Genomic DNA, 71426 nt, shown 5'->3' on the forward strand with positions numbered 1-71426 from the left:
TCTATCTAGCATTTCCACGCTCTGTGACCTTGGCCAACTTACCTAACTTGTCTGTGCCTCTGTTGCTTCATCTGTAACATGAGGATAATAATATTACCTAATACAACCTTCATGGATTTGTTGTTAAGAGTTAAATGAGTTACGGATGCCTGGGTGGCTCAGTTGGTTGAATGTCTGCCTTCTGCTCAGGTCATGATCCCGGGATCCTGGGATCAAGTCCCACGTCAGGCTCCCTGCTCAGTGGGGGTGGGGGGTTCTGTTTCTCCGTCTCCCTCTGCCTCTCCCTTCTGCTCGTGCTCTCTCTTCTTTAAAAATATGTTTTTTAATCTTCAAAAAAAGAGTTAAGTGAGTTAATACATATATACATAAAGGACTTAAGTAAGTTCTTGTCATATATTAAGTGCACAGGAAATGTGAAATAACTATTATTTTTATAGTGGGTGGGAAGGTAGTTAATTTAACTCTCTGTTTACATGTTTAATTCTCTGTTTCTATGCTCAACTAGTTTTGTTCATTGTTGATATGAGGGATACGATATGATTGATACCTACAGTGAAAATCTTAAAGATTAGGAAGGCACAAGTCTTTGCTCTCAGGGAACTACATCTTGTGCTTCTGTAATGCTCTGTGAATGTATCACAGGACTTATCACATTATGCTATTAATATGTGGTTATGTACCTGTCTTCCCAGGTAGATGGCAAATTCCTTAAAAGGGAAGGGCTATTTTATGGTCAACATTGTATTCCTAATACCTAGCATAGTCCCTAGTATATAGTAGGTATTTAACAACTAATTAATTCCATTTCTGTGTGGACCTCGGAGAGCTGACTGCATCCGGGAAAGGTAAAGTAATGCTAGAGAGCCACCAGGTGGCAGTATTGCCAAGGGAATCAGGCAGCAGAGGAAAAGACCAGCCAGCCCTTTCCATCCCAGAGTTAGTTCCTTTATATCTGAAGCAGTTTTTCTGTCCTCCACAAAAGTTCAGAGGATGTGAAATTGGCAAGATTTGGTAATTTATTAGATGTAGAGAATGAGAGAGAATGAGGAGTTCCAGGTTTCTGGCTTGGGTGCTGGTTGTGCTACCAATAGATTCAGAGTAAAAAAGAAGCAAATTTGGGGTGGGGGAGATGAGTTCTGTTTTGGACATTCTAAAGGTTTGTCTGCCTGATCATCAGGAGATAACATCCATGTGATGTGTGAGACCAAAGCTCAGGCAGGAGGTCAGGAGTGAAGATCTGGGAGTCACTGCATATAGGTGGAGCTTGAGAGTCTGACAGTGGATGCCATGACTCAGGCAGAAGACCTGCAGTGAAATCGGGAGTGGAATAAGGAGGGGACCCTGACACTCACGAAGGGGCTGTAGAATGAGAAGCCCATGAAAAAGATGGAAAAGGAACAGCCAGGGATATTGGAAGAAAAGCAGAAGAATGTGCTGCCACAGAAGCTAAGGGAAGAAAGAGTTCAGGAGAGAGGGAGTGGGGGTGGTTGACACTTTTGAGGCAGGTAAAGTTCAGTGCAGTCAGGGCGTGGTTGATGGAGGAGGAGTGACGGAATAAGCCCAGAAAGACTTCATCCAAAAGGGTAACACACACACACACACACACACACACACACACACACACACACACACAAGGGCCTTAATCACCAGGCTAAGGAGTTAAGGCTTCATTCTGTAGATAATGGGGAGTTACCGAGAAGTCTAAAACAGGTGTGACCCAGGGCACCTGGGTGGCTCAGTTGGTTAAGCATCCGGCTCAGTTTTGCCTTAGGTCATGATCTCAGGGTCCTAAGGTGGAGCCCCACATGGAGCTCCACACTCAGCAGGGAGTCCACTTGAGAATCCTCCTTTTCCCTCCCCTTCTGCCCCTCCCCCTGCTTGTGATCTCTCTCTCTCTAAAATAAATAAATAAAATCAAAACAAAAAACAGGAGTGACCTGAACAGATCAGGGTATTCTAGATAGGCCAAGCTGAGACATCGTAGAGGATGCTGTGGAGGAATGCGAATGGAAGCAGGGCTCATTTGAGTGGAATAAAGTGGCTCTTAGGCAGTGAAGGTAGGGACTGTGTTTTAAGATTTTTAGTAGGTAAAATTGGCAGACATTGCAAATGGTAGTTAACACTCATTGAGCACTTATTATGTGCCAGGCATTATTCTCAGTGCTTATGTGCATTATTCTCCATAATTCTCACAACCAACCTATGATACAGATAATGTTATTAACCTCATTTTATATATGAGGAAGCTGAGGTACAGAAAGAGAAAGCAATTTGCTGAGGATCACAGAGCTGGGAAGCTACAGAGCATAGATTCAAGCCTAGGTGGTTGGCTCTAATGTATTCTGGTTCACTGCATGCCACTCTTAATTTCTAGATTATTTTGCCTTGATCACATTGGGGAGTGAGGGGGTTGTCAGTTAGGATCAGTTTCAGCTGTGAGTTATCAGACATCCAAAGTAACTGGATTAAACAGGATAGAAATTCATTTCTCTTTCATGTTAAACCCTGAAGGGCTTAATGTCCTGTCATCTCCACAGTGTGACACTTTCCTTCAGGATACAAGATAGAGCTCAAGCCATCACATTCATGTTCCAAGCAGCAGAATGCCTGGAGGAGGAAAGGGGAGAACAGATACTGGGGACAACTAGCAGTCTGTGCTATAAGACAAATTCCAGGACTCTGCCATGAATGATTGCATGGAAGGTGGTGTTACCACCAGTTGAGATAGAGAACACAGGAGATCTGGTAGATCTTTATTGTTTTCCCAAAGTCTTTCCCTTACCCTGGAAACAAAACTCTGTTTTGGCAGGGGTGGGTGCTGTTTCTTTCCTGTCCAGCCATGCAGTTCTTTTTTTTTTTTTTTAAGATTTTATTTATTTATTTGAGAGAGAGAGAGAGAGCATGAGCAGGGGTAGGGGCAGAAGGAGAAGCAGGCTCCTCGCTGATCAGGGAGCCCAACGTGGGGCTCGATCCCAGGACTCTGGGATCATGATCTGAGCCAAAGGCAGACGCTTGACTAACTGAGCCACCCAGGTGCCCCAGCCATGCAGTTCTAATGGGAGCTTCCAATCATAGCAGTTGATTTGATTGGTTGATATATGGGCACGTGATGTAGATCAGAACAATCAGAATCCTTCTCTTCAATTTTTTTCTTGCTCGAATGGGGGATAATGAGAATTGACGTGTGTGTGTGTGTGTGTGTGTGTGTGTGTGTACATACTATGTATACGTTTTAGAGTATTTTAATTCAAGTTGCAGGCATTCTAATATTTCCTTTGTAAATATTTCAGTATGTATCTCCAGCACTGTGGTTCTCCAAGTGTGGTCTGATGACTTTGGGGACAGCTGACACCCTTTCAAAGGTCTGGGAAATCCTCCTTTTTCCAGGTACGTATCTCCATAAGGTTGGATTTCTTTTCATATACTTCAACCAAAACAACCAAAGCACAATGCAGAAGGAAACTGTCCTGTATTAAGGCAGGCAAATCTGTATGTTTGTCGGTTTCAAGTATATAAAAACGTTTCTAAATTATTTTTTATTTTGGAAAATAAAGTTATTTTAATAAAATATATTGTGATGTTAATAAGTGATAATAAAATATATTGTTTACGTTAATAAGTAGGCACTTACTTATTTTTGATGAATTAATAAATATTTTTAAATATTTTCAGTTTTGATTTCCAATACAGTAAATGTTAGTAGATCTGTAAACTACATAAGCAAAAGCTCTTTACGGTCTAAAAAATATTAGTAATATCTTTTTACCATGTGCATATAATGTTATTTTTAAATGTATCATAAAAATAACTCAGAATTTCATTTTATTTTAAAGATTTATTTATTTATTTGAGAGAGAGAGCACAGAGGGAGAGGGAGAAGCCAACTTCCTGCTGAGTAGAGAGCCCAACGCAGGGCTCGAACCCAGGGCCCCAAGATCATGACCTGAGCCAAAGGCAGATGCTTAACCAACTGAACCACCCAGGTGCCCCTAACTGTCAAAATTTTAAAAAGAACCACTAGTACACTTCCTTTGAGCACGTGTTTGCAAAACTTGCCGAAAGGAGGGGAATTTTTAAACTACTCCAGCTATACATGGAAAGCAACTTACACAGAATGAGTCTAGTAATTAAATTTACTAACGCTACTTTGTGAAACTCTGGAAACCCATAGTAGCTTTTTTTTAACATATTGTTTTTAAATAATTATAGACTCACAGGAAATTGCAAAAGTAGTGCATAGAGGCCCAAGTACCTGTCACCAAGCTTCTTTCTATGGTGGTATCTTATGTAATTGTAGTATGATATCAAATCCAGGGAATTGATATTGGTACAATATTGTTAACTAGACCATAGACTTTATTTAGTTTTCATCATTTTTTACATGCATTTATTTGTGTGTGTGTGTGTGTGTGTGTGTGTAGTTCTGTACAGTTTTATCCCATGTATACATTTGTGTAACCACCACAGTCACAATATAAAACTATTCTGTTATCTCAGAAGTGCTCCCTTTTGCTACCTCTTTATCCTCAGACCCTCTGCTCCATCCTTATACCCTGGCAATGATTAATCTATTCTCAGTCTCTTGGGCATTTCAAGAATGTTATGTAAATAGAATCCAATAGTACATAACCTTTGGCAATTGACTTTTTTCACTAAGTGAAATGCCCTTGAGGTCCACCTGGGCTGCTGTGTGTATCAATAGCTTGTCCCTTTTTATTGTTGAGTAGTATTCCATTGAATAGATATACCAGCATTTGTTTATCACTAACTGAAAGACATTTGGGTTGTTTCCTGGTTTTGCTATTATGAATAAAGCTGCTATGAATATTTGCTTTTGGGTTTTTGTGTGAACGTATTTGCATTTCTCTTGGATAAATGCCCAAGAATGTACTTCTGTGGTTACATGGTAGGTGCATGTTTAGTTTTGCAAGAAACTGCCAGAATGATTTTAAGAGCCTTACCATTATACATTCCTAGCTTCACTGTATGAAAGATCCTATTTTCCAGATTTTTGCCAACATTTGATATTACTATTTTATATTTTAGCTGTTCTATTTGGTGTATAATGGTAGCTTCATGTGGTTTTAATTTGCATTTCTGTAATGACGAGTGATTTTGAACATCTTTTCATGTGCTGGTTTTCATCTGTATACTCTCTTTGGTGCAATTCCCTTAATGTGTTTTGCTCATTTTTAGATTGAATCATTTGGTTTTATTACTGTTCAGTTCTGGGAGTTCTTTATATATTCTGAATACCAGTCCTTTGTCAGATACGTGGTTTGCAATTATTTTCTCCCAGTCTGTAGCTTGTCTTTTCATCCTCTTAACAGCATGTGTTACAACACAAGAGTTTTTAATTTTGGTGAGGTCCAGGTTATAATGTCTTTTATGGATGTCGTGTGTTTTCATGTCTAGTCTAAGAACGTTTTGGTAAGATATAGGTCCCAAGATTTTCTCTTAGTTTTTCCGCTGAAACTTTCTTAGTTTTACATTCTACACATACGTCCGTGATTCATTTTCAGTTAATTTTTCTATCTGGTGTGAGGTTCAAGTAGAAGTTATTTTTGTTATTGTTGTTGTTAATGGATGTTCAGTTGTTTGTGCACCGTTTTTTGAAAAAGCTATTCTTCTTGAATCTTTTTACAGAATTCTTTTTACAAGAATCTTGATTCTTAGTGAATCTTTTTTATACCTTTATCAAAAATCAGTTGGAGGGGCTCCTAGCTGGTTCATTCAGAAGAGCATGTGATTCTTGGTCTCAGGGTCATGGGTTCGAGCCCCATGTTGAGTGTAGAGATTACCAAAGAAATAAACTTTTAAAAAATCATTTGGGGGGCGCCTGGGTGGCTCAGTCAGTTGAGCGTCTACCTTCACCTCAGGTCATGATCCCAGAATCCTGGGATCAAGTCCCTCATCCGGCTCCTTGCTCAGTGGGGAACATGCTTCTTCCTCTGCCTGCTGCTCCCCTTGCTTGTGTTCTCTCTCTCTCTCTCTGACAAATAAAGTCTTTAAAAAAATCATTTGGACATATTTGTGTTGGTCTATTTGTGGGTTCTCTGTTTTCTCTGATCTATTTCTATCATTCCTGTAATATCACACTGTCTCAATCTACTATAATTATATACGTCTTATCATTGAGTAGAGTGATTCTCCCCAGTTCATTGTTCTTTCCGAAAATTGTTTTAGCTATCATAGTTACGTTGGTTTTCCTCATAAATTTTAGAATAAGCTTGTCTGCACCTATGAAAAATCGTGCTGAGATTTTGATCGCAATTATGTTAAACTTGTAGATTACTTTGGAGAGAATTGACATCTTTACTGTGAGCCTTCCAATCAATGAACATTGCACGTCTCTCCATTCATTTAGATCTTTGCTTCCTTGCTTGCTTTCATCGGTGTTTTACAGGAAGGGATATACCTATGAAATGAGAGGACTGGTAGTTTCTCAGTGGCTTCATTGTGCTCTGTGGACTCTGTAGCCTCAGTTGCCTCATTTGTGGTGAAAGTGTCCTCATAACGTAATTGTGAAGACTTAAAGAGACACTTCAGGTCTGAGTCCTACCTCTGACATGTTTACTTCCCTCCTTAATGTTCTCCTGTTTAGCTTTTGGGCCTCTTCAGTCTCATCTGTAAACCCACATGTGATAGGAGTGAGATTGACTTCCAAGGGGTTGTTCTGAGGAAGTGATGTGTGAATTCAAGTAAAGCACCAAGGACATTGCCTGACACAGAGGAAAAGCACCATAAGCAGTGGTTGTAATCATGTTATTAAATTAATATAGTAAAATAAAACTGTAATTTCTTCTTTTCTCTGAGAAATACTGTTGATAGAAATTAAGGAGCTAGTCCAAAGACCTAGCACATAGCAGATAGCAGGATCTTGCTGAGGGTTCGGGACAGTGAAGGAAGTTGATCCCAACACAGCAGATAACATGAGAGACGATGTCAGAACCAAGTGCCTGCTATTCCCTAATTTTTATTTTTTTTAAAAAAAGGACAAGAGCATGAATGTTTGTGTTTGTGTAAAAGCAGATCTGGAAGAACACACATCAGACCACTGCACGAAGTTGGGGAAACTTTCACTTTCACTTTATCCCCTTCTGTGTTTGAATGCTGTTTCATTTTAATCAAGCATATGCTATGCTAAACAATGTTAAAATAAATTATTTTTCCAAAGTCCAAACAATAAAAAAAATTAAGCTATCAGCAAATTATACAAAAGAATTTCTGGATAGTTTCACTCAGACTTCTCTTCCATTCTGCCTCCTGCCTGGCCCTTGGGCTCCCTCACTTGGCTTAGCAGCTCCCATCCTCCAGAGTTCCTTCAGCAGTTAGTCTTCTGCAGAGAAGTTTAGCTACTATCTTCCTCTAGTCCCAGGCCATCTGAGCTCCATTTAGACAGCCTCTTTCACTTTCTTAGCTAAGCAGGCATCCCTGCAATAATGCAAAGATAGTTCCTGTTCTAAAATGAATTATTTGGTTAATTTCACTTAGAGGTTTATTTATTTATTTTAGAGAGAGAGAGACTGAGTGGTGGGGAGGAGCAGCAGGAGAGGGAGAGAGAGAATCTGAAGCGGACTCTGCACTGAGTGCAGGCCCAACACAGGGCCTGACACAGGGCCCGACGCAGGGCTCAATGCGGGGCTCAATCCTATGACCCTGAGATCATGACCTGAGCCAAAACCAAGAATCCAGTGTTCAACCAACTGAGCCACCTAGGCACTCCTCACTTAGAGGTTTTTATTCTCTCCTTCACATGGGTGGTAAAGTAGCCTAAGGCTACTGAGTTTAATGAAATTTCCTGTGAAGAGGCTGAAATGGAGGGCCTAGGTAGGTAATCCCATCTACAAGGCTATTCAGCGTTTGAAGAGAGGTGTTTGGTATAGTTATGATGGTCATCCATGGTGCAACATTTACAATGCACCAGGTACTCTTTTGAAGACTTTGCAAGTGATGGGGCAGCTGGGTAGTGTAGTCGGTGAAGCTTCTGACTCTTGGTTTTGGCTCACACCCTGATCTCAGGGTGTTGAGATCAATCCCTGTGTGGCTCTACACTCAGCATGGAGTGTGCTTAAGACTCTCTCTGCCCCTCCCCACCCTCTCTCTCTAAAATAAAGAAATAAATCTTAAAAAAATAAATACTGCAAGTGTTCATTCATTTAATTCTCACTACAGCCATAGGAGGGACTTCCTGTTACCACTCCATTTTACCCATCAGGAGGCTGAAGCACAGAGAGGTTAACTACCTTGCCCAAATTTGTACAGCTTGTAAGGGAATGAGCCAGAGTTTTAGGAATGAATACTCAAGTCATGTCGCTCCTCTCTTTATCCAGCTGCCCAACTTCTCCACAGGCAAACAGTCCACTTTTACACAAAGTGCAGTATTCAGATCGGAATCACAATATCACTTACTTGAAGAGCTCAGCCAGTGCTCCACTCCCAAAGGCTGGACTGAGGAGCATGGCTTAGTTGGTACAGTGTAGCAACAATGTGTTGCTTGAAACAAATTTGTGGTTATCTTCTTTTTCATCAATATATTATTGAGAGTTTATCCTTATAAAAAGAGGATTTAGGACAACCCAACACAGAAGGGAGTGATGTAGTCTCATTCCAGAAAAACTAAGTGAGATCAGTTTTTTTTTCAATTGCGTACTGATGTGGGAAACAAAGACAAAAGAAAAAATTGAATATCCTTATTGCCTACAACCCATCAACAAGTCCTTGAAACAGGCAGAGTGGCCTTTCTCTAGGGACTCAGTTGCCTCAATGTTAATGCTTTGCTAAGGGCCAAAGGCAATCTTAGCCTGATTCCCCAGGATCCTGTAAGTCTACTTGAACATATAAAATTTCCTTTGGAAACTTCTTTATCTCTACCCCACTAAATGCATGTTGACAATTATTCCCCAAGTATATGGTCCACTGATAGATATCTGAAGGGTCTCATGACTAAGGTTTTACTAGACAGTAATAAATGATCTTTTCCTAACAATAGCCAGCCCCCTCAAGGTCCTAGAAACCTTGCTTTCAAAATTCCTTAGAGACTTGTGCTATCCCTAACCCCCTCCCAACTTGAAAGTATATAATCAGCCAATCCTCATGACCCCGTGCAGCTCTTTCTGCCTATAGGTCCTGTCCCTGTGCTTTCATAAAACCACCTTTTTGCATCAAAGATGTCTCAAGAATTCTTTCTTGGCCATTGGCTACAAACCCCAACATTTTCTACATCAAGTACCTCAAGATACAGTATTCAGCTAGGGTGAAGGTGTTTGGAGCTGTGAATCTGGAAGTTTGCAGAAGTCTGTGTCCATCTTAAGACTAAACTCTGCCATGAGTCTTTGCCAGAAAGTGCCTGCATTTGCTGGAAATGGATAAACATGTAGAACTGAGTGGTAATGAAAAATCTGCTTTTCCACCAGGCTTGTAGAATGCACCTCAAATAGTACTCAAAAGCAAATTTAAAGCCAAGGTGCATATATTTAAAGTGAAGAAATACTGAAAATATATGTGGCAAATGTCGAGTATAATAATCTAGGTAGGGTAGAAGGGAGGATTAATAAAGATAAGAGTAGAAATCAATGAAGTAGAAAACAGAAGAGACAATAGACGAGTCAGCTGAACCAAATGTGAATTTGTCCAAAGGACTAGTAAATACACTTCTGGAAAAACTGACCCAGAATAAAGAGAAATGCACAAATAAAACGAATTGAATATGTCCTAAGTGCCACTGCATTATACATTTCAATATGGTTAAAATGGTGAATTTCATGTTATATAATTTCACCCTGATAAAAAAATATTTGGAATGAAAAAGGGGAGATATATTGGGGCACCTGGGTGGCTCAGTCGTTAAGCCTCTGCCTTCGGCTCGGGCATGATCCCGGCGTTCTGGGATCAAGCCCCATGTTGGGCTCCCTGCTCAGTGGGGAGTCTGCTACTCCCTCTCCCCCTCCCCCTGCTCATGCTCTCTCTCTTTCAAATAAATAAATAAAATCTTTATAAAAAATAAAAAATAAATCAGGACCAAATCCAGGAATGCCTGGTTATTTTATTATTAGAAAACCAAACAATGTAATTCAACATATTAAGAGATAAAAAAAAAAGACATGATCATCTTAATAGGTACAGAAAAAGCATTCAATAACATTCAACATCCATTGAAGATTTTAAAAACTCTTAGTAAATTAGGAATGGAAGGAAATGTCTTTAATCTGATAAATGGTATATCAAAACCTGTAGCCAGTGTCATGCTTAATGTTAAGTTGTTGAAAGTGGTCCTCTTAAGTTCAGGAATAAGACAAGGTTGTTCCCCCTCACTACTTTTGTACTCCAGGTCCTAGCCAGTGCAGTAAGGCAAGAAAAAGAAATAAAATGAATATGGATTGGAAAGGAAGTAAAACTATTATTATTTGCAGGTGATATGCTTGTGTATGCAGAAAGTTCTAAGGAAGCTACAGATAAAAATTTACAATTATTCAGAGATATTAGTAAATCAGTATACAAAATCAACATCAAAAGGTCGATTAGATTTCTATATACCCACAATAAGCACTTAGAAAATGAAATTCAAACAAATAATACATTTACAAAAGCATACAAAATCAAGTACCTTGAACTAAATTGAATAAAAGATGTGTAAAACCTTAAGTGAAAGTTATAAAGCTTTATTGACAATACCAAGTATTTGTGATTATGTGGAGCAACAGGAACTCTTTTTTTTTAATTATGCTCAGTTAGCCAGCATGTAGTACATCATAAGTTTTTGATGTAGTAACAGGAACTCTTAAACACTGATGGTGGAAGTACCAGTTGGTACAACTTTGGTACATAGTTTGGTAGTTTCTAGTAAAGTTGAGAGTACACATGCTCTATGAACCAGATTCCACTCCTAGGTGTGGGGTGCTCTGATCCCATGGGGGCTGTCAGTGTGGGCAGTGAAAGAGTTCACCCCAAGGCAGGACAAAGAGATAGAAGTTTATGGAATACACCACAAGGGAGGAGAGGAAAGGAGAGACTGCAACAAGGCTGTGGTGAGGGGCCAGTTATAGGGCGGAGTGAGGGTGTATGGGGATGTATAGAATTTTCCCTTTTTTGATAATCTTCCGAACTGTGCCCGGTTGTAAATGGTCAGTTAGGGCCTATGGCTATTTTGAGGTGGGCTACTTAATGAGCCTGGTTGCATTCAGCTCGGTGGGTGGTCGCGGCCTTGGGCCCTTTTGCCTTGCTCCAGTTTCCTTTGCTCAAGCCTGTTGCCTTAAAGCGGCCTCCACGCTAGGTATATACCCTATGTGTGCACATGTGCACCAGGAGACAGAAAAAAAGATGTTCATAGAAACATTTTTCATAATTGCCCCCAAACTGGAAACAACCCAGATGTCCATCAATAGCAGAATGGAAACTTTCTTGTAAACTCCTAGAATGGACTGCTGTAATACAATGCTGAAAATGAGGAACTAATGCTACATGCAAAAAAGTTGAATCTCAGAAACCTCATGGTGAGGGCAACGAGCCAGATACAAGATACATGCGTTATAGTTCTATTTATATAAAGTTCTAAAACAAAACAGTGGTGTTTGGGGATTCATATTTGAGTGGTAAAGCTCTAAAGAAAGGCAAGAAAATAATAGCCATAATTGTCATGAGAGTGGTTTGATGAGCAGGGACTCGGGGATTTCAGGAGTACTGGCAATATTCTATTTCTTGATTCCTGTGATGAGGGAACAGAAGGCAGGCTGAGGGCAAAGCAGAATCTGACATCTTGCAATCTCCCCCACTCCTGGGTGGGATACGTGATGTTCCTCCGGGAAGTTCCTAACTATCTTCATGTTAATGCCTTGCTAGAGGGAAAAACAACCTTAACTTGACAATGGCAAAGACTCGGGTATCCTGTGAGTCTTCTTTAACATATGAAAGTACTTTCTTAACCTCCCTTTTTCCTTACCTCCCCCAACCCCATAGTATATAATCAGCCACCCCTCACAACCCAGGGCAGCAGCTCTTTCTGCCCAAGGGTCCTGTCCCCGTGCTTTAATAAACCACCATTTTGCACCAAAGACGTCTCAAGAATTCTTTCTTGGTCGCCGGCTCCGCACTCCACCCCACCGAACCTCACCTATATTCCAAAACCACATCACCTATGGTGGTTTGTTTTATGGTAATTTGTTAAGCTGTATAATTACATTTTACGCATTTCCTGTTTTTTCCCCCTTAAGTAAGAGTGGTTTAGAACCTGGAATAATATTCGAATCTCTCAGGGTTTATTGTGAGAATGAAACGAAGCCATGTAGAGCTCTTAGAATATGACTGGCACTTTGTAAGACTTTAATAAATGTTAGCTATGGAAACACAATAGAACATTGCTGTTATTATGGTTTTTCTTATTTGTTGCCAGGACTTCTCAGCTTACTGTTTCTCTTTTATTTCTGTGAATGCTGTCTTCAGAGTTACTGGTGTTTCCTTTATCGCTTCTTTAATCATTCTTAAACTCAGAAGTCTCTCCAATCCAGAGATCTAATACATATTTATTTTCTTGCAGAATTAAAAAGGGTTGCTTTTGACCATTTGATTCTTTTTTATTCCTTTCATAACAACAAAATATATTATTTCAGAATTAGTACACATTTGCATAAAATCTACATGTATTTATCAAATTGACCTGGAATTCATATTTACTCATTTTTTAAAGATTTTTATTTATTTATTTGACAGAGAGAGACAGCCAGCGAGAGAGGGAACACAAGCAGGGGGAGTGGGAGAGGAAGAAGCAAGCTCCTAGCGGAGGAGCCCGATGTGGGACTCGATCCCAGAACGCCGGCATCACGCCTTGAGCCGAAGGCAGACGCATAACGACTGTGCCACCCAGTCCCCCCTGGAATTCATATTTAGCGTCATCATGAGGGAAAGCAAACTGATCCTTTCTTCCAATCCCGTAGTGAAGTCTCCCTAGCACCACTAATTGTATAATTAATCCCTCCCCCACTGAGAGCTGCTGCTTTCTCCTCTTGCATATGTTAAATTCACAACTATTTGCACCTAAGACACAGGCGGGGAAACAACACGGTGCTTGAATGGAATGTGATAATGCAACTGAAGACCAGGGAGGGGGGTGGTTGCCAGGCAGCAGGAGGTCTAGCTGCAACCCAGAGGGAAAGAAAAAGCAAGGTAAAAAAGCCTCCTTTCGGTCAAACCAAACATTCCTTAGAAGATTCCATCCTTGTGTGTGACACGCAAACCACTTGCTCTTATGACGTTTGCCCAACCACTTCATATGTGTAGATCTCGGTTTTCTCCTGTGTCATGTGCAGATAGTACTAGCACCTAGATCAGAGGGTGCTGTGCAGGAGAGCTACCCTTAGGAAGGAGCACTGGCTTTGGAGTCAGTCAGCCAGGCGTCTCACCCTGGGTCCACCGCTAATTAGCTGCACGACCCTCGGTAGTTTCCTAATTTTCCAGCCTCTTTCCTCATCTGAAATAGGTGTCAATTAATAGTAAGTGAATTAGCGCCTGGGTGGCTCAGTCGGTTAAGCCTCTGCCTAGGGCTCAGGTGATGATCCTGGGGTCCTGGGATCAAGCCCCATGTTGGGCTCCCTGCTTGGCAGAGAGTCTGCTTCTCCCTCTCTGCCCCTCCCCCTGCTCGTGCCCTCTTACTCCTTCTCGCATATAAATAAATAAAATTAAAAAATTTTAAAAGGCTTTGAAAAAATAGTAATTGAATTAATGTCATCTCGTAAATTAGAGGGGTGCCTTGGTGGCTCAGTTGATTAAACGTCTGCCTTCTGTCTGGTCATGATCCCAGAGTCCTGGGATGGAGCCCCACATCCAGGCTCCCTGCTCAGTGGGGAGCCTACTTCTCCCTCTCCCTCTGCCCCTTCCCCCGGCTCGTGCTCTCGCTCACTCAGCTCTCTCTCAAATAAATAAAATCTTAAAAAAAATTTTTAAATGGTAAATTAGAAATAGTAATAGTGGGGCGCCTGGGTGGCACAGCGGTTAAGCGCCTGCCTTCAGCTCAGGGCGTGATCCCGGCGTTATGGGATCGAGCCCCACATCAGGCTCCTCCGCTAGGAGCCTGCTTCTTCCTCTCCCACTCCCCCTGCTTGTGTTCCCTCTCTCGCTGGCTGTCTCTATCTCTGTCGAATAAATAAATAAATAAAATCTTTAAAAAAAAAAAGAAATAGTAATAGTAATAGCTATCTTATGGGGTTGCTGTAAGATTAAAGAGCTACGACATTTAAAGTGCTTGGCACAAGGGTACCTGGCACATAATAAGCTTTCGAGAAATTATAGTTCTGGTAGTTTTAATTTCTGTTGCTGTTTTGGAGGGATCAGGAAGAGAAAGAAGATTCAGCAAAGGAGACTGAGAAGCAGGCACTGGAAAGGTCTGGGAGGGAGAAACTGTGAGACAGGGGTGTCAGAGACCAAGGGAAAATAGTATCTAGAAGAAGGGGAATAATACAGAGGAAGGTTATGCTAGTTTCTCCTGAAAAAAGACTCATTTCATCTCTTAGCGATTAATGAGAGTGAAGGGAAAAGGAAAAAAAAATCTCAAATGAAGGCTCTCAGACACAAAATTCTCTAAAAGCCTGCTTTCGGCTAACTCTCTTCTTTTGATCTGAATGCCCAGGTCCTCCAGGGAAAATACATATGTCCTGAATACTGGAAAAGCCAATGTTACACAAAGTGAAATAAAATATCAGGTTTGCATCATTTTGGAGAAATAAAAAATTTAGACAATTTTTAGTGTATAGGACGAAGAGGAGGATGGGGGAGGGAAGAAATGGGGATGAATCATAGAACAGTTTTACAAATCCCTGGTCCATACTGAATCCCCAAGCCAACACCAGTGAAAAGGAGGGCAGTGGTAGGTGTCACGTTTATTTTTCTTTTTCCCCTATCTGGTCCCAGAAAGAAATTATGACAGCATAACCTGTTTATTTGGGTAAATCATTCAACAAGCATTTCTGGAGTAAAACTGAGAAAAGGTGATACTTTAATCTAGGATGGATGAGTGGGCAGATCTCTTGCAAGGGAAGATTTAGAGAAAGGGAGGAATAAAGGGCTTATAAACCAAGAGTCAGGGAATGTTGGCAGCCTCTATGGCTTTGGGGGCCTGAGTGGAGCTACCTGTGGCCTGGGGGTGGGGGTAGAGTCTCTATAGGCTCTGGAGAGATGCAGGTGGCTGCCAGGGGCCTTTGAAGTGCCCACAGAGGGATGCAAGAAGTGGGCCTCTTTGTTACAGGATTTATTTTCCTTCTGTGCTTATGCTTCTTGGTCATGCCTCTTCTGAAGAGTGAAGAGGTAGACCAGATGAAGAGTGGTGGGCGGCAGAGCAAAGTTCATTGAGTGATAGTAAAGTATATTGAGCCACAGTACAAAGCTCCCGAAGAGGGAGGGGACCCGGGAGGGTTGCCACTGTAGTTTCTGAGTCTAGGGGGTTTGGGGGGCTTGTTGGTGGGCTGTTTTAATCTGATTAACCCTCCATGCACCTGTCATACAATCAGGTTTTTGTCATCTACCTATCACATGGGAAAGGGTCGAGGGCTCCTTCCAGGGGGGTGTAAAATCTTTTTAAGGGTGGTTTCCTGTTAGGGTGGGGGCCCCTTGTCCCTGCCTGCCTTTCTTCCCACTATCCTTCATCACTCATGAGCCTTTGCTCCTGGCCAGTTCTCAGCTAAAGGGTCTGAGGTTGAAGGGCCCTCCCAGTCTCCTTCTGCCCATGAGGTGAAGGAGGGGAAGCTTAAGGCAAACATAGGGTCCTAGGGTTAGGGGAGGGGTGCTGGCAGAGCACAGGAGGCTGATCCTCCACGTCCCCTCACTGAGAGAGAGTGTGTGGCTTGTGAGGGAGGCTGTGAGGTCAGACTGTGGGGTCAGGGATGGAGCAGAAGCAAGAAGCCAGGGAGGAGCTGATGGGGACAAATCTGGAAGGAGAAGCCCTTCTTGGCAGGTTCTGGGTGTGGCAATCCAGAGGAGGCTTCAGTGGGCTTCTTGCATTACCTGGCTTCTCCCCCTCTCTCGAGGCCTGAGCCTGCACCCCTTTGTCCCTGTTGAGGGGCCATCAACTGCTAGCATAACTAGAGCCCCAAACACCTTCCTCCCCTCAGGACCACACAGCCCAGGGTTCTGGGTGAAACCTCCAGAGCCTGCCATTCCTACCATTCTCAGCGTGAATCCCCTGCCCAGTCAAGGTGCCCTCTCCTCCTCTCCCCCTGTCTTCTCCCATCCACTCCCTCCCCTCTACAGCTCTGTGCTGCCTCTCCCCCACACTGTCTCCTCCTGTGGCACACTCTGTCCTCTCAGCCCTATCTCCTTCCTGACAAACTCCCTCAGGTCTGCATTCAATCCACTCCACTCCCTGCCTTAAATAAAATCATCCCCCACCAACCTTGTCCTGCTCACAAGGATAGGAACTGATATGCTTACAAAGAATGGGGACCCCTAAGGACAGAGGGTCATTTTTAATCTCCCATCTGAGGCCAGATGGGCAGGAGCAGGTGTCCAGGAAGGTTCTTCTGTGAAAGGGTACATGGGCTTTCTAATTCCCATGTTTTTTCATATGCCCTGACACCCAGATTGCTTTTCATTCTTCCTTGGGTATTCCCATTTGTTGGATCAGGACAAGGTTAGCTTCGACTCCTTGGGCTGCTGGTGTCCATTAGCTTATAACCCAGGGGGAGGCTTGGGAGGTGCTCAGCTTCCTGGTACTAAATTCTCTTGAGTAGCTGCTTTCTTAGTACTGGGGGAAGAAGTGGAGGGTAGTGTCAGCCCAAAGGACAGTCTTACTGATGCTACCAGCTATTGTCCAGAAGCAGCAGTAGGTGCAGTCTAAAGAATCTACTCTGCTCCTTCCCAAAGGGAACAGGAATGGAACCCCTGAAATACCTATTTCCCACTTTTGCCCCTACCCCTGTCCATCATCACATTCCTCAGGATACATTAGAGAAGAAAGCATTGGAATACTAACTAGTGGGTGCAGATTGGACCCTGACCTAGGAGTCAGGTCAGTTGGGATAAGGGCATTTTGGGGAGAAATTCAGCCCATTTCAGCTTCCCTTTTCCTCATCTGTAAATGAGGTTGGTAAAAACTCCACTTCACAGTATGACCCTCCCCCACTAAAGCTTCTGTATTTGATTCTTCTTTTTCTTCTATATTCCTAAACGTAACATCACACACAGAGACATTGAACTTAATGCTTATGTATATTCATTGACATAGAACTCCACAATATATATTGTTTGGTGAAAAATACACAGTATAGAACAGCACTTATATTTCATCACTTATGTATACATATATCTATCTGGGTACACAGTTACAGGGAAATATCTAGAAAGGCATTCATCGAAAGGCTGACAATGTTTATATAAGGATGGAGAGTTTCAGGTAATTTGTATTTTCCTTCATTTTGTGAAGGTTTAACAGAGTTATACTCCTTTCATAAATAGAATAATCATCAAGGAAATGGACACACACACAGACTAGACCCTTAGGCAGACAGAGGAGGGAGCAGGGACACAGCTGAGGCCATCCCCTCCACTTTGGTGGTATCCAAGACCTCTTATGCCCAAAATAAAGCCATATTGTGGATGAATTAATGCAAATAAGTCTACTCCCCTCCCCCCCACTGTTTTGCTCATCTGAATATAGTTAAGGGTTCACTTAGGGCTCATTGTAGCACCTTACTAGAGGCCCAGAGAGGTCACTGTGTTTGCCAGGAACCTCTTTTGACCTCTCCTTCTCCGTATGTGTCAGCTCCTGCAGAGTGATGATCAGATTCTCAAACACCTGGGCCTTGTTGCTCTCCCTGTTACAGGTTTCCTTTGAGTGGCCCTCCTCGCCACAATAGGAACAGAAGATTGTGTGTTTTCGCTTCCTGGCTCTACGCATATCCCCAGGACCATTATTCTTATACCCCAAACCCCCACTGGTGGAAGGAGATTGAGCCCAGGAACTGTTGGAGGAATCAATGACCAGTACTGGATCGAGAGGTCTGGCACTGCCCCTGAGGGGCGCGGCATCCATGGATGTAAGTAGAGGGTCCTGAGACTCCACCAGAATCACATCCTCATCTGAGTCATCAAGGGTATCATCTACCTCTATCACATTGCAGTCAGCACTGCTGATTGCTATTGGCTGGGGGCCCTGAAACGCTACAGGGCTCACTGCCCTCTCCAAGATGAGCTCAGACCTTTTGGGCCGCTTTGGTTTCATAAAAGTGTCATTCCAGTCCTCTTCCTCCCTTATCATCTTGATTAACTCCAAGAAATCAGGAAGATGCTCCTGCTCATTTGCATACATCCTGAGAAGATGTTTCAGCCTAAAGTGCAGGTCCCTATTTAGCTCAGCTCCTAAAAGGACCTGGTGCAGGCGAGTCTGGTTGGCATCTTTCTGAGCTATGATCCCTGCCTGGATAGCGTTCTGGAGCTGCACTTCTAAACGGATCACATAAAGGGAGGCTTTCTCCCCTTGTGCCTGCAAAGTGTTAAAAAATTTACCGTGGGCGGTGACACTGCTTTCAGACTCGCCAAACACCAGTTTCATCGCCCGCAAGAAATCAGCCACACTTAGATTGGGGTTGGCGGCCTGGAGCAAACGCATGACCTCCCGGGCAGGGCCCCTAAGGGTTTTCATCAAGCGCTTGAGCTTCTCCTCCTCAGACATATTCCAATCGGGCAGGACCCCATTGACTTGGATCAGCCAGTTTTCAAAGGTTTCTTCCCCTTGGGCTGGCACCACTCTCCCAGAGAACAACTTCACATTTCTTTCAGCCATGTGGACCCTTAAAGGACCAAGACTCCTCCCCAGGGACCTCAAAATTGAATGGGCCCAAGGTGGCAAGGGTGTGTTTTGCCCCCGGCTATTACCGACACGTGCAATGATGCTAGCCATGACAGACGATGGTAGTCTATCTGAATATAACAAGATGCGCAGGCTTTTTAGAAAAGCCTCATCTGTCGGAGGAATCCCCAAAGCAGTGTTTCCGGGCTCTGCCTTCCTTGTATCTCAATAGGGACTGTAAAGAAAAAGGGGAAAAAAGGTCAATAAGGTAGTATATTGCAGGGAAGTAGTCTGCAGTTGCTCTACTTTAATGAACACCCTGCAGTACATTTTATATTTGCCCACTGACCCAAAAATACCCTGCGGGAGACTGGCAATTACAACTTTTTGGAACTACCACGTGTCCTTGTGCTAGCAGAGTACTTTCTGGAGTTCCATCTATTCCCTCTGGCCAGTCCTCCAGGAGGGAGGGCAACTGTTGCTTTGGATTCTAGGTGAAATAGTGTGTGTGGAGCTGTTCTTGGGCTCTCAAAATAGAGCGCAATGGTCTAAATCTCACAGATTTGTGATAATAAGATATCCATTAAAATCATTGCGTGTTAACTATACTAAAAAAAAAATTAAAGGTATCTGTTAAACTCACGTTTCAGATCTCAACCACACACCCTTCTCAAAGTTTCCCCCCTTATTTCTCGGATTATAAAACGTAAGCTCGGAAACAAGCACACGCCTTTATTTCATTTCCAGCCTCTGCAACAGGTGCCCTCCATGAGAAAGCTCGCCTTCGGGGTAGGTCGACCTCTGTCCACTGGGGGTTGCAGATCCCAGCCCTGACCTCCGTCCAGTGGGGTTTGCAGATCCCAGTCCTCAGGGCGTCAAGACTGCGTCGTCGTCGCGTAGGGCAGGACAGAGAAGGGAATGGTCAGAAGCAGCTTCATCCCTCATCCCCCTCCCTCCCTCCACCCCCACCTCCGCTGTAGCCAGAAGGGAAAATTCCATCTCCCATCTTCAGACAGAAAATTCCCTCTCCCACCTTCTGAATAGGAGTCAAAGTGACCCCTTCCATTACATGTTCCCCCGGGAAATTGTTGGCCTACCAGCTCTGCAATCGCCTGCACAGAATTCAAGTTCGGATTTGGCTTTGATGGCCTGCCACGGAGAAAGGGAATAAGAGTTGGATGCGCACACCCACATATTCCTCCCCAGGAAGAGATGGGGAAATGCAAAGGGGGTTCAAAGCAGACAGCTTGTGATTATCTCCTCCTTGTCCCTTACGACCCCTCCTGAAAACGGCCCCTCCTTTCAATTCAGGCAAATCCTACCCATTTGGCAGCATCCAGCAAAACCCCACCTCCTCCCTCAGCACAGCGGGGCCATGGGAGTGCTCCTTCTTCGACCTCGCAGTTCTCGATTCCCCAAGAGGGGAGCCGCCCAGTACAGGTGGAGCTTCCCCTTCCTCTCTGCGCGCCGGGCAATCGCCCCCCCCTTTTTTTTTTACCTGTGCCCCCCTGGTGGGCAGCGGATGCTCAGGCGTGGACAGCTGCGGATGCCGCCTTCCAGTCCCCGCGGCCCTGCAGGGGAAAAGGATGAGGACTCTCCCGCCGCTGAGCGAACCGGAGCTGCCGGATGGAGCTGCACAGCACAGCCGCCCAGCAAGGGGTAGCCAAGAAGAGGTAGCTCGGTTCCCACGGCAGCCGCGGCCGCCCCCGCCCACCGGCTGGGCCCTCCCAGCAGCCGCCGCTTCAGTTAGCCTCTGCCCATTGACACGAAAGAGCTTGACGAGCGGGCCGGCGTGGCCAATCAGCGGGGCGCGGGGGCGGCCTCCCCTCTCAGCCTCCGGCCGCGAGGCCATTGCTAGCAAAAGGGGGGAGCCGGCCGGCGGGGGCTGCGGCACACGGGCGCGGGAGCCAGCGCGGTGTCAAGTGCAGCTCGGACGCACCGACCGGGCCGATTTGCATTTTACCCGTGAGTTTGCTGCTTCCCCTTCGCTTTCTTTCTCCCTCACCCCTTCCATCTTGACTCTCCTCCCTCTGCGCTTTGAGACCGGATGCCTTAAACACGAGGTGGGACAGAAATCAAGTGAACAATAAGAGCCCCTCACCTTTGTATAGGGGGAAGGGGAGAAAGCATTTATGGAGCACTTTCAGCGTGCGAATGCACTTGCACGGACATCTCATTTATTCTTCTCAGCAGCCCTGTGAAGGAGGTAGCGATGTGCCGCTTTACCAGAGAGGGCACTTCAGCACTCAAGGCAGTGTGGTTAGGAAGTGCCGAGCTGAGAGCTCACACCCAAGTCGACATATCCGATTTCAAAGTACGCCCCTTGTAAACACTCCGCTTTACTGTCAGATCGAGGCTTAGTAAAGAAAAACCAAAGTGGAGATGGGAGGGCTCATTTGGAACTATATAGAACTAGTGAGCAAGGACTATTAATCTCCATTGTACAGATGAGGAAACAGAGAGGTTAGGCATCTTGCCCAGCATCACACGGCAAGTAAGTTTCAACATCCGATTTTGCATCCAAGCCTCTTGTTCTAATGCTAACTATTTGCCCGGCTGAGCTGCCTGGAGATTATTTACGTCAGTGGTCTCAAACCCACCAACAGTCTTAGCGTGATGGTAGTGTTGAGTGAGAGGGGCTGGGGGAGGCAGCAGGGAGTAGAGAAAGTGGGAGGCAACTTTTGCAGTAACCATTGTACAGAAGAGGAGACTAAAGCACTTTTCTTTTTCATTTTACTGCATTTTTTATACTACATAAGCTGCCTGTTTTTTTTTTTAAGTAAAACATTTGTACAGGTTATGAGCTCAAAGGAAACAAGGCTCAGAGGTGACATGACTTGCCTGAAATTACAAGGTGAAGCCAAAATTTGGACCAAATCTTTCTGCCACCAGAACCCATGCTTTTAACCAAAGTGTGGGTACAAGACTGGCTGCCTCAAAATGATTTTGGAGAGCTTGTTAGAAAGGCAGTTTCCCAAGCTCCACCTCTGGGGGTTTCAGATATACTAGGACTAGGGGTGGGAAGTGTGATTTATATTTTTAACCGGGACTGTAGTTCATTCTGAGGTGTAGAGAAGTTTATGAATAACTGCTGAAAACACCAGAGCATGCCGAGGGTAGTAAGTAAATGGCCTGCTGCCGGTATATGTGCCCGCAGCACACCTGTCATGAAGCGTACCTCCACCGAGCAGAGGTTCCTACCCAGGGTCCTTTCTGAAACGGTTTACGAAGAATCTGGACTCTGTGTATTTTTCTGAGTCCTTCGTTTTGGAGATTGTCAAGTAAGTCTGTGGCCCATAAATGGTTTAAGAATCATTCCCCTACAATCTTTCTTGGTAACATCTTCCTCTTTCAACTTGCACTTCAGGAAGAAGTGTGAGAAATGAAACAGTTTGACCTAACCCCTGATCCACAGCTCTCTACCGCTGATACAGCTCTTTCATTTCCTGGCTTGAGGACAGGTTGCTAGGTTGCCCTTCTGTGAGCTCTTGAGGGGACCTCTCCTTTGCTGGATTTGGCATCACTGGCCCCAGAGAAGGAGCAACTCCATGGAAACGGCATGCAGGGCTGTCCTGCAGGGCTGCCAGCTTGAATCAAGGGCTCTGAAGCCAGTAGCTGGGAAACCTTCTCTATATTCTCTGACTTCTGGTTCTTGGAGAGCTGGTCTTACTTTCCTGATGTAAATTGTCGTTCAAAGGCCCCCTGCGGGGTTTGTTCTGGACTCCCGATGCTTGGAAGCAAATGAATAATCTAGCGCGCCCTGCGACTGCTGTTGGGTTCATTTTCAACCTGCCAAGGTCCTTCTCCTGATGCTCCTTTCTGCCTTCTTTTTTACAAACCCAATACCTAAGGGTTCCTTGAAGTAAAACACTTCAAATTTGTAGATGAGGACTTTTTCTCTGAGAACTATGGCCTTTCTCTTGTGGATGGAACAGTGTGGGAGGGGTGGTAGAGGCTGGAGGGTGTGGGAGGTAGAGAGAAGGCTCACCTCACACAGTCAGGGTGATGCTGGCGGTAGCCTTAGGGTTTCCTTCAGACTTTGGCTTCTGCTCCGCAGTACCATGATATCTGACCCTGGGTCTCAGCAGATTCTTGTTCTGTGTTTAAATTAGCTTCACTGCCAACTTAGGTGATCTGCAGCTGGTGGAGATGGGATCAAATAGGACAAATAGATCCTAGAGCTCTGACCAAAAAAAAAAAAAAGAAAGAAAGAAAGGAAATGGATTGTGTAAATGTTCCTGCACTGGACCCTTCAGACAAAGCGAGGAACTCCTCAGGCAAGGCTGGGAGGGATTTGCTAAGCTGGCTCCGTTTGGATGCAGAGCATCCCTTATCTCTGACCTCATGTGTGGGAGCGTGTTCTGATTCATGGCTCTAATGAGACCACATTTTCCAATTTTGACAAAGAAACCTTAAAAGCTTGAAGGTTAGGGGCATAAAGCTTTTCAGCTGAAACAGTAATAGCCTCGCTTGGCTGCCTGCCTCCTCTGTGCCAGGAACTTTCCATCTGTTATCTCATTATGCTTCTCAGCAGCCCTGTTAGACAGGCATTGTTATCCCATTTTGCAGATAGGGAACCTGAGTTTCAGGGAAGTTAAGTAACTTTTATCAGGGTCACACAAATGGAGACAGTGGGGCTCCAGCCCCCTCAGGGCTGTCAAACTCCAAAGCCCATGAACAGCTTTGCTCTGCTGTCTCCCAAACAAGCAATTTATAATGAACTCTGCGGAAGACCCAGTGCAGTAGACTGATTTCAGCCTTTAGAAAAAGTGTGGTTGTAATCTAATCTTTATTTCTGGGATCTCTCTTTTTTTTTAAAAAAATGAAACTACTAATATAACTTAGGGAGCAATTTATATACTGAGTACTGTGCTGAGAATTTTATATACTTCATCTCGTGCAAGATTCATGACGATCATTATAGATAAGGATACTGAGGCTCAGAGAGGTGAAGAGACTTGGCTGAGGTCTTAAAGCTAGCAGGTGGCACAGTGAAATTCACACCCAGGGCTGTCTGACTCCAGAGCCTGTGTCTTTATGCTATACCACATTGCAGTGGGGGAAAACAAATATGGCCCTTATTCTAAATCCTCTCCTCTCTGCCAGCCGCAGCTCTGTTTCCTTCCCACGGCCTGCACCCAGAGCTCTGTACCATTTATGCTTTTAGGTCTCTGTCTGTGCCTCAGACCTCTTCCTCAGCCTAGAATGGCTGCCCTCACTCCTCCACCTAATGAAAGCCTGCTCATTGGTTAAGGATCAAGTCAGATGCCCCTCCTCAGAGAAATTTCTTGGCTGCTCCCTGTCCCAGGTAGAATAAATTGCTCCTGTCTTCCTGCTCTGACCTTGATTAGTGTGCCCTTTATTTTGCCTTCCAGTATAGTTTAGCTTATTGTTAACCTGTCTCTCCCACTAGATTCCCAAGCCCTTGAAGGCAGGTACCAAATCCTACTCACCTCTAGCTTCGTAGTAATTTACCCACAGTGATTTAGTAGATGATCAATGCATGTTTGTGAGCTGACCAAAGACTGGCTGAGGGAGGCCCTGAAGGAACAAATAAACATGGGGCTGGATCCTGGGGTGGTCACACAGGCTGTCCTGGACTAGACAGGCCAGGGCAGTCTGGAACCCCCTGGGCTCACTTTACTAGGCTAGAAACATAGGAGGCACAACAGAGTCTAGGGAATAGCTACGGCTCAATGCTGATTCCTGGTGCATTCTGTGGTCTGTACTTTGGGATTTATGTCAAGGGGCCAGACCATCCAGAATTGTTTCTAGAACATCTTTGTGTTCGCAGAAGAAAGGTCTTCCCTGCCTCCCCTGTAGACACAGGATTTGTTCCGCCATACCGCTTCATCTGGTTCTGGCTGATCTGAGAGTGTCCTGCAGGAGCACATGCTCTGTGGAGACAGAGGGTGAAGTCAGGAAGCATTTTTTTTTTTTAAATACTTTTTATCCAGGCCACTATGGCATGGATGCTTAACCACTTTATCTCATTTTATTTTATTAATCTTTGCAACAACCTTTTGAGGTAGGCCTGTTGTCGCCATTTCATGACTAAAGAAACCGAGACTGAGTGAAGTGTCTTGCCTGAGGTCACGCAACTAAGGGATAGAGACAGAATTCAGTGTTGGATCTCTGCCCTCCTAAGCCCGGCATCATAACAGGAGAATACATGGGGGAAAAGTGGATTCTCCTCCTCCCCCACAAAAGAGGAAGAATTACATTTATAAGATGACGAATAGATATTTAAGCTAAGGTGTTTCTAAATTACCGTTCACCTTTAATTCCTGAAAATGATTGGCAAAAATGGCAGAAGGAATTGAAGATGGAAAAGCACGATTCTGCTACAAAATATTGGCCCAGATTCCCCCATGTCAGCCCCCAGTGACGTGCACAGTACGAGGATGCCTAGGGAGCATTTCACCCCCTTGGCTCATTTTATAACTGAGATGGATGAGGCTCCCATATCTCAATGAATTTCTAAAGGTCATAAGGAAGTTGATAATAGAACGGGCACTTGGAATGCTAGTCTGCCAAATCCTAGCCCAGTTTTTCTGCTAAGTCCGTCTGCCTTATGCAGTCAGTCAACACATGTTTATAGGTTACTCAGGAAAATGCAGAGATGTGGAACATTACCGCACTTTGAGATAGAAGAGGGGACAAACATTTCCTTCACTACCCATCCTTATTTAGGTGCAGGTAAGATTTGGGGAAAGAAGTTCCTTGGTAGTAGATCTGGGGAATGTTGGGGGTGCCTGTGGCCTTGGGGGCCTGAGTAGAGCTACCTGTGGCCTGGGGGTAGGGAAGAGGTCTCTTTTGGCTTTGAAGAGACAGAGGTGGCCGCCAGGGGCCCAGAAGTGCCTCCAGAGGGATGCAAGAGTGGGCCTCATGAGCCTTTGCTCCTGGCCAGTTCTCAGCTAAAGGGTCTGAGGTTGAAGGCCCCTCCCAGTCTCCTTCTGCCCATGAGGTGAAGGAGGGGAAGCTTAAGGCAAACATAGGGTCCTAGGGTTAGGGGAGGGGTGCTGGCAGAGCACAGGAGGCTGATCCTCCACGTCCCCTCACTGAGAGAGAGTGTGTGGCTTGTGAGGGAGGCTGTGAGGTCAGACTGTGGGGTCAGGGATGGAGCAGAAGCAAGAAGCCAGGGAGGAGCTGATGGGGACAAATCTGGAAGGAGAAGCCCTTCTTGGCAGGTTCTGGGTGTGGCAATCCAGAGGAGGCTTCAGTGGGCTTCTTGCATTACCTGGCTTCTCCCCCTCTCTCGAGGCCTGAGCCTGCACCCCTTTGTCCCTGTTGAGGGGCCATCAACTGCTAGCATAATTAGAGCCCCAAACACCTTCCTCCCCTCAGGACCACACAGCCCAGGGTTCTGGGTGAAACCTCCAGAGCCTGCCATTCCTACCATTCTCAGCGTGAATCCCCTGCCCAGTCAAGGTGCCCTCTCCTCCTCTCCCCCTGTCTTCTCCCATCCACTCCCTCCTCTCTACAGCTCTGTGCTGCCTCTCCCCCACACTGTCTCCTCCTGTGGCACACTCTGTCCTCTCAGCCCTATCTCCTTCCTGACAAACTCCCTCAGGTTCTCAGTTCTACACTGAGCATTCATTTCTTGATCCCGAGTTGCCTTCATGTGTCCTCGACCCCCAGTTGCTACAGGACTACAAGGATAGGCTTGGAAATTGCTAGGTGTGGAGCCTTTTGGTGCTGACCTTCTAGGAACAGCTACTCTTTCGGTTCCTCAATTGGGAAGGGGGAGCAGAGCATTGCCATGAAACAGCCAGGACACTGGCAGAAATCTGCAGACAGAGAGGTGAGGCAGATTCCTCACTCCCCAAATTTACTACCAGCTTTTTATTTATTTATTTATTTATTTATTTATTTATTTATTTATTTATTTATTTGACAGAGATAGAGACAGCCAGAGAGAGAGGGAACACAAGCAGGGGGAGTGGGAGAGGAAGAAGCAGGCTCATAGTGGAAGAGCCTGATGTGGGGCTCAATCCCAGAACACCGGGCCCATGCCCTGAGCCGAAGGCAGACGCTTAACCGCTGTGCCACCCAGGTGCCCATACTACCAGCTTTTAGAGAAAGTATTTGAATACAACTTCTGAATGCCTTTCTGCCTCTGTGAGATAGTACCGCCCTTTGGAAAGAGAGTAGCAACTTATTATTCTAGCAGTTTATCAAAGACAAAACTTCATGTGGTGAAAGTTGAGTGCAATAGGTTTTGGAGCCCTCTTTCCCCAGTTTTATTTTCTTCAATCACAAACCTTCTTTGAATATTAGAATATTTGATTGGTAAAACATGGTAGGGGTGACTCTGTTCAGAAAAAAAAATGCCTTTGTTTTTATTTGAAGTTGATGACTTCTTTTTTAACTCTTTTTTTTTATTTTTTAAAGATTTTATTTATTTATTTATTTATTTATTTATTTATTTATTTGAGAGAGAGAAAGATTGAGAGAACAAATGGGAGGAGGGGCAGAGGGAGAAGCAGACTCCCCAAGGACCAGGGAGCTCGACGCGGGGCTCCATCCCAGGACCCTGAGATCATGACCTGAGCCAAAGGCTGACGCTTCACTGACTGAGCCACCCAGGCGCCCAAGGTTGATGACTTAAGAGTGTGCCTGTTTCTCAGAAACTGGCCCGAAGTGTTGCTTTTTTCCTTGGAGCTGAGTTTCTTGAGGCTCTGTTTCTAACTAAGCAGTGAAAATGCACCAACAAATTTAATGGGTCAGTCTAATCTCTTTTTTCCCCACTCTTGCCAGTTTCTTCTATCTGTACCCAGTTGTCTTCAGGATGGAGGAACAGAACCACTCTTCTGGAAAGGAGCTTCAGCCCAGGACACGAGCAGAGTCTCCAGGAAAGAAAAGCTGGCACTCCCAGGCCTATGCCCTTGGGGCCGTTTCCAACTTTATGTCTACTTTTCTGACTTTCCCTATCTATAAGGTTGTGTTCCGGCAGCAAATCCATGCCATGGCGATGTCACAGGCTGTGCAACAGCTTTGGCATGAAGGCCCTCAATACTTCTACCGGGGAATATACCCACCTCTTCTCTCCAAGACATTGCAAGGGACTCTGTTGTTTGGGACTTACGATAGCCTGCTCTGTTCTCTCTCTCCTGTTGGGCCACACTCCCTGCAACACCGCTGGGCTGCAGGGCTCATGTCTGGCGTGGTGGAGGCTGTGGCACTGAGCCCTTTTGAAAGGGTGCAAAATGTGCTCCAGGATGGTCGCAAGCAAGCCCGCTTCCCCAGCACCGTCAGCATTCTGAAGGAATTCAACTCTTATGGGCTTTGGGGGCGGCTGTCACTGGGCTACTATCGTGGTTTCTGGCCTGTCCTTCTCAGGAACAGCCTGGGGAGTGCTCTGTATTTTTCCTTCAAGGACCCCATCCAGGATGGCTTGGCAGAGCAAGGTCTGCCCAATTGGGTTCCTGCCTTAGTGTCTGGGAGTGTCAATGGAACAATCACCTGCCTAGTTCTGTATCCCCTGATTGTGCTGGTGGCCAATATGCAGTCCCATATTGGCTGGCAGAGCATGCCAAGCCTGTGGGCCTCTGCCCAGGACGTGTGGGACACTCGGGGCCGAAAGGTGTTCCTGATCTACCGTGGAGGCTCCCTTGTCATCCTAAGGTCCAGCGTGACATGGGGCCTCACTACTGCTATCCATGACTTCCTGCAGAGGAGGTCGTGTTCCAAGAAAGAGCTGAAAGACTGACTAGCTGCAGGAAGTGTGGCTATGGCAACTTTTTTATCCTAAGCCTTCCCAGGTCAGTCTAAATAGCTTACTTCTTTGGCTTGGTTACCTAATACAACCATTCTTTAGCGTCTTTGAACTGCCAATGCATGGGAGAAGTTCCCAACTACCAGCCTGTTGGGCACAGACAAAGCCCAACAGGGTTCCTCGGTCAGAAAGAGAAAGTCACTCCAGTCTGTCCACAGTTTCAACAGCCTCAGACCCAGGAGGTCCTTAAAAAACTTGTAACCCTGATGAAATGTCATTCCTTTAAGGAATTCCTTGACAGTAAGAGGAAACAATGAATGATGACCTTGGTTAGGCACTGTGAGTTCTGGGATCCCTCCAGTTGTCCTTTGGACCAAACTTAGTGGAGGGCGAGGGACTCCAGTTTCAAAGAACTAAGCTTGACGCTTAGGATGTGGATTCCATAGAACTTCTCAAATGGCCTCATTTCCATGATATTGTTCACTTTCCTTACCGCCACCACTCTCACTTCTCAGGGCTGTGGGCTCTAGTTTCAGTCAGGCTGGCAGCTGGGCCTGGAAACCCTAAATTAGACTTGCCTCAACTGATCAGATGTCACCAGAACTGATGGGGCTGGATAGAGGAGTGGGAAGAAGTGTTGTCACTAGATGGGTGGAAAGAATAGACTTTGAGGGAAGAGATTTAGTTGCATGAGAAAAATGTACTGTGGATGGCTTGGTGCTATCTGCCAGGATATTTTTGATAGCAAGGCAATAACATTGCCTAGAAACCACTTGAGTTTTCCTGGGAAATCTGGAAATGAAATGACCATATCTCTTCACAAATAATTGCGTATTTTATTGCCGTGGATAAATACAGTCACTGTGACAAAAAGATCAGAAATCTTAGCACGTCATTCGGAGCCATTCAACATATGGTCCCCATATAACTTGGAGCATTTTATCACACTACTGCCACTTACATAGATCCATAATCCCATACAACCAGTGAAACTGGACTACTGTTCTCTCCCCGAACATGCCATGAACTTTCCCGTTTGGCCCACACTATTTTTCCCCCTGCAGTGCCCCTTCCTCACATGCCAGTCTGCCAAAATCCTTCCAGTTCCTCAAAGCCTAGCTCAGATGCCACCTTCTCTATGGAGACTCTTCTGATTTCCCACAGCTGAATGTGATGTTAGTCTCTTGTGACTCCCCTTTCCAAGAACACTGCACACATGGCACTGATTCCATTATGTCACTGAGTTCATGTGACCCTGTGTTCTTGTTGGTGTTCTTCAATACCTCCTACTAGACTGTAAAACTCCTTGAAAGCAGGGATTCTTGTATGCATTTTAAAATCTCCCATTGTGCCTAGGTGCTCAATAATGTTGGCTGAATTACTGAATTGATTATCAAGCTGTGATATGATCTTTATCCTCAGGGTGCTGTCCCTTGTACATGAAAATAATGTTATTGACTCGCTGTCAGCAAGACACATGCCTTTGGGGTGTGGTTTTGTTTTCTTTTGTTAGTGAATTTAGTTTTGTGCTAATGATAATGATGCTGCTGCTGATAATAATAATTAATAATAATAATAATAATAATAATAATAAATGACTTTCAACCAGAACATTTGATGCATTTGTGTTATTGATGGCATGTTTGCTATGAGCAACACCATAGGAACTAAAGTTTCACAAACAGAAACACATTGCATAACTGTTCCATTCAATTCAACTCTGGAACTTTGAAGATTTCCAAGATGACATACGTTGCAGTTGTCCCCTTGCAGATGATAATGATAATGACCTCCACTTCCACCTCCTTACCTAACTGAATTTGTCGTTTAAAACGACCTAATTATAGATCCTAGCCGTGAGAATTCCTCACTTAATATCACAGAAATTAGGAGCTCCTGGGTGGCTCAGTGGTTAAGTGTCTGTCTTCGGCTCAGGACATGATCCCAGGGTCCTGGGATGGAGCCCTACATGGGGCTCCCTGCTCAGCGGGGAGCCTGCTTCTCCCACTCCCCGTGCTTGTGTTCCCTCTCTTGCTGTGTCTCTCTGTGTCAATAAATACATAAAATCTTTAAAAAAATATATCACAGAAATTAAAGACACAGCAGTAGGCAATATGAGAGCAGAATGCATTTGCCAGCAAGGTCTATAGAAAGTGGCTGGCCTAGAATAGCTGCAGGTGAGTTCCCATGTCTGATCCTTGTGCAGACTTGGACGGGGTAGGATGTACTCTGGATTCAAGGAATACAGGTCTGCACAAGGAAAGGAAAAATAGAGCAGTAGCTAGTTCTATTTCAAGGCTAACTCTTACAAGGAAGAAAATATTTACAAAAATTCATAGCTTATGGCTGTGGGTTTTTAAAAATATTTTATTTACTTGAGAGGGCACAAGCCTGAGTGGGGGAGGGGCAGAGGTAGAAGCAGACTCCCCGCTGAGCAAGGAGCCAGATGCGGGTCTCAGTCCCAAAACCCTGGGATCAAGACCTGAGCTGAAGGCAGATGCTTAACTGCTGAGCCACCCAGGTGTCCCTATAGCTGTGGTTTTTAAGCTGAAAAGGAGATAACTACCATACTCCCCCACCTTTTAATCTTAGAGATGCATTCACTTATTCCCAAGTATGCTGTGGATTTCCACTTATGTCGCTGTGTCCATCCATGTCCCTTTCTCCATTTTAACTTCTTATCTAGAAATATTTTCAAATTTATAGAAAAGTTGCCAGCATAAGTCAAGTTTAAAGAACACCTATATACAGACGTAGTGAAGAGAAGGGCCATATGCACCCCAATGTTCATAGCAGCATTGTCCACGATAGCTAAATTATGGAAGGAGCCGAGATGCCCTTCAACAACAGAGGACTGGATTAAGAAGATGTGGTCCATATATACAATGGAATATTACTCAGCCATCAGAAAGAATGATTACCCAATATTTGCAGCAACATGGACGGGACTGGAGGAGATTATGCTAAGTGAAATAAGTCAAGCAGAGAAAGACAATTCTCATATGGTTTCACTCATTTATGGAACATAAGAAATAGCAGGAAGATCGGTAGGAGAAAGAAGGGAAGAATGAAGGGGGAGTAAACAGAAGGGGGAATGAACCATGAGAGACTGTGGACTCTGAAAAACAAACTGAGGGCTTCGGGGGGGGGGGGGTTGGGGGACTGGGATAGGCCGGTCAGTGATGGGTATTAAGGAGGGCACATACTGCATGGTGCACTGGTAGTTATATGCAAATAATGAATCATGGAACTTTACATCAAAAACTAAGGATATACTGTATGGTGACTAACATAACATAATAAAAAATTATTATTAAAAAAAATAAAGAACACCTATATACCCTTTACCCAAATTCACCTACTGTTAACATTTTAGCTCATTTGCTTTATTGAGCACTCATTCCCTAGCTACACACACACGCAATATTTTTCCATGAACTACCCAAGAATTGCAATCTTAATATTTCTAGAGTCAATATTTGTAGATTCAAATTACTTTTTCAAAGACTGTGTTTTATCTCTATGACAATGGCACGGTTACTATATAGATGGTCCCCAAATTCACAGTGGCTCAATTTAGGATTTTTTGACTTTACGATGGTTTAAAAGCAATAGGTATCCAGCAGAAACTGCACTTTGATTTTTGAATGTTGATCTTTTCTGGGGCTAGTGATATGTGGTAGATATTCTCCGGCTGGGCAGCAGCAAAGGGCCCAGGCTCCCAGTCAGCCACATGATCAGGAAGGTAAACAATCAATACACTGCCAAGCATTCTGTACCCACACAATCATTCCGTTTTTCAGCACAGTAGTTAACAAATTACATGAGCTATTTAACATTTTATTATAAAATAGGCTTTGTTTAAGATGATTTTGCCCGGCTGTAAGCTAATGTAATTGTGCACATTTAAGGTAAACTAAACTATGATGTTTCGTACGTTAGGTGTATTAAATGCATTTTTGGCATAAGATATTTTCGGCTTAGGGACGCCTGGGTGGCTCAGTCGGTTAAGCGTCTGCCTTCAGCTCATGTCATGATCCCGGGGTCCTGGGATCAAGTCCCTCATGGGGCTCCCTGCTCCAGCAGGGAGCCTGCTTCTCTTTCTGCCTGCTGCTCCCCCTGCTTGTGCTCACACACACTCTCTCTGACAAATAAATAAATAAAAGCCTTAAAAAAAAGATATTTCAGCATATGATGGGTTGATCAGGATGTTATCCCATGTTAAGTTGAGGAAGATCTATAGAATATTAGAAAATGAAAATTTGTGACCCATTTTAAATTTACATTGGTGGTAATTGTTTAAATTTACTGTATTTGCCCTTACAGAAACTTTAGATTTACGTTATGTATGTTAATACTTAAAGCTATGTCATTATAATATTAACATGAATTTACAAATAAAGCATGTTATAATTTAAATAATTGAGTTTTACAAATTGCTTCATATAAGAACCTAGGAAAATTACATAGACCAATCAACTTTTTCCATTTAAGTCTTCTGAGTAAAGTTTAAGAGTGTAATAGTTTTCTAGTAATTTTAAATATCAATATTTAGTTTTGTGATGTTAATATTCTCTGTCATTTAAAAAATGACTTTTGGACTTGAGGTCAATAAAATAAAGAGGTAATAAATACCTATGTCTGTTTAAACTTACAAAATGTAGAATTTAATGCTAAAGTTACTTTACTTAGTATGCAAAGTTGAAAGAAAAAGAATAAAAATCCCCCATGAGCCCTGTGTATTTTTGTCTTAAATATAAACTACATCAGCGTAAGAGGGCAGAGAATATTAATCCAAAAAAGTACAGTAGGAACTAATAAAGATGGTATGCAGAAAAAAAAACTACATCAGCTTTTCTAAGTGCAAGGTGAAATAACTAATGTATTACTATTACTGTTATACGGTTTATTAAGACTTAATTTTGCTCTTAATTTAAAATTTATTTTTAAACATTAAACAGCATTATAATTTACATTTTTGGAACAACTGCATAGAGTATAGTATGTTCAAGCTAATAAAAAATGTTCCATATGAGAGAAAAAGCAGCATAATAAATCACAAAAAAGTGAAAAGTTTTCAAAAATGAATATATAAAAAAATATTCTATTTCCCTATATTCTCCAACTTCTCTGTTTCTTCCATACCACCCTTCTTTTCCTCAAATCTTCAACACTTCCTCACCCATCCTCAGTTCCAGCTGGTGACCTTGCTTTCCATTTCATTAAGAAAAAAGAAGCATCCAGAAGAGAACTTCCAGTTAAAAGAACATTTATAACCACCCATATAATAACCACCCAAGACAAGAAATAGAATATCTTGATAACCCCCACCCCCTCATTGTTCCCGCCTCCAGTCCCCCACCAATGATGACATTCCTCTCTCCATCCTAGAGGTAACCCTTGACTATTGTGATAGCATTGCTTTTCTTTATAGGTTTTTTTCTTCTATATAAGATTCTCTAAATGCAGTTTTGTTTCACAGATATTTGAACTTTATATAATTTATATATTTGGAATTGTGACTATCTTCTTTCATTCCACATTATTTATGAGATTCATCCATGTTGTTGCAGGTAGCTGTAAATGTTATTTCTTTTTAAAAAATTGTGGCAAATTTATTTTAAAAAGTCTTTGTTTCTTAGAGCAGTTTAAGATTCACAGAAAATTTGAGAGGAAGGTACAGAGAGTTCTAATATACTCCCTGTTCCCATACATACCTAGCCTCCCCTATTATCAACATCCCACACAAGAGTGGTACATTTGTTACGATTAATGAACCTACACTGATAGATCATCATCACCCAAAGTCCATAGTTTACCTTAGGGTTCACACTTACTGTTGTATATTCTATGGGTTTGGACAAATGTATAATGACATATACCCACCATTATGATATCATACAAAGTAGTGTCACTATCCTTAAAATCTTCTGTGATTCACCTATTCACTCCCCACTTCCACCAACTTCTGGCAACCACTCATCTTTTTACTGTCTCCATAGCTTTGCCTTTTCCAGAATGTCACATAGTTGAAATCATACAGTATGCAGCCTTTTTAGATTGACTTTTTTTTTAAAGTAAATATTTAATATGTAAATATTAACACATTATGCAAATATTAACACATTACTGCACAAGCAATGGGCCAAATAAAAAATAAAATGGCAAATCAAAATATGTCTCAAAACAAAAGAAAAAGAAAACATGATATTCCAAAACTTATGAGATGCAGCAAAAGCAGATGTTAGAATGAAATTCATGCTATAAATGCATGTCTTAAGAAAAAATTCAAATAAACAACTTAAGATTACACCACAAGGAAATAGAAAAAGAAGAAACTTAGCAGAAATTTAGTAGAGGAAGGAAATAACAAAGAAAAATCAGAAATAAATAAAATAAGTCCAGAATAAACAGTAACATAACATTGAATGTAATGACCAGTTTTTCCAAGAAAACAAACAAATAAAATTGGCAATGCTTTAACTACAGTTAGTAAGAAAAGAAGAGAGAAGACTCAAAAGCCAAAATGAGAAATGGACAACAATACAAGAGATAACCACAGAAATACATAGTGTGATAACAGATAAGTTAGGAAACAGATAAGTTAGTAAAAAACCCAAATAATTCCTTAAAAAAAGCATAAGATACCAAGATTGAATAATGAATCTTGAATCCAAGAAATAGGAAATCTTCTTAGACAAATAACAAAAATGAAAGTTGAATTAGGAATCAAAAATCTCCCAAGCACAGAAAAGCCCAAGACCACATGGTTTCACTGGCGAATTCTACCAAATTTTTAAAAAAATGATTAATGACAATCTTTATCAAAATCTTAAAAATAATGAAATAGAAGGAACACATACAAAATCATTCCATGAGGCCAGTACTACCCTGATAACAAAGCAGGGTAAAAATAATACAAGAACAAAAAAAATCTAGTTTGTCTAATATTAAGTATTGCTACTCCAACTTTTTTGACATCCATTTGCGTGTTGTTTCTCCATCCCCTCACTTTCAATCTGCAGCTGTCTTTAGGTCTAAAATTCGTCTCTTGTAGGCAGCATACAGATGGTTCTTGTTTTTTACCCATTCTATGTCTTTTGATTGGAGCATTTAGTCCATTTACATTCCAAGTAATTATTGATAAATACATATTTATTGACATTTTATTACTTGTTTTGTCATTGTTTCTGGACATTTTCTCTGATCCTTTCTTGTCTTTGTCACTTTTGGTCTCTCCTTTCCACTCAAAGAATTCCCTTTAATATTACTTGCAGGGCTAGTTTAGTGGTTAGGAACTCCTTTAGTTTCTGTTGTCTGGGAAACTCTTTATCTCTCCTTCTATTCTGAATGCTAGCCTTGTGGATAGAATATTCTTGGATGCAGATTTCTCTCCTTCAGCACTTTGAATATATCATGCCAGTTCTTTCTGGCTTGCCAAGCTTCTGTTGGGAAATCTCCAGGTAGCCTTATGGATTTTCCTTTGTAAGTTAAGGACTTCTTTTGTCTTGCTGCTTTTAAGATTTTTTATCACTATTATTTTGCAAATTTTATTACAATATGTCTCGGTGTTGGACTGCTTTTGTTGATTTTCATGGGAGTTCTCTGTGCCTCCTGGATCTGGATGTCTGTTTCCTTCCCCACATTAGGGAAGTTTTCTGCTATTAGTTATTGAAATAAATTTTCTGTCCCCTTTTCTCCCTATTCTTCTTCTGGGGCTCCTACAATACAAATGTTATTATGTTTGATGGAGTCACTGAGTTCCCAAAGTCTATTCTTGTGTTGCATATTTCTTTCTCTCTTGTGTTCAGCTTCATTACTTTCCATTATTTTGTCTTCTAGGTCACTAATTCATTCCTTTGCTTTTTCCAACCTGCTATTCATTGCATCAAGCCTGTTTCCAATCTCATTTATTGCATTCTTCATCTCTAATTGATTCTTTTTTTAACTCTTATCTCTGGGGTAAGGGCCTCACTGAAGTCTTCTTTTCTCAAGCCCAGTGAGTATCCTTATGATTGTTGTTTTAAAATCCCCATCAGGAATGTTAATTATATCTGTTTTGATTAGATCTCTGGCCATGGACTTATCTTGTTCTTTCATTTGGGATAAATTCCTTTGCCTTGACATTTTGCCTAAGTTTCTGCCTTCTTGGGTGTGTTAGAAAAGACAGTTATGTCTCCTGCTCCTGAAAGTAATGGCCTTAGTCTTGTACTGCCCAGGGCTTGGAGCTTTAGGGAGTATCTCTGGTGTGTGCTGCATGTGCCAGATCTGCTGTTCTGTTATGTTTGGGCTGCTCTATCCTTCAGGCCAGTTGTCTGCAGAGGCTCTCCTTGCCTGCTGTGGGCAGAGTTTGCTCCCTGGCCTGAATGTGGCAAATTTTAACTAGGTGTGCTCTGGTCTACTTGTGAAATGAGACCTGACACCAACTCCACCAGAACTGAGGCCCTGCAGAGCTCTCTGGTCTGGAGACATGGTGTGGACAGGGGTTTGTACTATTGTTCTGGGGGAGGAGACCACTGCACTGGGACTGAGGCAAGCTTGATTGAGAAGAGCAGTGCTGCCAGAGTACAGGGGTGCAGAGCTTGGTGCAAGCAAGTTAGGCAGCCAGTCCACGCTGCACTGCCTCCAGTGGGTGGGTCTGCGTTTATGCTGAACGGCAGGGGAGAGAAATGGCACTGGCTAGCTCTCCTGCTCCTGGAATGGTATCTCTGTGAATCCTCCCAGGGATGCTCCCTGAGATGAGCTAATAATCTCCTCACTGTGTGTCCCAGCCAGATAATTGTTTCCACATTGTCTACCCCCAGGTTGTTTGCCTGCCTTCTCTCCAGGAGCAGGGTAGTACCCTCCTAGCTCTATCCCAGCCAAACCCACTGACCTTTAACACTCCGGGCTTTAAGCCCTGCTGTTTGCAAGAACTCACAAAATTCAGCCCCTCTCATTTTCTAAGCCAATCGCTTTGGGAAAACATTCTCCTTGTGTGTTTCTCTGTGTGGTCCTCTCTAGCACTTCTCTGCAACCACGGCTCCCTCCTCTCTGCAACAGCTGTGATCTGATCTGTTTCTCCCCTAAACCATGTCTCAGCACTTCCCACCTTCTTTGATGTGGCCTCCTCTCTCCCTTCAACTGTGGAGTTTGTTCTGTCAGTCTTCAGGCTGATTTCTGGGGTATTTAGGACAATTTGATAGTTATCTAGATGAGTTCATGGGACAAGAGGAGCCTAGGGTCTTCCTACTACTCTACCATCTTGGGGACTCTCTAGATATACTTCTTTCACTTAGTAATATTCATTTAAGTTTCCTCCATGTGTTTTTGTGGCTTCATAGCTCATTTGTTTTTAATGCTGAATAATATTCCATTGTCTGGATGTATCACAGTTTATTTATCTATTCATCTACTGAAGTACACCTGGGTTGCTTCCAAGTTTTGGCAGCTATGAATAAAACTGCTATAAACATCCACATGCAGGTTTTTGTGTGGACATAAGGTTTCATCTCCCTTGGATAAATACCAAGAAGAACAATTGCTGGATTGTATATAAGTGTATGTTTAATATTATAAGAAACTGTCAAACTTTCTTCCAAAGTGGCTGTACCATTTTGCATTCTTACCAGCAACGAATGAGAGTTCCTGCTGCTTCACATTCTCATCAACATTTGGTATTATCAGTGTTTTGAGTTTTGGTCATTCTAATAGGTGTGTAGTGGTATCTTGTTGTTTGGTTACTTCACTTTTATTGTTGTATGTACCATTGTGTGAATATACCACAATTTATCCATGATAACTTTGAGGGACATTCTGATTGTTTCTACTTTTTGACTGTTCAGAAACAGTGCTACCATGAATATTCTTGGTAGTATACATAAACACAAGCCTCTCTAAGATATTTACCTAAGAGTGGAATTGCTGGCTTATAGGGTATGGGCACCTTCAACGTTAGTAGACTGTGCCTCACTCTTCCTAATGGCATGTACCAATTTACACCCCTACCAGCCATATTTAACATTTCCTATTGCTACCCCTGCTGACCAACATTTATTAGACTTTAATTTTCACCAATGTAGTAAGTGTAAAATAGCCTCTCATAATTTGAGTCTCCTGATTATTAATGATGTTGAGCGTCTTTTCAAAAGCCTATTGGACATTAGGGTTTATTATATTGTGAGTCATTTGTTCAAGACATTTGCCAAATTTTTTCTATTGGGTAGTGTGCCTTTTTCAAATTAATTTGTAGGAGTTATTTATAGATCTTAACTTTAGTCCTTTGTCCTTATATGTGTTGCATATATCTTTCCCCACTTTATCTCTTATATTTTGATAATTTTCTTGATGATTTCTTTCAATAAGCAGGGGTTCATAATTATAATATAGTCAAAGTTATCAACGATTTTTCTTTATACATAGTGCTTTTTTGTGTCTTTTCAAAGAAATCCTTTTCTATCCTCAACAACAGAAGATATTCTGATATGAATGTGAATATGAAGATGTTTTCTCTATTTTAACATTTCAAATTTCTAAATTTTTGCCTTTTGCACTTAGGTTTTTTTGTTTTTAAAGATTTTATTAATTTGTTTGAGAGAGAGAACGAGCAGGGAGAGGGGCAGAGGGAGAAGCAGACTCCCCACTGAGCACGGAGCCTGATGCCGGGCGTGATCCCATCACGACCTGAGCTGAGGGCAGATGCTTAACTGACTGGGCCACCCAGGTGCCCCTGCACTTAGGTTTTTTAACATATATGGAATTATTTTTGTGCAGTGTGTAAGAATAGAGGCCCAATTTTATTTTTTCCTTATAAATACTCAATTGCTCCAATTATCATTTGTTGAAAAATCTCTCCTTTTCTCACTCATTCACAATGCCAACTTTGTCAAATATTAAGTGTTCATATATTCTTAGGACTATATGTGGCCTTTCTATTCTACTCCAACCATCTATTTTTCTAATCTTGTGCCAATATTACATTGCTTTAATTACTGCATAAGTAATTAGTCTTGTAATAAGTTTTGTAATAAGTCTTTTTTTAATAATAATATTTTTTATTATATTATGTTAGTCACCATACAGTACATCCCTGGTTTTTGATGTAAAGTTCCATGATTCATTAGTTGCGTATAACACCCAGTGCACCATGCAATACGTGTCCTCCTTACTACCCATCACCAGCCTATCCCATTCCCCCACCCCCCTCCCCTCTGAAGCCCTCAGTTTGTTTCCCAGATAAGTCTTGATATCTGATAGGGTAAGTCTCCCTACTTCATACTTATTCTTCAAGAGTTTCTTAGCTGTTCTTATCAATATCTACAAAAATAGATGCTGAAATTTTTTTCTATAAAAATTATTGAGATTTTAATTTTATCAAAAGTAACTGTTGAGTTTTAATGTAAGCAAAAATTATGGTTGAGATTCCAATTTTAATGTTTCTCAAAGTTTTACATTTTTCATAGTGTCTAGCATATCTTTTGTTGGATTTTTATTAGTTGTTGAATTTTTTAAAAATTGTCAACAGTAAAGAGAATTCTCAGGAATGGGATTATAATGAGTTTCTTATAAGTGATGCTCTTCTGTTTTGTTTTAAGAGAGAATATATATCTTGTGTTAATAAGAAGGCTGTATGTGTTGATCCCTCAAGTTGACATTCTTAATATAGTATATATCAATTAATATAACATACGATTATCTATAAAGATGCCAATATTTTATTTTCAAAAAATAAAAGTTTACCTAAAACAAATTACTATGTTACTTGAGAAGAACTGTGGGATGGAGCACAAAAAAGCTCAAGACGTCTATTGGCAACTGCTTACTTGACATTTACAGAGATATCTTATTGGCATCCCAAAGTTAATATGTCAAAGGTCAAATCACTCTTTCCCCTACCAACCTGTCCCTAGTCTTCCCACTTCCAGCAGTTTCATCATTTTTGGACACTTTCAGCACCAAGAGTCCTAATATATGTTTACAGCAGCATTCATTACAATAGCTATGGGAGAAATCTACGTTTCCATTGATGGGTGAAGGGATAAAGAAGATATGGTATAGATATACGAAGGAAAATTACTCAGCCATAGAAAATGAAAATCTTGCCATTTGCAACAAGATGGATGGACCTGGAGGGTATTATGCTAAGTGAAATAAGTCAGACACATGAGGATCTTGACCCTCTCATTCACCACTGTAATTTTAGTGCCCAGAAGAGTGTCTCACACATAGTAGGTGCTCAATAAATGTTTGTGGAATGAATGGATGGTCCCTGCCCTCAAGAAACATTTGATAAAAAATTATTCAACAATACACACAAAGTAGTATATAGAAAAGGCCAAAAGTTTTCTATCCTTTTTTTTTCTACTGTTAGACCCACAGCCCTTGTTCAATCTTCATTATTTTATACACCAACAACTGCCACAACTCTTTTTAACAGAACTCCTTATTACCTTCCAGTGTGAACAGCTTATAGGATTAAATCCACACCACTTGACACGACATTCCAGGCTCTCATGACCTGACATCAGTTTCCACCTTATTTTTCCCTACTTAAACATAATAAATCCTGATATTCTAACCACGCAAGACTGCTGGGTATTCCCTGAGTGTACCCTATACTTCCCTTTGTTCTTATTTTCTCTCTGCCTGGAATTTCACTGCCCCCTTTCTTCCCTTACCAAATGATACCCATATTATCATGACACAACTCAATGTCATTACCTCTTTGCAGGTACCCTCGACTCTCCCATGTAGAATTTGGTTTAACCTCTTTTTCACTTTTCCCTGGTAATTAGTAACCTTGATGTGTCACTTACAATTGTAGAAGTCACAGAAACATAATGTTAGACTTGGAAATAATCTTGGTGATCATGTGGCCCAACTTCTTCATCCTATGGAAGGCAAGAGTGAGTATCCAAGACTTTGCATTTGGCTTGCCTCATGATTTTTTTGTGTACCTATTTTATATCTTCTACTGGACAGGTCACTGACGGCAAAGATAGGGTCTTATTCGTCTTCGTGTTCTCCATGACACCTAATACTACCTGTTACACACAGTGGATATACAATAAATGTGGGGTTTTTAAAAAAGATTTTATTTATTTATTTATTTATTTATTTGACACACAGAAAGAGGGGGGGAGGAGAGAGCAAGCACAAGTAGGGGGAGCAGCAGGCAGAGGGAGAAGCAGGCTCCCCGCTGAGCAAGGAGCCTGATGTGGGACTCAATCCCAGGACCCTGGGATCACGACCCAAGCCGAAGGCAACGTCACTTAACTGACTGAGCCACCCAGGTGCCCCTACAATAAATGTGTTTTAATTGACTTGAGAATTAATTCCAGAGAGATGGATAAAGTAGAGGTAACATTCATAATAGTTAATGTTTATTGAGTGCATGCTCTGTGCCAGGTGCTATACCAAAGCTTTATAAGAATTATCTCATTTATCACACAATCATATGAGATAAGCACCATAACTAGTTTTCATTTGCCTCAAATCTCATAGCCAGCAAGTTGTAGAACCTGGGCCAGAATCCAAATTTGTCTGATTCTAGATCTTTTTCTTTTAATCATTGTGCTATAATGCAAAGCAATGAGGTAGGAACTCAAACATTATGAATCTGGAAGATGGTTAATGGATGGGAGGCTAATTTTTAATTTTTGAAGAACTTAACAGCTGAGTTAGAAAAGTAGCTTGGGGCTGAATTGTGTAAGGTCTTGAATGCCAGGCATGGTATGAGAAGTCGTCTCCCTTTCCCTGTTTTCCATCTGCATCAGTCTAGATCCTAATTACTTTTTGAGGCCCAACTCAAACACTACTTATTGTATGAGAACTTCCAGAATCCTCCGAGTCACAAGGAATTGCCCCTTCGTCCAGAGTACTTTGTTTATATCTCTGCTAAGGATACATAATATTACTTTCTTAATGGTAGTATTTTGTGGATGTGTCTGTCTTCTTCACATTTTGTAAATTCCTTGAGAGCAGGCACCCTATTTAATTTATGGTTATATGCCTCTCATTTCTTATTTAGCAACTGATACATAGTAGACATTCAATAAATGTTAATTGAAATCAATGTTTCAGCAGAAGAATATAGACATGAATAAGGCATGGTTTCTGCTTTAAGAGAGCTCAACAGTCTATTGAGGGAAAAAATAAATTATTCCATTTGAGTAGCTACTCTAGTGACATGTAACAAGGATGTAGAATTCAAAATCAATTAAAAAATTCAATAAAAAAAGCCCATTCACGGTAGTCCCCAAATCTATAAGGCAGCTAAGAAGACAGCTAACAAAGATGGACAAGCATAAAAGTGTAAAATTACACTAAAGGAATACTTAAAAAATATCTGAAAGTGGATAAATGTTTGTTAAGAACTGCACAGGGTCTGGGATTTTACCCTATATGCAAGCTAACACATTAACTTGCCATAGTTTTGTGAATTCTGGCAAAAGACATGAGAATCTTGGGTGAGAGATGAAGGATTTTTATTATTCACAACAAAAGCAGTAGTCATAGCTTCATGTTAGTTTGTGTCTGTTCCCAATATCCTCCAAGTCCCATGAAGGACTTGTAAAGGACCCATGATGGATTACTGTACATATAATGGATTGCACTACCAGAGAGGAACAATGAGTTCGCTTTTGTAGAAAGCAGAAGCAAGCCTACTCTTTGTCTGTAGGCGATGTTTCCTCATCCCTCAAGGTTGTTCACTGCAAACAACTCACATAAAGAGTTGTCAGGGACTTGCATTTTTTTGTATATTCAGCAAGAACATATAGGGATGCTCAGGGCCCATGGTAGATTGTCTCTCTCAACCATACTGCATTCACGCATGGGAAGACTTCATGTCAGTACATTAGTAGTTCTTCTCAGATTAATCCATAAATACAATTATATTCTAAACAAAATATTAGAAGGCTCATTTTTTGGTGGAAATTGACAAATTGATTACAAAATTGGAAAAGGGAGGTATGGGAAATTGGCATATGAAAGATGTGACATTGCAAAGGGGTGAAGAAAGGATGGATAATTTAATAAATATGATTGACAATTGGTCTCCCTTATGGAAAAAATCTAGATCCATGCCTTATACAAAACACAGTCTAGATATATAAAGACCTAAAGTACACAACCCAAAATTTAAAGCCAATTAAAAATGTAGACAAAAATCATAATGTCCTCATAGCAGAGAAGAATTCCCTGAACAAGACACAACTTTTGAAGAAAAAGATTGATACCTTGGGTTTCATGAAGATTGTATAATAAAAGACATAAAGTTAGAGCCAGAAGACAAGCAATAATTGGTACACACTTTTTGGAAAATTAGTTGGCTGTATCTACTAAAGCTGAACATATGCATGTCCTATGACAAGAAAATTCACTTTGAGATATATGCTCAAGAAAAATGCATATGTATGTTCATTAAAAGGCATGGGTAAGTATGCTTGTAACAGCACTATCTCTAACAACCCCAAACGGGAAAACCCAAATGTCAATCAACATTAGAATTAATAAATAGTGTTATATTGAAATGTGGTACATAAAGGAGAACAAACTACTACAAATACACATGACAACATACATGAATCTCACAAAACTAATATTGAGCAAAAGAAATCAGACACACAGAAGTATATGCAGAATGATTTCATTTGCTTAAAATATGAAAGAGATCAAACTGCCAAGAGAGTGGTTAACATCCTTGGGCATAGTCACTGAAAGGGGGCACAAGAGAGGCTTCTGGGGGGCTGGTCATGTCTGTGTCTTGATCTGGGGGCTGGTTATATGGGTGTCTTCATTTTGTGAACATTCATGAAGATGTATACTTAAGATATGTCCATTTTTTCTGTATGTATATTATACTTAAAATGTTTTGAAAGCCTGTCTAATAGTATACTTTCTTATACATGGTTCCCACAGGTTGAGTTGCATGTGTACCAAAAGTCATTTTTTCCTCAAACAGGCTTATTCCAGTTACACACACTTGTTGTAAACCAACAAAATATGAATCAGGAAAAATTTTGCAAGATATATTATAGACTAATAATTAGGCTATAGAATATGTAAAGCACCCATAAGAAGCAATACTAAGAGACAGACAAAAGAAAAATGGGTAAAGTATATCAAAAGGCAATTCATATGAGGAAATATGTATGCCCAGAAAACCTATAAAAACATGCTAACCTTGGGGTGCCTGGGTGGCTCAGTGGGTTGAGCATCTGCCTTTGGCTCAGGTCGTGATCTCAGGGTCTTAGGATTGAGTCTGATCTCAGGGTCCTAGGATCGAGTCCCACATGGGGCTACCTGCTCAGCAGGGAGTCTTCTTCTCCTTCTGCCCCTCCTCCTGCTCATGTTCTCTCTCTCTCTCTGTCTGTCTCTCAAATGTGTGAAATCTTTAAAATAAAAGAAAATATAATGCTATGATTCTGGAAGGTTTTTTGTTTGTTTTTTTTTAAAAAACATGCTAACCTCTTGAAATAATCTGGGAAATGTATTCAAACACCAGGGAGATGCTCGTTTTCACCCATTAAATTGGTAAAAAGAAATCTGGAAATGCTTATATGCAAGAATGTGGGGAAAGTGGAAACTCTCCTACATTGTGGATATGCATGTAAATTGGTTCAATTACTGAAGCAAGCTATTTGGCAATCTAGTCAAGTTGAAGATGCACATACTCTGTCATTTAGCAATTTCACTTCCAGGAGACGTGTCTGTAGAATAATAGGAAGCTATAGCAATAATATCAATTGCAGCATTGTTTGTAATAGAAAAAAGGAAACAACTTAAGTGTCCACAAGAATGGCAATATATAAATAAACTATAGGATATTCATAAAATGGAATATTATATATCAGTTAAAATGGTTGTATATATCTTATAGTATAAACATGGCTAAATCTAAACAATCATAATGTCGGGTGAAAAGAGCAAGTTGTAGAAGACTGTACACAGTGTGATATAATTTGTTGTGATGCAAAAATCACCAGAAAACAGAACAAATTATTAAATAAATCCTATAAGACAATGGGATAACCAGTTGAGGAAAAAATTAAGCTGATTTTTTAAAAAGATTGATTTGTTTATTTTAGAGAGAGAAAGAGAGGGAGGGCGTGGGGGGAGGGGCAGAGGGAGAGAGAGAGAGAGAGAGAGACTCAAGCAGATTCCCTGCTAAGCGCGGAGCCTGTCACAGAGCTCAATCTCATGAACCTGAGATCATGACCTGAGCTGAAATCAAGAGTTGGATGCTTAACTGACTGAGCCACCCAGAAGCCCCAAGCTGATTTTTATATAACAACTTGTAGTATAAATTCTGGAATGATCAAATATTTTTTAATTAAAAAAATTTTTATTCAAGTAACTTCTACACCTAACTTGGAGCTCAAACTAACGACCCCAAGATCAAGAATCACATGCTCATCCAACTGAGCCAGCCAGGCACCCCAGAAGTATGAAATATTTAAATGTAAATAATAAAAAAAAAAGAACTAGAAGAAAATGAGTAAATATCTTAATCATCTCAGGGTGTGAGCAGTCTTTCAGAGCATGGCAGGAAACAGGGAAAAAAAAACACCAGAAAATAATTTGTTTAACAAATCTTCATTTTGTGTACAATTCTGGTTACTTGGGATCAGTGAACAAAACAGAGATCTTTGCCTTCATGGACTTTACATTTCAGTGGGGGAAGACTGAAATAAAACAATAAACATAGTAAGTAAATAAGTCGTACACTGTGTTAGAGATGAAAGCAGAGCAGGGTAAGGCAGACAGAACAGGGATGGACAGGTTGCAGTATTACCTAGGATAGTTCAGGTAAACCTCATTGAAATAGTGAGATTTGAGCCTTGAAGGAGGTGAGAAAGTTTAACCAAGGGATATCTTGGAAACGAGCATTCCTTCCAGAGGTACATTGCAAAGGACTTACTGTAACAGTGAGCCTTGTTTGTTTGAGGAACAATAGGGTGACCATAGATGTAACAGAGTGAGTGATGAAGTGAGCAGATGGAAAGGTCAGAGATATAATGGAAAGCCAGAAAATGTAGGGCTTTTGTAGGTACTTTGGCTCTCCCTCTGAGTGGAATTTGGTATCTTTGCAGGATTCTCAGCACAGAAGTATCATTGCTGTGATTTATATTTTAAAATTATCACCTTCATTTTTGTGCTAAGATGCACCATAGGGGATCAAGGATGAAAGCAGAGAGACCTTTTAGAAGGCTATTGCTGTTATTCAGATGATATATGATGGTGGATTAGACCTTATATGTAGCAATGGAGATAATGAGAAGTGGTTGGATTTTGGATTCATTCTGAAGTACAACCAAAATGACTTCCTGATGGATTGGATGTGTAGTGGGAGAGAAAGAGAGGAATTGAAATTATGTCAAGATTTTTGGCCCGAGCAGAAGGGCTGATGGACTTGCCATCAATTCCAATAGAGAAGGCTATAGAAGGAAAAGATGAGCTCAGTCTGGGACTTTTTTTTAAATGTGGACTCCACCCTGGGCTTAATGTAGGCACCATCCTGAGATCAAGACCTGAGCTGAGATCAAGAGTGGGATGCCTAACTGACCGAGTCACCCAGGCAACCTCTGTCAGACATTTTGAATATGAGATGTCTATTAGACATCTAAGTGGAGGTGCTAAGTAGGTAGTTGAATATATTAGACTGTAGTTTGGGAGTTGTCAGCATAGAAATGGTTCTACAGACATTGGGCTGGAAGAGACCACCAACAGAGTGTGAGTAGTTTGGAAAGAAGAGGAATTGGGAGCCATCAAAAAAATGAAATCTTGCCATTTGCAACGATGTGGATGGAACTAGAAGGTATTATGCTAAGTGAAATAAGGCAATCAGAGAAAGACAATTATCATATGATCTCACTGATACGTGGAATTTAAGAAACAAGGCAGAGGATCATAGGGGAAGAGAGGAAAAAATGAAATAAGACAAAACAAGAGAGGGAGAAAAACCAAATGAGACTCTTAATCTTAGGAAACAAACTGAGGGTTGCTGGAGGGGTGGGGGGTGGGGGAATGGTATAACTGGGTGTTGGACATTGGGGAGGGTATGTGTTGTAAGGCACACTGGGTATTATATAAGACCGATGAATCGCAGACCTGTACCCCTGAAACAAATAATACATTATATGTTAATTAATTGAATTTAAATTAAAAAATAAGATAATTAAGTCCTGGTGATGTAATGTACAACAATGTGGTTTAGTTAACAACACTGTATTGTGTATGTATTTGAAAGTTGCTAAGAGAGTAAATTGTAAAAGTTCTCATCACAAGGAAAAATGTGTAACTACGTGTAGTGATGGATGTTTACTAAACTTATTATGGTAATCACTCCACAATATATACATATATCAAATCATCATGTTGTACACTTAAAACTAATACATTTTAAATGTCAATTATAGCTCAATAAAAATGAATGAATTAATAAATAAGAAAAAAAGTAGAGAATTTAGGACCTTGCCTGGAGGCACTCTCATTTTAAGAGGTCTTGGAGGAGAGAGAAAGCCAGTAAAGGAGACTGAGAAGGAGCAGCCAGTGAGATTAGAGGAGAACAGGACAGTGTGGGGTCCTGGAAGCCAAGTGAAGGCCATGAACCAAGGAGGAGAGGCTCATCGGCTGTGTCAAATGCTGCTGATAGGTCAAGTAAGACAAGGACTAAGAACTGAACATTGGGTTGAACAATGTGGACATTATTCATAACCTCGACAAGATAAATTTCAGTAGAGTGGTGGAGGTGGACCCCTGATTGGAATGTGTTCAAAGGAGAATAGTAGGTGAGAAATTGTAACAGTAAATAGATACAACAATTACAAAGGAATGATGGAGTAATCCAAGTGTATATTTGCAGAAGAACATACCTGACAGATGGAACAGGCATTAAAAAGGCCCTAGGTAACAGTGAGCATGGCTTGTTTAAGGAACAGTAGAGCGGCAATAGCTGGGACAGAGTGAGTGAGGTGGAGAGCAGGCAGAGAGGGTAGTGGGCTAGGAAAGGATGATCATCTGGGGCTCCCTCTTGACACCAGATTGATGTATGTAGAATGAGGAATTCAGTCTTAGACCAGGAACATTAGTTCAAACGATGCTTTCAAATACTGCACATGGAAATGTATATCATGTATATCTGTAAAAGAGATTTGCATCAAAAGGGAGCAAAGAAGTGGGGTGATAGCAGGTGGGGGAGTGAAGTCAAGAGACCATACATATAAAATAATGCATATATAATGATGAAAATGTATATATGTGAAGATAAGAAATAATAGCGTGATTGTATTCTGATAGAAATGACCTAATATAGAGCACAACGCAGATGATGTTGGAGATAAAGGGAAGAAAGATGGTAGTGGTATTGTTGAATTGGTGTGAGAGAAAGAAATCCAGTGGGAAAAGAGGGGCTGGCTTCAGAGGATATTGTATTAGTTTGCTAGGGCTGGCCAAACAAAGGACCAGACTGGGTGGTTTAAACAACAGAAATTAATTTTTTTTAAAGATTGTATTTATATATTTGAGAGAGAGAGAGAGAGAGAGAACAGGGTCAAGGGCAGAATGAGAGGGAGAAAGAGTCTCAAGCAGACTCTGCTCTGAGCATGAAGTCCAACGCAGGGCTAGATCCCAGGGCCCTGAGATCATGACCTGAGCCAAAACCAAGAGTCAGCCGCTCAAGCAACTGTGCCACCCAGGTGCCCCTAAACAAAAATAATTAATTAATTAATTAATTAATTAATTAATTAATTTTCTCACAATTACAGAGGCTAGAGGTCTGAGATCAAGATATCTGCAGGTTTGGTTTCTGGTTAGACCTCTCTCCTTGGCTATCAGGACTTGTCTGTGTTATCTGTTCCCTAATCTCTTCTTAGAGAGATACAAGTCATATTGGATTAGGGTCTACCCATATGACCTCATTTCACCTTAATTACTTCTTTTTTTTTTTCCTAAAGATTTTATTTATTTATTTGACAGAGAGAGAGACAGCCAGTGAGGGAGGAACACAAGCAGGGGGAGTGGGAGAGGAAGAAGCAGGCTCCCAGCAGAGCAGGGAGCCTGATGTGGGGCTCGATCCCAGGACCCTGGGATCATGCCCTGAGCCAAAGGCAGATGCTTAATGACTGAGCCACCCAGGTGCCCCACACCTTAATTACTTCTTAAAAGAAGTAGAGTCACATTCTTAGGTACTGGGGTTTAGGATTTCAACATATGGATTTGGGGGGATATAATTCAGCCCAAAACAATCATATATGATATCAATAGGATGGCCATATATACAGATGCAGGTGCTGGTGAGCGAAGCAATATGGTGATAGGAGTCTGTGGAATTATGGTTTAAATTTTCTAGTGAAATAAGAAGCATGTGAAGTGTTGGGATGTTGAGGTGGTTTTGGAAGTAAGGCTGATTGCTTGATAGCGGTAAGGGCCTGATTGACATTTGTGGTCATGAGTTTAAACTGAAATTAGTCATGTGGTTGTGTATTTTCCTCCAGCTAGGTTTAGCTGTGTGGGTTTAGGTTTCTTAAAGTGTATTTGGACTTAGCCAGAATTATGATTTTGCCAGGAAAGCAATACAAAATGAGAGAAGGGCAGAAGAGTGAAGGGTATATGTAAATGAGGGACTATAAAGACTAGGCATGACATTTGAACAAGGGAAGGAAAGGAGAAAAGACAATAAGGGAGTAAGAGATGGTGAAAATATGGTAGGACCAATGGCCTGGAGATTCTGGTGAGGTTGAAGGATAGTGGGATCTGGATACCAAAGGGAGTAAGCTGGAAAAAGAGGAGGTGATGGTCATAGAGAGGGATGTTTGAAATTGAGATTATAGAAGAGTTGCTAAAATTGCTATGACAAGGCCTAGGGGATAGCCATGCAAGTGAGTATCTGAGGTGGGGTCAAGGACAATGTCACAAAGGAGAAATGTTCAAGGAACTAAAGGAGTCAGTGTGTTAGAATGATCATTCTTGAGCTCACTGGGAATTAAGATGGGACTACTACCATTGAGAGTGACTGTGCTCCAGGAGCTAAAACCTTTGAGAAATTGTGTGTGTGTGGGGTGTGTGTGAAATGAAGTTTGGTAGATGACAACAAAAATGAAGGCTAGTTACTGATGAGCCATCAAAAACTAGAGGTTTTCAAGGATATGGGAGAGGAATGGTCTAAAGGCAGCAATGAGAAGCAAGGAAGACCAAGGAAGACTCAAACTTCAGGCTCTGCAGTACGATGGTGGTAGGAGAGAAAAATCATCTACTCCTCTTGAGTGGGCTTCAGGGGACACAGAGTCCTAGGGAAAGACTGAGATCACATAAATCTGTAATGATAAAAAAAATGCTCTAGGAACTATACTTCACGTTCAGGATAGGACTACCCCTGGGGAAGTGGAGAGTGAATGGACATGGGGTGAGGGTCAAGGGAACCTCAATTTTTCTTTACTGCTTTTATTCTTAAAATAGAGTGAATATACTCAAATGTTAACAATATTCAAATCTGAGTGGTGGAAACACTGGTGTTTATTATATTTAATGCCTGGGACACTATAGGTACTCAATAAATATTATTTGTTGAATGAGGGTGGCTTTCTGCTTTAAAAGTTTCTCCAACAAAGAGACAAAACTCTCAAATTAACACAAAATGTTACAAGAGCATAGAAAAGGGAATGAATGGAGAGAGGTGGGGAGGGCCTGAGAAATCCTTGTGGAGAGAGTGCGTGCTGATCTATGTAGAGAATCTTTACCACCATACATGAACCATATGGCAAATATGGGATACAAGCTGAAGACATAGTCTTCTCTCCATCTTACCTTAATGCTCTAAGGTTCTGGGTGAGTATCCAGAAAGCGACCTGGAATATTTGGTCCTTTCAAATGGATCCTTACTTTTCTCCCCCAACATGGACACTGGGTGGTGCTGCTGTCCAAACTTTCTGCTCTATCATGGATGTATTACCTCAATTTATAGACAGGTATTTACCTACTGTCTCCTGTGGGCCAAGCAAAGTGCTAGGAATTGGGGAGATAAAGATGAATAGCCTCAGTAGATCCTCCTGTGATTACCCTAAACTGACTACTACCATGTTCAATGGCTGAGAAAATTGAAAATGTGACTTTTACATATGAGAGCACCACTGGCATAGAAATGTTCAGCTGGGGGGCGCCTGGGTGGCACAGCAGTTGGGCGTCTGCCTTCGGCTCAGGGTGTGATCCTGGCGTTCTGGCATCGAGCCCCACATCGGGCTCCTCTGCTCTAAGCCTGCTTCTTCCTCTCCCACTCCCCCTGCTTGTGTTCCCTCTCTCGCTGGCTGTCTCTATCTCTGTCAAATAAATAAATAAAATCTTAAAAAAAAAAAAGAAATGTTCAGCTGTGGGGGTGAATGACTCTGAACTGCCCACCCTCTCAATGAGCTCCCCTCCTCCATGACCTGGCCAAGGATTAGACGCCACTGAGCATTGCTTCTGAACCATTGTTTGGTTATCACTGCGTACTTAGGCTCTACGGCTATAAAAAGCCAGTTCCAGACGTTGGAGCCTAACTGGGCAAGAAAGAAGTGCTTGCTTATTGTAGAGGTCCCAATTATCTTGGCGGAGAGAGTTAACTTGGGAAGGAGGGAAGTGGATCCTCAGCGCAAAAGTAGTGTCGGAGAGACCTGGTAAACGGGCGGGCAATCCCTCCGCGAATCAGAGAGGGCTTCGACAGGGTCTGGGGAGGCGGCTCCTGTATGACATCATCAAGCACTGATGCGCCGAGAAGTCCTGAGGGGAGACAGCGGGGTCAAGCCTACCAGGCGAAAGCGGAGGGAGGGAAGGGGAGGGGCGAAGAGGCGGGCCTGGGATCTCTCAGCCAATCAGCGATGGCTGGGGGTCCGGGGCGGGGCCTGCTCCGCGACTTATAACCGCAGCGTTGCGCGCGGGAAGGCTAACCGCGTCCGGTGTGTGGAGTTTCGTTGGTCCAGCCGTTAGCCTTTCACCCGTTTTCAAGCCACCAGGTGAGGGCCTGCGGTCCCGGCGGAGCCAGAAGACTATTGGGACGGGGGGCGCAGTGGCTGCGGGGCGGAGGGGGTCGGTCTTTCGGGAACTGGTGGGGCGGGTTGGGACTGGCGTTTTGTAACCGCGCCTCCTGGAGAGCCCGCGCCTTTGTCTTCTGTGGCGCCGCCTTCTGCGCGTTGCCGAGTCCTCCCCGGGTGGGTCCTTGAAGGCCCGAGGGGCGGCCCCTCAGAGCGGCACGTCCGCTGTGGCTGTAGGCCCGAGGCTGAGAGGAAGAGGAGTTTGGGTGCCACCCGGAATGGGCCCTCGGGGGCCGGCCCTTCGCGCTTTACCTTCCTGTGGCCAAAAGGTGGGCTGCGTGCCCGACAGAGATGATGGTTATTTTAAAATGTAAGCAAACTGCTCCTGACAAACAGAGCCACGCGCCCAGCCTTTCATGATTTATTTGTTAGTCCCTGTTTCCATGCCTTGGAGATTGGCATCTGATCCCTCGTCAAAGGAGGATCTTAGGGTGACCTCGACGGACGGGAGGCATACTCGGGACTTCTGGCTGCTTGGGGGCCTCTCCATTCCACTCTGGGCACTAGACGTGTCTTACCTCTACCAGGGTGGGGCCAGGCACGTGCTTGAGAGCTCTGTTTTCCGGTCTCTGGGGTCTCCTATTGTCTCTTCTTGACAAATCCGGAATGGTTACAGGGCACCTCATCTCCTAACCTTTCCCTTTGCAGAGAAAATATGGTGAAATAAAAATCAACTCTGTTTCTTTACCCCGTTTTGCTGAAGTCCTTGGTCTGATTCTAATTAGCTGTGTTTTCGTACAGCATTTACAATCCAGTGCTATAAGGAGCTAGCTAGTATGAGACATGTAATTAGTTACGATCAGATTGAATCCCTTCACTCTCTTATTGTGGCTCCTTAATCTACTGTCTTTGGACAGATAAAATGGAAAGAAACTAGTACAACTTTTTAACCACGCTTTTTTGTGTGCTGCTCCTATCCCCCAGAAAAAGTGCCCCCCAAAAGTAATTGACTAGAAAGTAAAGATGCTCAAATCGTGCTATCTGTTGTGACAAATTCCTCAGCTGGTTAAACCCAGTCCTTATTTTCTCTTCTCTCCCTATCTGCTCATGTGTTTCTATCACCTTCATTTTACCTTTGCTGTGATTTTAAGAGTCAGACATATTGACTCCTGTTTCTAGAGCATCGTGGTTTCTGGTGCATCCTGATTCAGTGGCATTTACTGCTTATCAGAAATAGGGTAATGACACGGAATAAAAAGTATTCTAATAAAAACACAACGTTTCTAAGATCTGCTCCTTGTTTTCTGTTGAAAATCAGCAGGCAAAATATACATTAATATTAAATGTGAGAATTTTGGCTGTTACTTCTTAGTCTGATAATAGTTCTACCAGATAGGTTTATTAAATTTTTTTTTCAGTCTTTCTTTCAGTCAAGATGAGTGATAAGCCAGATTTGTCTGAAGTGGAGAAGTTTGACAGGTCAAAACTGAAGAAAACTAATACTAAAGAAAAAAATACTCTTCCCTCAAAGGAAAGTAAGTCATGGGGGCTTTCTAGTTGAGACAAACAATGTTGAAAGTTGATAGGTTCAGTAAATAAACTCTTCTTGTATATTTTGCCACAAAGTAAGCAATAATTAAAGTACCAATGTGTTTAATACAACATCTAAAAATATCAAATACTTGCTTCTTACCTGGCTTATATGAGTGGTTCTCACAAAATAGACCCTAGTAGTAATGGGAGAATTTTTTTAAAACTGGTTTTTTTGGTTGTTGAAAAAAATTACTAAAAGCCACATTAAAACCATTCTTGGGATATTGGACTCAGTAGTATAAACATCTTAGTTTTGTCCAATTTTTGTTTTTTTGCCATTTTTATGCATCTAACAATTTGGGTCTGTGATCTCATCCCTAGAGAGCTGTATAAATTTTATGGTTTGGGCCTTCTCTACCTGATGGCAAAATGAGGTGGGAGAACCAGTTTGGCTCTTGGGTATACTCAGGTCTCCCAGGGATCAAGAGATCAGTTTTGCCCTCCTGACTTACAGTCTGCTGCAGAAACTCCAAACCAAGGGGCACATTTTTTCATGTCACCATTATTTGAAAGTTCCAAAGTTAGAATTGTCTGAAATGTTATATCTTTCTAATTGTATAGGGATAGATAAATCTGAAGAAAAATGCTTCAGTTCCTCTTCATTCTTAAAATAATATATGGTAAAAAATGGCAACAGCATAGATCTACCTCTTAAATGGGGGGAAAAAAAACCCTGCAGTTGATGTAGATTCTAATGTAGATTCAGGTGGTTTACACACACACACACACACCTGTAAGCAGGCATGGCAACTTTCAGTGAGTTAGAAATGTGCTTTTGGGGAAGAAATTGAACTTAATCTTAGAAAAATACCTTCTTAACGATTTTTTTATGTTTGTTTTTTTCCCCCCAGCTATCCAGCAGGAGAAAGAGTGTGTTCAAACTTCATAAAATGGGAATCTTCTCCCAAGAGCAGTTTTCAACAATGCCTGAGTGTCTCGGTTTGGGGCTTGTTTTTTTGTAAACCTATGTGCTTGTAGAGATTTTAGGCACTGTCTAATGCTTCACACCCATACTCCCTGGCTGAGGTCAGGAGTAGCCAATGTTCCCTTATGTTCATTTTTAAACTTTCCATTGGTGCATAAACTCCAGCTGGCAAGGGTTGTCCACAGTCCCACCATTGATGACCTTTGTGTGTGAAGTCCTTCCACCCCCCTACAGGGTCGGCTACTTTTCACCCTCTACAATGGATGTCTCCATTGCTCCATAATCTTCATAAAGCGGCATGGGTTTGCAGCTTCTCACAGTTTGTTTTCATTTCTAATGTAGCAATAAAATAATAAGTAAAATCAATACATTAAGGCTCCTGTGGTTCATTCCTAGTGGTCTTCTGAGGAATGAAAGTACCAAGGGTACTCTTCAACCAAGCAAAATGGTTGCAGGAAAGACACTTCTGCAGATCATTCTCGTGGAATAGGCTCTCATCTGTCCAGGTGCAGTGGGTCCTGACTTAGTGATGCTAGGTGCTTTTTCCTTAGAATTGGAATCATACAATTCGAGAACCTTGGAAGGAGAGGTCATGTGGACTAGCCTCCTTATCTCAGAAATGAAGAAATGAAAACATCTGAAGTGATGATCTAAGGTGAATAAGAGTTGGAATTCTAGCTGGGCTTTCTCGCTTTCTCAAATGTGCTTTTAAATTAAATGGAAGGAGATGCCCAAGCCTGGTGATGCATGCAGAAGGGCATAGGAGGCATATGCTAGCACACACTGTGCTAAGCACATCACATCTTACTATTAAGCAGAAACTCAGATATACCTGAGGGTAACCCACAGCACTGAACCTCTGGTCAGTCTCCCTGTCCTGAACAAAATTCACTATCTTAATGAACCAAGTATTTGGTATTCATGGTGAGCATTAAGTGTTATGGACTGAATTGTTCTCCCCCACCTCCAAAAAAATTAATATGTTGAAGCCCTAACCCCCAATGTGACTGGATCTGGGGATAGGGTATTTAGGAGGTAATTAAGGTTAATTGAGGTCCTAAGGATGGGGCCCATCTGATAGAACAGTGGCCTTAAGAGGAAGAAGCACCAGAGATCCCTCTCCCTGCCATGTGAGGACACAAGGGAGTGGCCATCTGCAAGACAGGAAGAGAGTTCTAAGCAGAAACTGATCCTGCAGGACCTTGTTCTGGGACTTCTTTCCTCCAGAACCGTGAGAAAATAAATTGCTATTGTTTAAGCCACCCAGTCAATGGTATTTTGTTATGGCAACTCAAACTGACCAATACAATAAGGAATACATGTAAATAGGCAAGTTCCGATACCTGCCCATAAACAATACTGTCATCACTGAAAACAAGAACCAATCACCTAGAATCCCACGAATCAGAAGTATCAACATTTGAGTGTATGACAATCCAGGGTGGTCTATTAATATTTGTATATTTTCCTACAAAAAGCGATTATGCTGTCCGTACCTATTTGCAACCTCAGGTATTATCTTACCACCTCCTTCTAAGGGCTGACATCCTTAAATAATGACTGGTTTTATAGGAAGTGGAAGCTGTTTTCAATAACATAAACTTCAATAAGTAAAACAGTAGTTGGGTTAACTCTGATCAAATGTCGGTTAGGTAACACAATCACAAGGCTTAGTGTAGCCAGAAGATTTGAGAGTTTGAAGTAACCATGTTGGTCATCAATACCTTACCTCTTGCCTGAATTATCTGGCAGTCACTCAGCTTCTTGCTGTGACAGGCTGCTTACTTACACTGTGCCCAAACCTGCCTTCCTATAGCTTCTATCCAATAGTCCTAGGATTGTGTGCTGGAGACCCAAATAATGTAGTTGTCCCTCCTCATATATTTGAAGTCAACTGTTGTATGCCTACCTCTATACCTCCAAGGCTTCTCCTGATGACACTTCCCTGATCCTCTGAATCCAACTTACATGAATGGGGAACATTCTGGTTGCTGATGTGCTCAAGTATGCTCATGACGAGATTTCTTTGCATCCTGATTCTGTCATCCAATACATTTGCTCTGCTTTCAACATTGCTGTTTGCAAATTTGAGAAACATACTGTACATCCACGATAGATTCAGCAACCTCTGCATTTGCATATCATTTAGGCTGCATTTGCACAAGATTAGGATTATTTCAAAGGGCCTGACAGAAAGAATTAACTTTGTCAGGTGAGCTGGGATTGGATAATAACCCATTGTTCAGTTGCATCTGTTAATAGTTTCATTAATATTGATTCTATCCTGAACAGTTTAAGTGTTGGGCTGAAATGAGAGGTACATGGTGGCAGGTGAAAGACGTAGCTGCTAAGTGAGTACTCATACAGACGTGAGATGGGAACAATTGCTCACCTAAAGTAGTTTTACTCAGCATTTCTTTTTTTTCTTTCTTTCTTCTTTTTTTTAAAGTAGGCTCCATGCCCATTGTGGAGCCCAAAGCGGGGCCTGAACTCAGGATCCTGAGATCAAGATCTGAGCTGAGATCAAGAGTGGGACGTTTAACCAACTGAGCCACCCAAGTGCCCCACAGCAGTTCTTAAATATATAATGTGGGGAAACCCTTCTAGTTACTAGATTCACTTGCTTGTCTAACCAGAGCCATAGTTTTCCCCCAATAAGCTCATTAATATTAGGGATTGAGATTTAAGGCCCTGAACAAACAAGGAAGGAAAAATATATCACACACCTATTTCCTCCTCAGTCTCTAAGGGCGAACACCCAGGAACACTTACTGGTTCATACTTCACCTGCTCCCACTTTGAGCCAATGGCTGTGGTTCAGGGTCTTCAAGTCCGTTATTGGCTGAACCAGTGCAGGGTGGGGCTTGGGCTACTCTGATTGGATGTTCCCATCATCTCCTGAGGCATAACTGCAGGTTCTGAAGCTTTGCATTTAAAAAAAAAATAAAAGAGTATTAAAAAAAACCCCAAAAGAGTGTAGACCAGAAAACAATAGATTTGGATAAATCTGAGCTAGTTAGACTAGTTACTTCGGTTCTAGGAAGCTTGAAAAAGGCACTATTTTATGAATGTCCTGATATAGCTATTTCTGTACTGTGGCTCCTGGTAATTTATTTAAATGAACTCCACAGTAGGGGTCGTGTTGAAAAAAGTCTGTATGGGGTATTTTGTTTTATGAATAATGTTTCCCCCAGTTTGATGCTTGTAATTTATTATTTACAGCAGTAAAGCTGTTTCTCTTATTTAAAAAGTTTTTCTGCAATGCGACACCAAATTTATTAATAATATTTGAAGTAGAATTTTTGTATCCTCCTTTAAAAATGGGACTTATCAGAAATTTGTTTAGCACACATTCTTCAATAAGTTTTTGCCATCATATTGTATTTTCTTGAAATAAGAATGAATTTTTTTTCTTCATTATCTGGAACTATTTTGTTAGCAGTAGGATTACCTGATCCTTGAAGGTTTGACAAGACACACCCTTGGAAGCCAGGCCATTTGGGACCATAACTCGTTGATGACCTCTATTTCTTCAATTCTTTGTTTGATTCAATTTCTATAATTGGTTTGGTTTTATAATTTGCTTGGTTCAAATTTAAACTTTTGCATTCATACATGTAGAAATATGTTCGCATGTATTATCAGAAATTCCAAAAGGGTTGGGGTTTTAATTTTAAAATATTTCCCATTTTATTGGTAACTTTTCTCTCCTTAAGGAGGTTTCTTAGAGAATTAGGTTAATATATATTTTTCATCCAATAGCTCTTATATATTATTCATTAATATTAGCATTTAACATATTTTTAGGATCCAAGTGTTGATAAGAAAATTTTATTTATTTTTTCTTTTTTTAAAAAATATTTTATTTATTTATTGCCAGCAAGAGAGGGAACACAAGCAGGGGGAGTGGGAGAGGAAGAAGCAGGCTCCCAGCAGAGGAGCCTGCCGTGGGGCTTGATCCCAGAATGCCAGGATCACGCCCTGAGCCAAAGGCAGACGCTTAACAACTGAGCCACCCAGGCGCCCCTGATAAAAAAATTTTAAACGTGGTACATGTTTAAGGATTTAAAACTGTCTCTGTAAGTATTTTCATTTCTATATATGTTCTGATTTTGGAGACGGTGGTTTTGCCATTTCGTTCCCAAATCATAGAGAGTTTTTATCAGAACTGAAGACACTGGTTACTAAGAAGGGTCCCTTGATTGTGGGAGCACTCCGGTAGCTATATCAGAGAGTTTCTGATCAAGCCATAGTGGCCACCCAGTAGATTATGCATTAGAGGTGAAATGGCCAATTTGTGGCACAGTCATAGTGCTGGCGGTATAGATTTGGTTATGAAGGTCATGCTCACCCAAGGGATTAAAGTTGACTTTCCACAATTTAGGTGATTTGAGTGATATATTTTTTTAAAAGATTTAATTATTTGAGAAAAGAGGAGAATGAGATAGAGCACAGGGGGAGGAGCAGAGGGAGAGGGAGAGAAAGAATGTCAAGCAGACACCCTGCAGAGGGGGAGCTCCACAAGGGGCTAGATTTCACCACCCTGATCGTGAGTAGAAATCAAGAGTGAGACACTGAATCAACTGAGCTAAGCAGGCAACCCTGAGTGATATATTTTTTAAAGTTCTCATTACATACGCATCAATCAACTCCTATTCTCAGAAGACCTTTTGCACTTTGTGGCATCTTACAAAGATTTTCTAACTGATGTCCCAAGAGGTTTAGAGGGCACCGGATTTCCCTCAGATTGTCTGATGTGATGTTGAGCTCGAGGGTATGCAATCACAGGTGACACGGCCTGGCATAGAGCCCCGCTTCCCTCCGTTGCATTGTGTCCAATCAGATACGGAGGTTGCCCGTGACGTCAGGAAATGCAGCGACTATAAATGGGCCAGCGCCCCTCAACAGCAGCCATTTGTCCTTCCTTCCGAGCTGTCGGGAAGACGAGCACCACATGGCTGAGCCTGGCTGTGAGCCCTCTTCTGAGGAAAGCCTGGGCACGGAGGAGCCGTCGGCAGCCGACCCAAAGAGCCCGAAGCAAAAGCAGCCGAGGCGCCAGTGCCGCGGCCACCGCCACATCCGCTGCCCCGACAGTTTCGCCACCTACTTCCCCAGGGTTCTGAAGCAGGTGCACGAGGGCCTGAGCCTCTCGAAGAAGGCCGTGAGCGTCATGGATTCGTTCGTTAAGGACATCTTCGAGCGCATCGCCGACGAGGCCGCTCGTCTGGCTCGCTCCACCAAGGGCTCCAACAAGCACTCCACCATCAGCTCCAGGGAGATCCAGACAGCCGTGCGCCTGCTGCTGCCCGGGGAGATCGGCAAGCACGCCGTGTCCGAGGCCACCAAGGCCATCATCAGGTACACCTTATGCCAATGAGCTGCTGCCCTCCGGACCGGCTGACCACCTCGCAAACCAAAGGCTCTTTTCAGAGCCACTTCACTGGGCACAAAAAGACCTGTAACTCTCCAGAGTGCCACCTACTCTATCTAGCACTTGGACCTGGGCCATTGTGCCGGTCCTTAAAACACTTTTACCGTTCTCCCATTCCCACTAGATATTCTTTCCTGCTTTGTCAAAGATGAGTTGACCATATAGTTGTGGCTCCATTTCTGGGTTTTCTCTTCTGCTCCATTGATCTACATGTCTGTTTTTGTGCCAGTACCTTACTGTCTTGATCACTACAGATTTGTAATGTAGCTTGAAATCTGGAATCTTGATGCCTCCGAGTTTTGCTTTTCTTTTTCAGAATTGCTTTGGCTCTTCAGGGTCTTTTGCAGTTGTATACAAATTTTAGGACTGTTTGTTCTAGCCCTGTGAAAAATGCTGGTGGTATTTTGATAGGGATTGCATTAAATGTGTAGATTGCTTTGGGTAGGATAGACATTTTAACAATGTTTGTTCTCTGAATCCCTGAGCATGGAATGCTTCTCCATTTCTTTGTGCCCTCTTCAATTTCTTTCATAAGTCATCTGTAGTTTTCAGAGTAGAGACCTTTTACCTCTTTAGTCAGATTTATTCGTAGATATCTTGTTTTTGGTGCAATTGCAAATGGGATTGATTCCTTGCTTTCTTTTTCTCCTGCTTTGTTAGTGGTGCATAGAAATGCAACACATTTCTGCACATTGACTTTATAGCCTGTGACTCTGCTGAATTCATGTATGAGTTCTAGCAACCTTTATGGTGGAGTTTTGGGTTTTCTGTATGGAGTATCCTGTCATCCGCAAATAGTGAAAGTTTGACTTCTTCCTTGCTGATTTGGATGCCTTTTCTTTCTTTCTCTTGTCTGATTACTGAGGCTAAGACTTCTAGTACTCTGATTTTTCTTATGTATTTTATTTTTCTAGAGATTATATTTATTTATTTGAGAGAGAGAGAGAGAGCATGAGCAGGGGAGGGACAGAGGGAGAAGTAGAATCCCCACTGAGGAGGGAGTCTGATGCGGGGCTGAGCCGAAGGCAGACGCTTAACCGACTGAGCCACCCAGGTGCCTTTCCAGTACCATGTTTAATACTAATGGTGAGAGTGGAAATCCCTGTCTTATTCCTGACCATAGGGGAAAGGCTCTCCGTTTTTCCCCATTGAGGATATTAGCTGTCGGTCTTTCGTATATGGCCTTTATTATGTTGAGGTGTGTTCCACCTATCCTTACATTATAGAGGGTTTTTATCAAGAAAGGATGCTGTACTTTGTCACAGGCTTTTTCTGCATCTAAGGACAGGATCATCCGGTTCTTATCCTTTTAATAATGTGGTGTATCACATTGACTGATTTGCGAATATTGAGGCACCAACTCTGCAGCCCAGGAATGAATTCCATTTGATTGTGGTGAATAATTCTTTTAATGTACTGTTGAATTCAATTTGCTACTATTTTATTAAGAATTTTGACATCTCTGTTCATCAGGAATATTGACCTGTAATTCTTTTTAGTGAGGTCGTTGGCTTTAGAACCAAGGTAATGCTGGCTTTGTAGAATGTGTTTGGAAGTTTTCCTTGCATTTCTATTTTTTTGGAACAGTTTGAGAAGAGTACGTATTAACTCTTCTTTATTTTATTTTTTAATTTAAATTCAATTAGCCAAGTTATTGGCTAACTAATTTCAGATGTAGTGTCCAATAACTTATCAGTTGCGTATAACACCCAGGGCTCCTCACATCATGTGCCCTCCTTAATGCCCATCACCCAATTTCCCCATCCCCCCACCCACCTCCCCTCCAGCAACCCTCAGTTTGTTTCCTATAGTTAAGAGTCTCTCAAGGTTTTTCTGCCTCCCTGATGACTTCCCATTCAGGTTCCTTCTGTTCCCCAACGGTCCTCTGCGCTGTTTCTCATATTCCACATACGAGTGAAACCATATGATAATTGTCTTTCTCTGATTGACTTATTTCTCTCAGCCTAATACCCTCCAGTTCCAGCCATGTTGATGTAAATGGTAAGTATTCATCCTTTCTGATGGCTGAGTAATATTCCATTGTGTATATATATGTATAGCACTTCTTCATTAAAAAAAATATTTTATTTATTTATTTGACAGAGAGAGAGATATCCAGCGAGAGAGGGAACGCAAGCAGGGGGAGTGGGAGAGGAAGAAGCAGACTCCTAGCAGAGCAGGGAGCCCGATGCGGGGCTCGATCCCAGGACCCTGGGATCACGGCCTGAGCTGAAGGCAGACGCCTAACGACTGAGCCACCCAGGCTCCCCAATATACCACTTCCTCTTTATCCATTCCTCTGTCGATGGACAACTCAGCTCTTTCCACAGTTTCGCTATTGTGGACATCACTGCTATAAACATCGGTGTGCAATTAACTCTTCTTTAAATGTCTGGTAGAATTCCCCTGGGAAGACATCTGGCCCAGGACTTCTGTTTGTTGGGAGATTTTTTGATTACTGATTCAATTTTTTTGCTGCTTATGGGTCTGTGCAAATTTCCTGTATCTTCCTGTTTCCATTTTGGAAGTTTGTAGGTTTCTAGGAATTTGTCCATTTCTTCCAGGTTGCCCAGTTTGTTGGCATCTAATTATTCATAGTAGTCTCTTATCATTGTTTGTATTTCTGTGGTGTTGATTGTGATCCTTCCCCTTTCATTCGTGATTTTTATCTATTTGGGTCCTTTCTCTTTTCTTTTTGATAAGTCTGGCTAGGGGTTTGTCAATTTTATTAATTCTCTTGAAGAACTAGCTCATAGTTTTCTTAAACTGTTCTACTGATTTTTTTGTTTTGTTTTGTTTTTATATGGTTTACTTCTGCTCTAATCTTTATTAGTTCCTTTCTTCTGCTGGCTTTAGACTTTCTTTGCTGTTCCTTTTCTGGCTACTTTAGATGTAAGGTTATGTTGTGTCTTTGAGACTTTTCTTGGTAATCGAATTAGGCCTGTATTGCAGTATACTTCCCTGTTAAGACTGCCTTTGGTGCATCCCAGAAGTCTTGGACTGTTGTGTTTTCATTTTCATTTGCTTCCATGTGTTCTTTGTATTTCTTCTTTAATTTCCTGGCTAACCCATTCGTTCTTTCGTAGGATGTTCTGTAACCTCCACGTATTTGAGGTCTTGCCATTTGTGTGTGTGTGTGTGTGTGGTTGACTTCAAGCTTCATAGTGTTGCGGTCTGAAAATAGGCATGGTATGGTCTCGATCTTTTTGTACTTTTTGAGGGCTGGTTTGTGGCCCAGTATGTGATCTATTCTGGAGAACGTTCCATGTGCACTTGAGAACAATGTGTATTCTGTTTCTTCAGGATGAAATGTTCTGAATACGTCTCTTAAGTCCATCTGGTCCAGTGTTGTCATTTAAAGCCACGTTTCCTGGTTGACTTTCTGCTTAGATGATGATCTGTCCATTGTCGTAAGTGGGGTGTTAAAGTCCCCTACTATTATTGTATTATTATCCATGAGTTTCTTTATGTTTATTATTAATTGATGTATATATTTGGTACTCCCAAGTTAGGGGCGTAAGTATTTACCATTGTTGGATCTTCTTGATGGATAGAACCCTTAACTGGGATATAATGCCCTTCTTCTTCTCTTGTTACACCCTTTGTTTTAAAATCTAGTTTGTCTGATATAAGTATGGCTTTTGGTGTCCATTAGCATGATAGATGGTTCTCCATCCCCCTCACAATCTGTAGGTGTCTTTAGGTCTAAAATGTGTCTCTTTTAGGCAGTATGTAGATGGATCTTGTTTCTTTATCCATTCTGATACCCTATGTCTTTTGATTGGAGCATGTAGTCCATTTATATTCAGAGTGATTGTTGAAAGATGCGAATTTAGTGCCATTGTATTACCTGTAGAGTTGGTGTTTCTGGCGATGTTCTCTGGTCCTTTCTAGTCTTTGTTGCTTTTGGTCTCTTTTTCTCCACTCAAAGAATCCCCCTTAAAATTTCTTGCAGGGCTTGTTTAGTGGTCACGAACTCCTTTAGTTTGTGTTTGGGAAACTCTTTTTTTTTATATATTAGTATTTTTTTATTATATTATGTTAGTCACCATACAGTAGTACATCCCCGGTTTTTGATGTAAAGTTCGATGATTCATTAGTTGCGTATAACAGCCAGTGCTCCAAAGGCAAGAGGAACAAAAGATAAAATGAACTTGTGGGACTTCATCAAGATAAAAAGCTTCTGCACAAGGAAGCAGTCAAAAAAACTAAGAGGCAGCCCACGGAATGGGAGAATATATTTGGGAAACTCTTTATCTCTCCTTCTATTCTGAATGATAGCCTTGCTGGGTAAGGCATTCTTGGCTGCATATTTTTCCCCATTCAGCATGTTGAATATTTTCTGTCACTCGCTTCTGCCCTCCTGCCACGTTTCTGTGGACAGATCTGCTGTGAATCTGATCTGTCTTCCCTTGTAGGTTAAGGACTTTTTTTTTTTTCCTATGCTGTTTTCAGGACTCTTTCCTTGTCTGTGTATTTTGTGAATTTGACAATGATACACCTTGGCGATGGTCATCTTCTGTTGAATTTCAAGGGGGTTCTCTCTGCTTCTTGCATTTTGATGTCTGCGTTCCTCTCCAGATGAGGGAAGTTTTCACCTCTAATTGTTTGAATAAACCTCATGCCCCCTTTTCTCTCTCTTCATCTTCTGCGACTCCTATGCCATGAACGTTATTACGTTTTAATAAGTTGCTAAGTTCCCTAAGTCTACCTGCGTGGTCCATTACCTTTCTTTCCCTCTACTTTTTAGCTTCTTTCTTTTCCATAATTTTATCACTTATATCACTGAATTGCTCCGCGGTTTCATCCATCCTCGTTATTATGACCTCCATGTGGGATGGCATCTCGTTTGTAGCATTTTTTATTTCAGCCTGACTAGACTTTAGTTGTTTTATCTCTGTAGTCAGGGATTCTCTAGTGTCTTCTATGAGTTTTTCAAGCCCAGCTAGTATCCTGATAACCGTTGTTTGAAATTCTAGTTCAGACATCTTACTTATATCTGTATTGATTAAATCCCTGGCCGTGAGTTCTACTTCCTGTTCTTTCTTTTGGGGTGAATTTCTCTGTCTTGCCGTGTTGTCCAGAAAATTAAAGAAAGTAGATAAAAAGAACCCCCGAAATGAAAAAACAACACAAAAACCAAAGAAACAAAAAAGGGAAAAAACAACCCTCCCCACAAAAAACCTAGATCCTGGGTGTGTTTCGGTTGGCTTGTTAAAAGAATCTAGATCCCAAAATAAAAGGTAAAAAAAGAAAAGAAAACAAAACTGAAAATAAGCAAAAAATAAAATATATATGTCTAAAAATTTTTTAAATTTATACTTGGGGCACCTGGGTGGCTCAGTCAGGTAAGCATCTGGCTCTTGGTTTCAGCTTAGGTCATGATGTCAGGGTCCTGAGATTGAGTCCTGAGTCAGGCTCCGTGCTCAGCGGGGAGTCTGTTTGAGGATTCTCTCCTTCTTCCTCTGCCCCTCCGCACTAAAATAAATAAATAAATAAATAAATAAATAAATAAATAAATAAATAAATGTATAAAAAATAAAAATAACAAATTAATAAAAATTTTAGAAAGGGAATTTAAAAAAAAGAATAGTAAGGAAAAACAATAATAAAAAGATAAAGAATACAAGTGAAAAGGAAGCTAGATCCTATTTCTCCTAGAGCTGAAGCTTTGTAGCACTCTGTGATCAGTAGACTTGGTGCCATCGAGTGGTTTGTGCCGGTCTTCTGGGGGAGGGTCTTGCTGTGCCAATTCTCAGGGGGCTTGTTTCAGTGGAAATGCGCCCCTAGGGCACAGGGGACCCGGACTTGGTCAGCTCCCGACTCCACTAGGTGGCACCGTTTTGTTCCCTGAAGGCTTTCAGGGCTGATGGGTGCGATGAATATGATGGCGCCCCACTCTCTAGCCCCGGAGTTGAAGAGGGCTCTTCAGTGAGCCCTCTCGGAGAACAATCTAGCCCCCTGCTTGTGTCCCCGGTTTCCGTCTGAACCCTGGGTTCACCCTGCCTGTGTCCGAGCTTTTTAATCTCAGGCATGTGACTGAGTTTCAAAACTCCAAGTTTTGGGGACTCTGGGGCACAGATCCATGCTATCCCTCCAGGGTAGGGTCTTGTTGCACTTTTGCCATTTGCTGGCCGGTCCCAGGAAAGCGGTTGCATGACTGCCTGGTGGTTCAGTTTCTGGCGAAACAGCGCAGAAAGCTGGCACCAAGACCCACAGCTCCCAGCTGGCTTCCGTGCTATTATGCGTGGGAATAGTGCAGCGGGATGGCACCACCCATTCTTCTTGGGACCCCGGGGATCCTTGGACCTTGCTGGGACTCCACCCCACTTTGCCGCGTGAGCACCTTTAAGCCAGGCATGTCCTCCGTGGTAGCAGGCTTCTAAAAGTTCAGATTTTGCACTCCACTGCTTATGACACTCTGTGGCAGCCTCTGTAAGCAGTCTCCCTCCCCACCCCTGTCTCCACAACCATATCTCCCCCGTTACAACTCTCTGCACCTCCTACCTTCCAAAAGGTGCTCGCTCTTCTACTTGTAGACTTACAGATGTGGTTCTCTCAGGCCTCCGATTCATTTCTTGGGTGTTCAGGATGATCTGATAACCATCTAGCTGTGTTCGAGGGATGAGACAAGCTTAGGGTCCCCCTACTCCTCTGCCATCTTAACCCCCCCCATCCAGAGTTTCTTTACGTGTGATGTGACAACAGATATAACTGCAGAAGCACATAATCGAGCATATCCCATTTGCAACCTATCCCTTATTTGGAATTCATTTGCACATATAAATGAGGACACACAGTTTACAGAAATAGCTAAATCCCATATTCAGGAAGCAATTCACATTTGAACTCCTTGGTGTCTGAAAGTACTCTCTGAATTCACTCAGTTTTTTTCTGATATTTGTCTCTTCCTGCCTAAATCTTTTTTAAAACAAAAACCTTTGTGACCTGCAATTAGGCACGGGTGATTCGATCCTCTAATGAGAGCAGCCAACACCACAGTCCTCACTGGCTCATCCAGTGGAAGACTGGCAGCCCCCGACTAGCTCCACTGACCCAAGGTGTGGGGAGGTTGCGAAAAAAGAACAAACCTTCTAGTGATTTTCAGCATGCAGATTGGAGAGAAACAGTGTGTGACTCTTTGCCTGTAGTTGTTTGCTTGCTTGCTTATAATCCTGGTGAATAAGGATATGAATGCGGACCCACTAACAGACAAATCTCTTGCCCTTTCCAAGAAATTAAGAAAACAGTGGTGGTCAGTTAACAGATGAATCCTTTTTTTCCCCCCTCAAGCAATTTCAGTGTTAATATTATTGTTAGGCTATATTTTCTTATTTTCATTTGGATTTTTTCTGGTTCTATGGATTTTTACTTGTTTCTTTTGCTATACACTCATTACCTAATTTCAAAGCAGTTGGATATTTTCCAGTTGCCTCATAAACAATTGATTTCTAGATTCTCTCGCTGTGGTGAGAGAACATACACTGTGATTTCAATCATCCGAAACGAATTATGGTGTGTTTTTTAAAGCCCAATGTTAGGTCGATAGTGTTAAGTGTTCCTTTGCATTTTTAAAACACTTGGAAAATCTTTTTTTTTTTTTTTTTTGGATGGGATCTAGAAACCTGTAAGGAATCTCATTCTCAGTCACATGAGACACAAGATGGATAAACTACAAAAGATAAAGCTTTTCTTGAACCCAGCAGAAGAACCATGGGACTCTGCTGGGAGAGATTGAACTCACAGACGATTTCACCTTTTGTAGAGCCCCACTTGCTTAAGGGAAAGAATGGGGGACAGTGCAGAATACTCAAGAGATTCCCTGAATTGTTTGGTCAAATGTACAATAACGCTGATGAGCCATTACCTCCAGAGCACTCCACTGGATCATTGGAGTTAGGATTCAGGGCAAAGGACCCCTCCCCCATCAGAATTAGTACTTGTTATTATTCTGGAATATGAGAAAAATCTTATGAGAGGATTTTTTAAAAAGAGTATGCTGCCTTAGGAAACTGAGACAACCTACCATGAAATCAACTGTAAGTAAATCCTTTTAGGTGGTGCCTTGAGATAATCTCACAGGTCTGAAACAAAAATTTTGGAGACCAAAGGCTCTTTTCAGACCTATGCACCTTTTCAGACTAAGAACTGTGGAGCAGTTAGAACAAAATACATTTCTCTTGATCTCTTAATTTCTATCATGCTAATTAATTCTGCTTCGAAATGCCAGTGTTTCTCTGTATCACATACACATTTTTCCCACCAGCGTTATCCTTGTGTATTGGTCTCACAGGTATTGTAATATGTGAGAAGTCATTTTAGGAAAGTGAATCCATTAGGGTATCTTTTGTTGTGCTTTGCGTTTGTAAATTCAGAAAGCAAATAGGATCGTTGGTGAAACAGCTTAAACAACGGATCATAACTGGGCCATGGGATGAAGACTTGGAGTGTGAGTATGACTGACATGCCTGAAATCTAGGAGGGAAAGAAGAAAAGCGGAGTTGGTTGTTGAAGCCCAGAAGGAGGAGTGTGTACATCTGATTGTTGGCTCCGTGGCTGAATGGGGACCAAAGGGCCTAAATGAGCAATTATAATCTAATGATGCGTTTTACTGAAAAGGCCAACTAAGAGAACGGACTTTACTGCTGTACCTGACAAATTACAAGCACGAAAATGGGGGAAATGGTATTAATAGAACAAACATACCCCAAGCACACTTTTATCAACATGTCACCTATTAAGGAATTCATCTAAGCACATGACTGAGGATGCAAACACAGAACAGAAGTAGCTAAATCAAAATGATAGGAAACAACAGTACCTACTTCGATCTCCCTAGAAACTGGAGTTACTGTTATAACTAGTTCATATTTCTCTGATTCTTTTCTTTTCCAGGCTATTATCCTTTGTTTCTGAAAGGTAGATTTTCATGACCTGCTGTTACGCATCATTAGAATGATGACAGCTTCCACTGAGAGCAGCCAAGTCTCACTCTCCTCTGAGCTAATGAACAACTTGCAGCCCCTTACCTGCAGCCATTGACCTACACTTGGAGTAGGTGGACCCCCAAATGAGCCCATAATCGACTTCCTGGTGTTCATCCTCGGAGATTGAAGAGTAAATTGGTGTGTTTCTTTGCCCGTTACACGCTTTTTAAATTAGTATCGTTTGTTTGCTTGTAATTATAGTGATTTAAAGCCATGTTCCCAAGACTAGGGCAGACATGTCTCCTGTCTTCTCCATCAGATTAAGAAAACAGTGGCAATGAATTAAGAGACATAAGGTGATTTGCACCTCCCCATCTTTTTCTTCAAGCTGTCTGAAGTTGAAGTAATTTCTTTTTTCTTTTACCTCAAGTGCATGACCCCGAATACAAAATGCAGCACATTGACTTGGCAGGATGAAAACCCAGTTAACCAGACCTGAGCCAATAAAATGGGGTTGGTCCTGATTTTGGACCCATCATAGCCCCCCTCCTCTTTGATCATGGTCTGTCACTCCTGGATAAGAACAGAGTGAGTGTTGGGAAGGGAGGAGAAAGCTTGAAAAAGTGGCCACATCCTCTTTTCTTCTTATTATGAGGTACTTTGAAAACAAATCCAGGATCACAGGTGGGTTTTGGTCGATCCATGAGGAGGACATTAGTGGGACAAGAGAGCACTAGGACTCATCTCCAGATGGTCATCAATTCAGTCCTTGCCATGCTGTCTAGCGACCATCTGAGGGTTGTGACACGGTCAGTCTTGTCCCTCACAGCTTCTGTTGTAACCCATGATTCTTCTGGACATGATAATCCTGAAACCTGTCCATAATTTAACTACCTCTGCTTCCAAGATCTTACTACAAGAAGTAATGGTGAGCAGCCCTTGGGGGTCATAGTTAGGCAGGGACCATAGGACTATGTGTGGACTTGATGCTTGACCAGGTATTTTGTCATACACAACTGGGAATTTTTGTTTTAGGAATGAATAGTAGGCATCGTTATCGTGCTCGTTTAGATAACTGGACTGGCTTAGTGAATTCTATCCCTTCTAGGAATTCAGAGTTATTTCCCAAGTAGGGTCTTCCCAGAAAAGTGAATGGCCTTACCCAAGATGATCACATAGCAACTGGCCTACGTCTGACACCAGGACCCTGGCTGATCTTTTGAATTTCACTCCGATTGCTGGTCCACCAGATGTGTTAAAAGCCTTTGAATGTTTGAGCCTATCAGAGGCTCATTCTTCTTCGGATTAACCTGCTTGACAGGAAATACGTAAATATAAAATGAAATGCGGCATCGATTACTTCACCTACCCTGATCTCCGCTGTGTAATTGGTTCAAATCGAGATTTGTAAGCAAGTGTTTGCCATGAACAAACTCTAAAAGGTTGGGATGGCTTATGTATGGGGCTGCTCGTGCTTCCCGCCTCCTCTCCCTAAAGTCTTTTCGTGGCCTCAAACCTGCCCTATTTATGACTCTCTGGATATGTACTTTTGTAGGCCTGTGGAGAGGGATGGATGACAATTGAAGTGTCAGGTTTTAGGGGATTCCTAAGGGAGGTGAAGGCTCTGCCTTGGATTGGAGGGCTCTGCTACATGGGCCAGGTCACTCTACTAGGGGCAAGAGAGGTGGAAAACAATTCGAGAGTTTGCCACCCTGGACCAGTGAACCAAAGACTTTGTTGTGTGGGCATACCCAGTGTGTGGCACCCAGTAGCATCTCAAAGAATGTGTGTTGCATGACACTGTGTGTCACGTTCGGGAAGGCTGCTCAGTCCTCGACACTTCCCACTGAGAGGTCCTGTCTCCACCCCCTCCCACACATCCTCTCCCCCGCCCCTGCTCTTGACTCTGGGCACGCATGTGATTATTTTGGCTAATGAAAGATGGTGGAAGTGATGCTATGTGAATTACAGATCTAACCTTTAAGAGGAAAGGTGTCTTCCGCCTTGCTTCTTGAAAGCTCTGATCTGCCATATAGGAATTTTGCCTATCCTGCTGGAAGTACAATATGGAGAGGCTCT

At 42.1% G+C, this 71426-nt stretch overlaps 3 protein-coding genes and 1 pseudogene across 5 annotated transcripts; 3 read left to right on the forward strand and 1 right to left on the reverse strand.

The window, feature by feature from the left end:
* Positions 1-17171: 17171 nt before the first annotated feature.
* Positions 17172-20473, reverse strand: ZCCHC18 (zinc finger CCHC-type containing 18). The gene is made up of 4 exons (XM_087859457.1): positions 20268-20473; positions 19867-19918; positions 19500-19650; positions 17172-19004 (listed from the first exon to the last, which is right to left on the reverse strand). Exon 4 carries the CDS (start codon positions 18878-18880, stop codon positions 17651-17653), a length of 1230 nt encoding a protein of 409 aa, XP_087715583.1. The 5' UTR covers positions 18881-19004; positions 19500-19650; positions 19867-19918; positions 20268-20473; the 3' UTR covers positions 17172-17650.
* SLC25A53 (solute carrier family 25 member 53) lies at positions 17911-30098 on the forward strand. Of its 2 annotated transcripts, none has more exons than XM_045779397.2 (2): positions 17911-18017; positions 27530-30098. In XM_045779397.2, exon 2 carries the CDS (start codon positions 27561-27563, stop codon positions 28479-28481), a length of 921 nt encoding a protein of 306 aa, XP_045635353.1. In that variant the 5' UTR covers positions 17911-18017; positions 27530-27560; the 3' UTR covers positions 28482-30098. The 2 variants fall into 2 exon arrangements, with proteins under 2 accessions (XP_045635353.1, XP_045635352.1); XM_045779396.2 differs by lacking the exon at positions 17911-18017 and adding an exon at positions 20608-20734.
* Positions 30099-52309: 22211 nt separating this feature from the next.
* Positions 52310-55355, forward strand: TMSB15C (thymosin beta 15C). 2 transcript variants are annotated; one of them, XM_045779393.2, is made up of 3 exons: positions 52310-52453; positions 53890-54006; positions 54916-55355. In XM_045779393.2, the coding sequence occupies exons 2-3, from the start codon at positions 53907-53909 to the stop codon at positions 54951-54953; spliced, it is 138 nt and encodes a 45-aa protein (XP_045635349.1). In that variant the 5' UTR covers positions 52310-52453; positions 53890-53906; the 3' UTR covers positions 54954-55355. The 2 variants fall into 2 exon arrangements, with proteins under 2 accessions (XP_045635349.1, XP_045635350.1); XM_045779394.2 differs by having other exon boundaries at positions 52361-52453; positions 53902-54006.
* Positions 55356-59943: 4588 nt separating this feature from the next.
* LOC123776190 (late histone H2B.L4 pseudogene) lies at positions 59944-60366 on the forward strand (annotated as a pseudogene).
* Positions 60367-71426: the final 11060 nt, after the last annotated feature.

Source organism: Ursus americanus, chromosome X, assembly GCF_024610735.1.
Source record: "Ursus americanus isolate L20-20 chromosome X, mUrsAme1.1.p, whole genome shotgun sequence".
NCBI classification, from domain to species: Eukaryota; Metazoa; Chordata; class Mammalia; order Carnivora; family Ursidae; genus Ursus; species Ursus americanus.

Excerpts from the sequence above, each read along its gene's own strand:
- ZCCHC18 (XM_087859457.1), bottom strand. The coding sequence starts at position 18,880 with ATGGCTAGCATCATTGCACGTGTCGGTAATAGCCGGGGGCAAAACACA.
- SLC25A53 (XM_045779397.2), top strand. The coding sequence starts at position 27,561 with ATGGAGGAACAGAACCACTCTTCTGGAAAGGAGCTTCAGCCCAGGACA.
- TMSB15C (XM_045779393.2), top strand. The coding sequence starts at position 53,907 with ATGAGTGATAAGCCAGATTTGTCTGAAGTGGAGAAGTTTGACAGGTCA. Across the intron at positions 54,007-54,915 it reads TACTCTTCCCTCAAAGGAAA|CTATCCAGCAGGAGAAAGAG; the intron begins GTAAGTCATGGG and ends TTTTCCCCCCAG.